The 72,089-nt window shown below is 41.8% G+C and overlaps 2 protein-coding genes across 4 annotated transcripts; one reads left to right on the top strand and one right to left on the bottom strand.

Annotated features, from left to right (window-relative positions):
• Positions 1 to 16,265: 16,265 nt before the first annotated feature.
• LOC128610617 (zinc finger protein 501-like) lies at positions 16,266 to 30,237 on the top strand. Of its 3 annotated transcripts, none has more exons than XM_053630033.1 (4): positions 16,266 to 16,433; positions 24,939 to 25,091; positions 28,134 to 28,238; positions 28,594 to 30,237. In XM_053630033.1, the coding sequence occupies exons 2-4, from the start codon at positions 24,945 to 24,947 to the stop codon at positions 29,590 to 29,592; spliced, it is 1,251 nt and encodes a 416-aa protein (XP_053486008.1). In that variant the 5' UTR covers positions 16,266 to 16,433; positions 24,939 to 24,944; the 3' UTR covers positions 29,593 to 30,237. The 3 variants fall into 3 exon arrangements, with proteins under 3 accessions (XP_053486008.1, XP_053486009.1, XP_053486005.1); XM_053630034.1 differs by having other exon boundaries at positions 28,086 to 28,238; positions 28,642 to 30,237; XM_053630030.1 differs by having other exon boundaries at positions 28,086 to 28,238.
• Positions 30,238 to 34,334: 4,097 nt separating this feature from the next.
• On the bottom strand, positions 34,335 to 44,526 carry LOC128610611 (zinc finger protein 420-like). Its single transcript, XM_053630029.1, has 4 exons — positions 44,404 to 44,526; positions 43,702 to 43,748; positions 41,566 to 42,273; positions 34,335 to 36,705 (listed from the first exon to the last, which is right to left on the bottom strand). Exons 3-4 carry the CDS (start codon positions 42,262 to 42,264, stop codon positions 35,881 to 35,883), a joined length of 1,524 nt encoding a protein of 507 aa, XP_053486004.1. The 5' UTR covers positions 42,265 to 42,273; positions 43,702 to 43,748; positions 44,404 to 44,526; the 3' UTR covers positions 34,335 to 35,880.
• Between the last annotated feature and the right edge of the window lie 27,563 nt (positions 44,527 to 72,089).

Here is a 72,089-nt window from a genome sequence, read left to right as displayed (position 1 = left end):
GGTTTGAGGGTTTTGTAAAACTTTGTTCATTTATGTTGTTAAACATGTTTCATCTACCACCAGGTCTGCCATAAATGGGGGGTTAAGAGTCCAGGGGGTGGAGTTGGATCTGATTTAGCTCCGCCTACCTGGGTGGAATTTAAACAGGGGTGGGTGGAGCCAACTCTGGATGAGTGTGTTGTTCCATGTTGTGCATCTTGTGGGTTAGGGTTGTTTTTTTGAAGTTTGTCTCCGCCCAGGTAGGAGGGGCTGGATCAAGTCTGACTCCACCCCCCGTCTACCACGGTCTCCACAGCTGACCCCTGACGTTTACACGTACCACGCTGGAGATTACAGGAGTAAACATCCCATTATTCAGCAGCATGTCCCTGAACACAGTGTTCGTTATGACTACAGGGAACAGGACGGTTCTGGTTTTAAAGTTGCTGAGCTGTGCAGAAGATGTGCACGCTGCAGTGGGTGCTGGAGTGACGGTGTTCATCTCTGATAAACACCTGGCCAGGTGAGCAAGCAAACACATCCTCATCTCACTGCTCACACACTCACAGCTGGCCAGGAAGTGCGCGATATGGTGTGCACACGCGCTGAATCCCGCTCGGTAACTCACCAGCACTGTGCGAAAGAAAAGACGCGTAGAGTTATAAAACATTAATAATGACCTTCTCTGCAGCGTGAACCTGAACGCTCACTGTGACATCATCCTCATGATCTCTGATTAACATGCGTCTCCTAACAGGTCCTCTGTGCAAACATTATTACTATATTATCAAATTAATTCACTATGAATTTAATATTGTCTTTGAATGACCTTCTGCAGTGTGTGTGAGTGTATTTACAGCTACACATAAAGTTCAGCTTGATATCGTGTTTATATCAAACTGTCAGAGAGTGGAGCTGGACACAACACTGCTCCTGACTCGAGAGATACCATATATTAGGGATGCACCGAATGTTCGGCAACCGAAATTATTCGGCCAAAAATAGCAAAAAAATCACTTTCGGTGTTCGGCTGAATAAGTGAAAAGGCCGAATAAATTTGACCGAACAATGACGTGTTTGATGACGCGACCAAATAGCCTAGCAACCAGAGTGAGACGCGTGAATGTCACGACCTTGATGAGGGGGCGCGCGCGCATGCACGAGCTACATGCTCTTCGGATGTGTACTGTGGACACGTGCGTTTGCTTTGTTTCTGTCACGTCGCGAGACGTAAGGGAGTAGAGTACGGAAGCAGGTAAAGACGTATTTATTTAAGGGCAGGCAGAAAAATCCTATATCTACTCTAATACTCGGCGAGGTGTACAGGGACGCGAGCGGTATATATCCCCAATATAATCAGCCCTATAGAACCCAATAGAACCATTTTCTGCACTCGTCAATGTACTTTTTAATGCTCTTTTTGTTGTAGGCTACAGAGTGTTCCATTCTTTCAGCAGTCAGTTATAGGCCGAACATCGGCTATTCAAGGGCTCAAAGATGACCACATCACAATATTTTTATTTTACTCATTTATTTATTTAAAGTTATATTGTGCCTTGTTGGTAGCCTGTGCCTGCTGAATGAAAAAAAATGTTCAGTGTTAAATAAATATTTTGAAATTGTAGTTTTTGTAATTGATTTTTTTCTTTGAAAAGCAAGACATAATAGTAAAAAGCACATTTTGACTATTTAATTTATGCAATGGTGAAAAAAATGGCAAAATAAATGGAAAAAGCGCGAAAAAACGTGTTCGGTATTCGGCCTTCGGCTTTCGGACAAGTTTTTCAAAATATTCGGTTTTGGCTTTGGCCAAGAATTTTCATTTCGGTGCATCCCATATATATATATATATATATATATATATATAGGGCACACGGTGGCTTAGTGGTTAGCACGTTCGCCTCACATTCGATGGCCAGTCGCACGTAGGTGTAGAGCGCTAACTAGCCAATAGAAGGCGAGGAAAATCCAGGAGGCGGGTCGGACGAACCTAATGTAAAAACATCGGTTTGAATCCCACCTTGGCTAAAATGTGATTTAAAAAAACTCGTTTTAATGTCGAATCCATAAAAATATGATAAACATATGAAAACAATATGATGTAAAAAAAATAAATAAATTCTAAAAGTTATTTCCCAAGAGTTTTCTTTGTGTAAGGTGAGCAAAATGTAAAAATGATCATTAATAAACCATTATTGTTGGGGACATTGTCATTAGTAGTTACTATTTCAAATATTTATATTTAAAATTAAAACACCACACAACATTTTGATGTTTTCATCATGTTTTAGTTTATTTTTATTATATTATCTGTTACACATTGTAACTATGTAACTTTTTTAAAAAGAGGAATTGTCAACATTTACTATTTTGATACACATTCACTGTGTAAAATTAACTGTTAAAGGAGAACATGAAATTCACAGTTTGTCAAAATTAAAATAACTTTCTAAATAATATATGCAGAGTGTGTTATAGTAAGTTATTGAAAATGTATTGCAAATGAGGACTAAGAGTTTTAAAACATTTACAAATACAAGAAAGATAAAACATATTTACGAATACACCAGACAAATAATAAAAAAATACAAAGTCTGTACACAATTCCACAATGGTAGAAAGAGAGAGAGAGAGAGAGAGAGAGAGAGAGAGAGAGCGTAGAACAAATAGAATGAGATTCGTGGACAACAGTATTACACAGTAAATGTTTGTGGATTTGTAACTATTTACCAAAATCCAAGCTTGTACTTGTCTTGGAACCAGACGTGCCATACACAGACCTTAAATACTGTGTTTCACAACAGAGTTATTTTCTCTTTTCAACAATCCATCTCTGCCTCTCAGCCTCATAGAATGAGGACTGCTGAAACTCTGCCCATGCCGTCTCTGCATTCATTCCCTGTGCCTGATACAGGGAGAGCACTTTAGAAGGACAGTAAATGTATTTGCCTGCCACTCCAGGGAAACCAGTGTGGATATGAGGGCTATTGGGTCCTTGTTTTATTGGCTGGTGGCAGAACCTGCACAGACGACCAGAAGGATGCTCCACTAATGATTTCCTCTTGCCTCTCTCTTCAATCACCCTCTTCCTCTCTGCCCCCTTCTGCTTGGCGGCCTCAAGCTCCCGCTGAAAGAAGGGAGTGTCTGAAAAATCTTCAAATGGCATCCTGGGGTTGGTCAGGCCCTCTGCAGAGTATGCCTCAAAGACTTTCCTGGAGCAGTAGAAGTATTTAACATCACCAGCCTGATAAAAGAAATGCACTGAGGAGCCATCACCCAGATAACGAGACTTTGGCTGACCACAAGCTAAACAGGATCTAATTTGTTTTTTTGGTGTCTGCTGCTGCTGCTGTTGTTGTTGTTGCAGGGCTGCCTGCTGCTTCTCTAGGATGTCTTTACCCATCTTCTCAACTGCTGCCTGTGTCAGAGGGACGTCTTCAGGAACACTCTTTGCAGGTGGATTGAACTGAGCGGGTGGCAGTATCGTCACTGGGACACTGATGATTTCACTGCCTGAGTTAAGACGCTGCCATAACTGTTGTGTCTCCAGGAGCTTTTCTGGGCTGGTGTTGAGAGAGACATTTGTGTTGGTTTTTTTTTAGCAAGGTGTTTTATGTAATTGTTTATGTGTTGTTTTGTGGTTGAGTGCAGAAGGCTGTTGGGGTCAGTGCAGGCACTCTGTACCATAGCAGCATAATCAGCATCCACCCTTTTAAGGAGATCCTTGCTCCCGTGGTGCTTGGCCAGGAGACCATCAATGGCCTTTCTCATTGGATCCGTCCATCTGTTGTGGTCCAACACAAAGACTCGACGACCTGTCTTTATGGGTCCAATGCGAGCTGCATGGGGAGAAGCAACTATAGGCAGTGGTGGTGTGCTCAGCAGTTCTAGAGGAGATTCACAAAATTACTTAACTAAAGTATTTGAGTCTTTGTGTACATATATGAGACAGACAGATTACACACATTAGTGCCTGTATGAATAATGCAATTACCTGCATCTAACAGAAATTCGTCCGACTTTTGTTCCTTTACTGTCACAGGACTTGGACTGGAAAACTGGTGAAAGATGACAGTCTGTGGGCTGGCCTCTGGTTCTGCAGCAAGAGGGGTCTCAGCAGAAGAGGAATCATCCAACCGTTCCTGAAATTGAGCAAAATGAGTGTATGCAAGTGAGAAAAACGATCAATTATGAAGTAATCACACACACACACACACACACACACACCACATACACACACACATACACATACACATACACATACACACATTCATACACATACACACATTCATACACATACACAAACCTTTAAACCTGTGTGTGTAAGCAGGTGACTCGGTGTGTATGCAGTGTGTATGCGGTGTGTATGAGGTGTGTGTGTGTATGTGTGTGTGTGTGTGTGTGTGTGTGTGTGTGTGTGTGTGTGTACTGACGTGTTTATGAAGCATCTGCAGGAGGAGGTTTTTCAATGGACTGTATGAGGTGTGTGTGTGTGTACGGTGTGTGTGTGTGTGTGTGTGTGTATATGGTGTGTGTTTGTGTGTTTGTATGTGTATGGTGTGTGTGTTTGTGTGTGTGTGCACGGTGTGTGTGTTTGTGTGTGTGTATGGTGTGTGTGTATGGTGTGTGTGTGTACTGACCTATATATGAAGCATCTGCAGGAGGAGGTTTTTCAATAGACTGTATGAGGTGTGTGTGTGTGTGTGTGTGTATGGTGTGTGTGTGTGTGTGTGTGTGTGTGTGTGTGTGTGTGTGTACTGATGTGTATATGAAGCATCTGCAGGAGGAGGTTTTTCAATAGACTGTATGAGGTGTGTGTGTGTGTGTGTGTGTGTGTGTGTGTATGGTGTGTGTGTGTGTGTGTGTGTGTGTGTGTGTGTACTGATGTGTATATGAAGCATCTGCAGGAGGAGGTTTTTCAATAGACTGTATGAGGTGTGTGTGTGTGTGTGTGTGTGTGTGTATGGTGTGTGTGTGTGTGTGTGTGTGTGTGTGTACTGATGTGTATATGAAGCATCTGCAGGAGGAGGTTTTTCAATAGACTGTATGAGGTGTGTGTGTGTGTGTGTGTGTGTGTGTGTGTGTGTGTGTGTGTGTGTGTACTGATGTGTATATGAAGCATCTGCAGGAGGAGGTTTTTCAATAGACTGTATGAGGTGTGTGTGTGTGTGTGTGTGTGTGTGTGTATGGTGTGTGTGTGTGTGTGTGTGTGTACTGATGTGTATATGAAGCATCTGCAGGAGGAGGTTTTTCAATAGACTGTATGAGGTGTGTGTGTGTGTGTGTGTGTGTGTATGGTGTGTGTGTGTGTGTGTGTGTGTACTGATGTGTATATGAAGCATCTGCAGGAGGAGGTTTTTCAGTAGTCTCAGGCTGCGGTTGATTCGATCTCATCTCCTTTTCTCCGTCTCTGGTTTAGAAAACTTCAGTAAACACATTATGATGTAATTCAGCGTTAAATGTTTACATCCTGCAGAAATACACTAAATCTCCCAGTCCAGGAAGATAAAGGAGTACATTAGGAGTAAACAATTTATTTCAAACAAAATATATTTAATCTAGATTATCATCATCGTTTTATCGTATTTAATATCACAATATTCATCTGCTCAGCATTAATCCTGCGTGAGTCATCAAACTTCATCAAACTTCATCAAACATCATCAAACGACGTCTAATCATTAAATATACTAAATAATTATTAAAAAAGGGTGAAACATTTCATGATTGTTTGTGTTCAGATTTTTAGCTATTGAATGAATATTAGGTAAATTAAACTGAATTAAATAATCCCAGTAATAAACTATTTTCTATATTTGTATTTAATAATGCTTAACGTTTTAATGAAAGGTTATATGTAATATGTCTATTTTTAACTGTAATTAGCGTTTACCTTTCGGGTGTTCGACCTCAGAAGTGTGGAGCTGCTGTTCTGTACCGGATTATAATCCGACATCCTGACCAGCACTAGTAATTATCTTCACTCTGACTAATCTATAGAACAAATAAATAACAATAATGTTAAAGAATCGTTTATATAGTAAAAATAAATAAACTCTAATTCACTGACAGTGTGTAAAATATTATTTGAAAGGTTCGGGTTTCCCTCGTTCCGAGACTGATTCCACGTCCCCATAGACTCTGCGTTCTATACTGAACCCATCCACCAATCAGGAGGAGGAACAGAGGAACTTCACCCCTGACCTGTGGCACATCTTCAGATGATGGTGCTATTAGAATAACACGAACGTGCTGAATCGTCTATAATCATTCTGGTTTATTATCATTTATATAAATATACATGCATGTAGGGATGAACTACTTCTCCAAACCGATGGTGAACACGTGTTTCCTGGTTCTGATACTGAAATGAGTAATGATATAAATAAACATTTTATAATTTTATTTCTCTCTCTTTCGGTGTGTTCGGGCATTTAGACTTTAGTTCTTTATAAAGTTAGAGAGTTGGATGGAGTAGTGTTGGCGTGGAGAAGATCTGGTTCCAGGGCTGAAGATATGGAGGCATTGTTGAGAAGGTGCAGGAGGTCCTGAAGCAGCGTGCTAGGCAGGAGGTTGACGCGATGTGAATAATGGCCTCCTGTCTCTCAGCTCGTCTCAGCAGGTCAGAGCAGCGGAATCAAGTGCGTCATTCCCCGACGGCGTGAACAATACGTCCTTTCTTCTTCACGCTGTTTTCCCATGACATGATGAGACCACAGGGTTTGGAGGGAAAACACATCCCCTTCCCTTCTGTCTCACCTTCCTGTCTGTCTCTCTGTCTGTCTATCCGTCAGTCACATAGGAGATATACTGTATGTTTACACTTTTGAGGAAAGCTCTGTGTGTCTTTACCTACGTGTAATAGACACGTCATCGTACTGCTCCAATATTTAATTTCACAATATTATGAAAGTTAGAATTCTTACAACAAATTATATATCATTACACAGCCACAATATGTCTTAATGATCAAAGTTTTGTGTTATTAACGTGTCTACGTACGTTGCGACAACTAGAAAAGTGGAAATCCTGGATGCCTAGTAGCAGTGTAACCCCGCGATGCTGTAAACTGGAACTGGCTGTGTTTCATGAATTTGCGCAAAATCAAGTGAACGCAGCAATATTCAGCGGAGCTGCAATTTTTTACAAATTACAGCAGATTTTCCGCAGCTTTGGGCCGAGACTTGTCATGTGACGTCATTACGACGTGCATTCAGACAAAGCCTTCTTCGCTTCACGTGCGTCGATCACGTGTACAGCTAAAAGATCTCATTTACTAACAAACATCACTGCGAAAGAGTGCAGAAGAGCGCCGTGTGGTTGCAATTTCTCTGGTTCAAGTAGTTTTCCTAAGAAAAAGCACAAAAAAAAAACAACAACAAAAAAAAGCTGCAGGAAAATCAAGCATTATTGGCCACAACAACCAGAAGAAAGCATTGAAATCCTGCACATCGCGATAACGCACTGATGATGTGAATAAAAAAAAAATTTTTTAGATGGAGGCCAGAATAATCAAAACACATTAACATATAATACATATCAGTGATGTATTCATCTTAGTTAAGCACAAACAATATTAAACACTGTGAGAATTACATAATTACGTAAAAATGTTACCCTGCACCATGTCAATCAGAAGTAGTCGTGTTTTAGCAACGTAGCTCTGCGATGTTGTGAGTCAGTACTGCTCGCTGAAGTCCTCAGGTGCTATAATAATAATAATGTCTGTTTTTTAGGGTTTATATCTACACAGATTAATGCCTCAGCAATTTTGCAGTAATAAAGTTAGTCCACTGTCTGATCTCGTAGCTACGACAGTGTGATCAGAACGTTAGGAATAAGAATAACGGTAATAAAATCACTGGACTGTAACTTAGTCGCTCCGTCACCAGCTGGTAAGTCAGAAGGATGATTAAAGTCAGAAGGATGATTAAATGACTGGTACTTGGTGTGTTATCAGGGCTTCACTGTGGTGGTTCAGTTTCACACAGGATGACGCTGGTGCCAGTTTTTCACCCACACTGACCCTTTCTTCCTCCATTGTCCCGATCAGTGCAGTGTGTACAGAGCAGAGGAAGAGGCATGGTCCATCACTCCCTCAGTTCCCACCTCCATTATCGGCATGAGATTAATGAGTGTATAGTCTGGGTTCACAGCACACACACACACAATGGGGTTAAATCCTGAGTGAAGAGGCACGGAGTTCTCAAGAGCTTCTCGAACACTGTATAAAAGGCTAAAGTAGAAAATCTCAACACTAATATTATTGTGTATATAAATATATTGTAATTACGCTTGAAGTATCTCTGGGATTTTAGTCAATTTCCATCGTGTCAGGAATTATTACCTTATTTTACCTTCTATAAAGTGAGCAGTAGAAATATAATATGAGTTTCTAATTGTTCTGTCACTTTGTAGGAGTTTAGAGAAAAGTGCAGAAACTAAATGTGATTATAAAAATAAAGATAAATATAAAGCTGTAAAATAAACACATTGATCAGAGTTATCACCGAGCAGTACGGCTTTATTTACTGTGTATTATTTAGTCTTTTTTAATCTTCTTATATCTGTTTAATCTCATGATTTATGTGTTTTATCTATTTTGTGCATCATGTTATATTATTTGAATGCACAATTTTCAACACGCTCAACAAACTACTTCTGAGTCAGATCTATTAAAAAACTTATTTGCTACACTCTAAATAACACTGTGATAAATTGGGTTATTTTTAGCCCAACGGCTGGGTAAATATAAGACAGATAAATATATATATATATATATATATATATATATATATATATATATATATATATATATATATATATATATATAAATGAATACATAATTTTTTTCGAATTTTATTTCATAAATGAGTTAATATTTTCAGGATTATTTTTACCCTTTGAAAATGTCAGATTAACACACCTGCATGTCTATTTAAGAACGACACATTTTGTGTTGCTTTAAACACAATCAGTATGTTAAACATTTAAGACGTGCTGTGTGTTAAACATTTCCACACACAGATGTGTTAAAAGTAACAGAAATAACACAGAGATGTGTTTATACTTTTCCCCCCTACAATTATCCTAAAATGTTATTTGTTTGTATGCAAAAAATTCTACTAAAATGATCACAAATAAACAAGCGTGTTTATCCACTACACTCCAGTAGATGGCGCTAAGAGACTTTTCAGTGGCGCGTCTATAATATTGAACTGATAGAAGAAGGAACTCATCTGTACTGTTCACCTGAAACTGTTTTACAGCAGATCTGAGGTTTAATAATAATAATAATAATAATAATAATAAATAAATAAATAAACAAACAAACAAACAAACAAACAAACAAACAAACAAACAAACTCTGGTTAATGTTTATGTGATGAAATGAACTACAGTCTGTCTCAGAGTCTAAGGTCAATGAGACTGATGCTGCTTTAGTGTTTTTCTTTATCTGTGTGGATTAAAGGCTCATTTATAGACTATAAGTTAAAGCACTGGAATATTTTTACTTGCTTTTGTTTTTATTTCAAATTGAGATTCTATACTAAAATAATCATATATAAAATGACATTGTATAAAATGTTTATTTTTCTTATGAATCAGTGTTCAGAGCAGTGTTGAAAGGGTTAAAACCTCCTGTGCCACCAAAACTCAACACACTCTTTCTCTATCACCTTTTACACTGTTATAATGCATTTCTTAGTACTGAAACAGTGAAATTCCTGAAATGAACAAGACAAACCCAGTTTTTTTTTCTGCTCCAGAGTTTACTGCAGGAACTGGAACTGGAACATTCTCACTAATCTTTATTGATGATGAACTCATGATGGTAGCAGCAGAATGAATTCAGAAGTTTACAGGAACATTCTGTCTGCAGATTTACAGAGAAATGCATCCGAATGAATCAGGAGGAACTTCATCATGCAGCAAGACAACGATCCAAAACACACTTCCACCTCAACACAGGACTTCATCAGGGGGAAAGTGGAAGGTTTTAGACTGGACAAGTCAATCACCAGACCTTCACCCAACTGATCAGCACCTCACCTCCTGAAGAGGAGACTGAAGGGAGAAACCCCCGAAACAAACAACTACTGAAAGAAGCTGCAGGAGAAACCTGGAGAAGCTTCACAGAAGAAGAAACAGCAGTTTGGTGTCAGTGAGTCGCAGGAGTGATGCAGTTACTGCAAGTGAAATGGAAATGCATCAAATATTAAATGTTATTTACTTTAATTTATTACTAAAAGACTGTCTGTGCCAATACTTTCAGAGGAAACTGTATATGAGGCAGTTCCTCGTATAACAATATCAGTGTACAAGCTGCATCACTGTGCTCAGTGTGGCAAACATTATCTCCAGACACACCAACACATCCACACCGGAGAGCGGCCATAACACACTTCCACCTTCAACCTAACACTTCCACCTTCAGCCTAACACTTTCACTCTCAGCCTAACAGTTCCACTCTCAGCCTAACAGTTCCATGGGAGTAGTTATCTGTAGTAATGATGGGGCTAGTAATGATGGGAGTAGTTATCAGTAGTAATGATGGGAGTAGTTATCTGTAGTAATGATGGGAGTAGTTATCAGTAGTAATGATGGGAGTAGGTATCAGTAGTAATGATGGGAGTAGTTATCTGTAGTAATGATGGGAGTAGTTATCTGTAGTAATGATGGGAGTAGTTATCTGTAGTAATGATGGGAGTAGTTATCAGTAGTAATGATGGGAGTAGTTATCTGTAGTAATGATGGGAGTAGTTATCTGTAGTAATGATGGGAGTAGGTATCAGTAGTAATGATGGGAGTAGTTATCTGTAGTAATGATGGGAGTAGTTATCTGTAGTAATGATGGGAGTAGTTATCTGTAGTAATGATGGGAGTAGTTATCTGTAGTAATGATGGGAGTAGTTATCAGTAGTAATGATGGGAGTAGTTATCTGTAGTAATGATGGGAGTAGTTATCTGTAGTAATGATGGGAGTAGGTATCAGTAGTAATGATGGGAGTAGTTATCTGTAGTAATGATGGGAGTAGTTATCTGTAGTAATGATGGGAGTAGTTATCTGTAGTAATGATGGGAGTAGTTATCAGTAGTAATGATGGGAGTAGTTATCAGTAGTAATGATGGGAGTAGTTATCTGTAGTAATGATGGGAGTAGGTATCGGTAGTAATGATGGGAGTAGGTATCGGTAGTAATGATGGGAGTAGGTATCTGTAGTAATGATGGGAGTAGTTATCGGTAGTAATGATGGGAGTAGTTATCGGTAGTAATGATGGGAGTAGGTATCAGTAGTAATGATGGGAGTAGGTATCAGTAGTAATGATGGGAGTAGGTATCAGTAGTAATGATGGGAGTAGTTATCTGTAGTAATGATGGGAGTAGGTATCAGTAGTAATGATGGGAGTAGTTATCTGTAGTAATGATGGGAGTAGTTATCTGTAGTAATGATGGGAGTAGTTATCTGTAGTAATGATGGGAGTAGTTATCAGTAGTAATGATGGGAGTAGTTATCTGTAGTAATGATGGGAGTAGTTATCTGTAGTAATGATGGGAGTAGGTATCGGTAGTAATGATGGGAGTAGGTATCGGTAGTAATGATGGGAGTAGGTATCTGTAGTAATGATGGGAGTAGGTATCTGTAGTAATGATGGGAGTAGGTATCTGTAGTAATGATGTGAGTAGTTATCTGTAGTAATGATGGGAGTAGTTATCTGTAGTAATGATGGGAGTAGTTATCTGTAGTAATGATGGGAGTAGTTATCTGTAGTAATGATGGGAGTAGTTATCTGTAGTAATGATGGGAGTAGGTATCAGTAGTAATGATGGGAGTAGTTATCTGTAGTAATGATGGGAGTAGTTATCTGTAGTAATGATGGGAGTAGGTATCAGTAGTAATGATGGGAGTAGTTATCTGTAGTAATGATGGGAGTAGGTATCGGTAGTAATGATGGGAGTAGGTATCTGTAGTAATGATGGGAGTAGGTATCTGTAGTAATGATGGGAGTAGGTATCTGTAGTAATGATGTGAGTAGTTATCTGTAGTAATGATGGGAGTAGGTATCAGTAGTAATGATGGGAGTAGTTATCAGTAGTAATGATGGGAGTAGGTATCAGTAGTAATGATGGGACTAGTTATCTGTAGTAATGATGGGAGTAGGTATCTGTAGTAATGATGGGAGTAGTTATCTGTAGTAATGATGGGAGTAGGTATCGGTAGTAATGATGGGAGTAGGTATCTGTAGTAATGATGGGAGTAGGTATCTGTAGTAATGATGGGAGTAGGTATCTGTAGTAATGATGTGAGTAGTTATCTGTAGTAATGATGGGAGTAGGTATCAGTAGTAATGATGGGAGTAGTTATCAGTAGTAATGATGGGAGTAGGTATCAGTAGTAATGATGGGACTAGTTATCTGTAGTAATGATGGGAGTAGGTATCAGTAGTAATGATGGGAGTAGGTATCAGTAGTAATGATGGGAGTAGGTATCAGTAGTAATGATGGGAGTAGGTATCAGTAGTAATGATGGGAGTAGGTATCTGTAGTAATGATGGGAGTAGTTATCTGTAGTAATGATGGGAGTAGGTATCAGTAGTAATGATGGGAGTAGTTATCAGTAGTAATGATGGGAGTAGGTATCAGTAGTAATGATGGGACTAGTTATCTGTAGTAATGATGGGAGTAGGTATCAGTAGTAATGATGGGAGTAGGTATCAGTAGTAATGATGGGAGTAGGTATCAGTAGTAATGATGGGAGTAGTTATCTGTAGTAATGATGAGAGTAGTTATCTGTGGTAATGATGGGAGTAGTTATCGGTGGTAATGATGGGAGTAGGTATCGGTGGTAATGATGGGAGTAGGTATCGGTGGTAATGATGGGAGTAGTTATCGGTAGTAATGATGGGAGTAGGTATCAGTAGTAATGATGGGAGTAGGTATCAGTAGTAATGATGGGAGTAGTTATCTGTAGTAATGATGGGAGTAGTTATCTGTAGTAATGATGGGAGTAGGTATCGGTAGTAATGATGGGAGTAGGTATCGGTAGTAATGATGGGAGTAGTTATCGGTAGTAATGATGGGAGTAGGTATCAGTAGTAATGATGGGAGTAGGTATCAGTAGTAATGATGGGAGTAGTTATCTGTAGTAATGATGGGAGTAGTTATCGGTAGTAATGATGGGAGTAGGTATCGGTAGTAATGATGGGAGTAGGTATCAGTAGTAATGATGGGAGTAGTTATCAGTAGTAATGATGGGAGTAGGTATCAGTAGTAATGATGGGAGTAGTTATCTGTAGTAATGATGGGAGTAGGTATCGGTAGTAATGATGGGAGTAGGTATCAGTAGTAATGATGAGAGTAGTTATCTGTAGTAATGATGGGAGTAGGTATCGGTAGTAATGATGGGAGTAGGTATCGGTAGTAATGATGGGAGTAGGTGTCAGTAGTAATGATGGGAGTAGGTATCAGTAGTAATGATGAGAGTAGTTATCTGTAGTAATGATGGGAGTAGGTATCGGTAGTAATGATGGGAGTAGGTATCGGTAGTAATGATGGGAGTAGTTATCTGTAGTAATGATGGGAGTAGTTATCGGTGGTAATGATGGGAGTAGGTATCGGTGGTAATGATGGGAGTAGGTATCGGTGGTAATGATGGGAGTAGTTATCGGTAGTAATGATGGGAGTAGGTATCAGTAGTAATGATGGGAGTAGGTATCAGTAGTAATGATGGGAGTAGTTATCTGTAGTAATGATGGGAGTAGGTATCAGTAGTAATGATGGGAGTAGTTATCTGTAGTAATGATGGGAGTAGGTATCGGTAGTAATGATGGGAGTAGGTATCGGTAGTAATGATGGGAGTAGTTATCGGTAGTAATGATGGGAGTAGGTATCAGTAGTAATGATGGGAGTAGGTATCAGTAGTAATGATGGGAGTAGTTATCTGTAGTAATGATGGGAGTAGTTATCGGTAGTAATGATGGGAGTAGGTATCGGTAGTAATGATGGGAGTAGGTATCGGTAGTAATGATGGGAGTAGTTATCGGTAGTAATGATGGGAGTAGGTATCAGTAGTAATGATGGGAGTAGGTATCAGTAGTAATGATGGGAGTAGGTATCAGTAGTAATGATGGGAGTAGGTATCTGTAGTAATGATGGGAGTAGTTATCTGTAGTAATGATGGGAGTAGGTATCAGTAGTAATGATGGGAGTAGTTATCTGTAGTAATGATGGGAGTAGGTATCAGTAGTAATGATGGGAGTAGGTATCAGTAGTAATGATGGGAGTAGGTATCAGTAGTAATGATGGGAGTAGGTATCAGTAGTAATGATGGGAGTAGTTATCTGTAGTAATGATGGGAGTAGTTATCAGTAGTAATGATGGGAGTAGTTATCTGTAGTAATGATGGGAGTAGGTATCAGTAGTAATGATGGGAGTAGGTATCAGTAGTAATGATGGGAGTAGGTATCAGTAGTAATGATGGGAGTAGTTATCTGTAGTAATGATGGGAGTAGGTATCAGTAGTAATGATGGGAGTAGGTATCAGTAGTAATGATGGGAGTAGGTATCAGTAGTAATGATGGGAGTAGTTATCTGTAGTAATGATGGGAGTAGTTATCTGTAGTAATGATGGGAGTAGGTATCAGTAGTAATGATGGGAGTAGGTATCAGTAGTAATGATGGGAGTAGGTATCAGTAGTAATGATGGGAGTAGTTATCTGTAGTAATGATGGGAGTAGGTATCAGTAGTAATGATGGGAGTAGGTATCAGTAGTAATGATGGGAGTAGTAATGATGGGAGTAGGTATCAGTAGTAATGATGGGAGTAGTAATGATGGGAGTAGGTATCAGTAGTAATGATGGGAGTAGTTATCTGATATGGTGCTGGTTTGAGACATTCGAGTGGCTGGATTATTCATGTGCAGATTATTTGGTCAATCAAACCCAAACCCTTCCTTCCTTCTCTAATTTTCACGTTTTGAGCAGTTAGCCCTCGCAAGCAAGAAAAAAACAGTCTGTTTAGAAGTGTTTTAAGTTTAAGTTTTTTGATGGAGAAGAATCTGGGCTCAGTCCTGGATGATTAATAATCCAGTTAACGCCTCTGGCTGATAACCACAACTGTGAAATCTCTGGGATCTGCATTTTAGTATTAACTATTGCTAGGCCAGGCTCTTGTTATCTCTAAACTGGAGTACTGCAACTCACTACTCCCAGACCTCCCGGCCAGCTCCATCAAACCCCTTCAGATGATTCAGAATGCAGCAGCACGCCTCGTCTTCAACCAGCCCAAGAGAACCCATGTCACATCCCTCCACTGGCTTCCTGTAGCCACCCGCATCAAATTCAAGGCCTTGATGCTCACCTACAAGACCTTGTCTGGAACAGCACCCTCCTACCTCAACTCTCTCCTGAAGGCTTACGTTCCCTCTCGCAATCTGCGATCAATCAACAACCGACGCTTAGTAGTTCCTACTCAGTGTGTCTCAAGATCCCTTTCAAGAACCTTCACACTAACTGTTCCTCAGTGGTGGAATGAACTTCCAACCTCAATCTGGACCGCAGAATCTCTCACCATCTTCACAAAACAGCTAAAGACCCACCTCTTCCGTCAACACCTAACCAACTCATAAAAATAAATAAATAAATAAAAAATTACTCTGGCACTTACACCTCTACTCTGCGCACTTTGCTTCTGCTGGAAATCAGTTAATGGATCTTGTACAGTAGCACTACTTGTATTGTTCTCTGCTTGATATATCGCTTTGCTCGTATTTTCTCATTTGTAAGTCGCTTTCTATAAAAGCATCTGCTAAATGAATAAATGTAATGTAAACTATTGCAGTGCAGGGGAACAGTCCCACAGTCCATTTAACCATTAAACTGATGAGAATATCACATTTGCAATGCGGTTCTCCCTTCAGTCTCCTCTTCAGGAGGTGAGATTCTGATCAGTTGGGTTAAGGTCTGGTGATTGACTTGTCCAGTCTAAAACCTTACACTATTTCCTTTGTTCAGCTTCTTCTCTTCCTCAGGATTTTGGAGAAGATCCTCTCACAAGGTACAGGGGATGATGGTGTGAATGGGTATTGAACTGAACCTTTAAAATGAATTTTCTATAAAAGAAAAAGTGTTCCATCCTCTCTCTCTCTCTCTCTCTCACACACACACACACACACACACACACACACAGTGTGAATATCAGAAACACTCTCACACAGGGACAGCAGTGTGTCTATGCGGGACAGCGCCGAAAACAGTCCAAACCTCTTCCGGTGTCTCGGTGACGTTCGGTGCTTGTGACGTCAGCAGTCACGTGGTCACAGGCGCTGCGTGTGGAAACGGTGGGATTGTGTGTAGAGTCTCGAGCGCCGAGGCTGCGGTGTTGAATGTCCCATCAGTGAAATTACAGCTCGTGCTTACCTGAGGAGGTGAAGTCCTGCTGCAGAGCCTGAGGTAAGTTCTCCTCAATCCTCTCTGCTCCTACTTCTGGAATCCACGCGTTTATACTGTTTATTCCGGGCCAGAGAACCGGCTCTGATCGCTGGGTTCTGCAGCAACTTCTCCCTGGCTTTACGGAGCAGGTTCAGGAGAGGGAACAGGTAGGACGCGGGGAGGGGGTGGGGGGAGAGAAAGGGGTGGGGGGTAATTTCAGTGTTGGGAATAAATCTGTAACACCTACATCACAGTGTACTCTTCGGGATGTGGGGGGGCGGGGGTGGGCGCGTGCGTGTGTGTTTGTGTGTGTGTGTGTGTGTGTATGTGTGTATGTGTGCGCGCGCGTGCGGTACGTTTTTATACGATTCTGTCTTTCAGCTTCATTAAACTCATCCTATTGAAATAAATAAAAATCTAAAAAAAAGAATGAAGACTTATAGACAGGCCATACACGGCCATAAGTATGTGCACCCCTGACCATCACACCCATATGTGCTTGTTGAACATCTCCAGATTCCAGATTTATTCCCCCTGTGTTTGCTGTTATAATAACCTCCTCCACTCTTCTGGGAAGGCTTTCCACTAGATTTTGGGGCGTGGCTATGGGGGTTTTGGGGCGTGGCTGTGGGGATTTGGGGGCGTGGTTGTGGGGATTTGTGTGCATTCAGCTACAAGAGCGTTAGTGAGGTCGAGGTCAGGTGCTGATGATGAGGTAAGGAGACTCCAGTTCCAGTTCATCCCAAAGGAGTTCAGTGGGGTTGAGGTCAGGGTTCTGTGCAGGACACTCGAGTTCTTCCACCTTCTTCCAACCTTCACACACCACGTCTTCATGAAGCTCGCTTTGTTCACTGTGTCATTTTGGAACAGTGTTGGGTCTCTTAGTTCCAGTTCTGTAGACATTCTGTACGATTTTGTGCTTCCACATTTTGTGGTAACAATTTGAGGAACAAGGATATGTGGATATGGGTGTGATGGTCAGGTGTCCACATACTTTTGGCCTTATAGTGTATGTCTGTGTTCATTTCCCAGAAAGGATTATTAATGAAAACATCCAGATAACCTTCATGCATTTCTACTGTAGAAATTTAGAAATATACATGATATGGCCAAAAGTATGTGGACACCTAACCATCAGACCCATATGTGGTTCTTCCCCAAACTGTTACCACAGTGTTATAAGCACATAATTATCTGTTCAGTAGAAATGTTCAGCAGAAATGTTCACTAGAAATGTTCAGCAGAAATGTTCACTAGAAATGTTCAGCAGAAATGTTCACTAGAAATGTTCAGCAGAAATGTTCAGTAGAAATGTTCAGCAGAAATGTTCAGCAGAAATGTTCAGTAGAAATGTTCAGTAGAAATGAAACTGGAGATTGTTTGTTTGAGCTGAAATTAAAAAAAAAAGAAAATAAATAAGATAAGCACATAATTATCTAAAAGTCAATGGTTACGCAACTGCACTATTTGAGCATGTAGTATTAGCACATTTATAGAAGGGGTGTATTTATTTATAATCACACTATCCGGTGTCACCCAGATGAGAATGGGTTCCCTTTTGAGTCCGGTTCCTCTCAGGGTTTCTTCCTCATATCGTCTCAGGGAAGTTTTTCCTCACCACCCTCACCTCTGGCTGCTCATTAGAGATAAATTCATACATTTATAATCTATATCCTGAATTTATATATTTCTGTACCGCTGCTCTGGGACAATGTCCACTGTTATACACGCTACACTAATAACACTGAACTAAATTAAAATGTCTTTGTATTCTGTAGTAGTAAGATTCCCCTTAACTGGAACAAACCAGCCCAAACCTGTTCCAGCATGACCTCGTGTTTCGCCCGAGCTTGCTAATGCTGTTGTGGCTGAATGAACACAAATCCCCACAGCCGTGCTCCAGATTCTAGCGGAGAGCCTTCTCAGAAGAGTGGGGGCTGTTATAGCAGGAATCACAGGGAAGAGTTATTATTAATGCCCATGGGTCTGGAATGGGACGTCCAACAAGCTCATATAGGTGATGGTAGAGCTGAGGGAGATGGAAAAATGTTATATAACATAATCACCAGTGAAAGGCACGTTTTCAGTTCTCCTTTTATTTGGACGTGACGTTGAAGAGAACTATCACACACGAGAACAAAAAAAACGTCAGAACAATATGAATACTAATCCAATCCTTTTTAGTAGGTACATGTTCCTCGAGTTTTAGTTGGGCTGATCAGCGTGTCGTGGGGCGTTTCGCTCTGTGCCACGCCCCTCCATGCTTGTTTTTATTTTGGCTGAGGAAAATGCAACGTTGGTGATTATAGATGATTATAAATACCAATAGACATTTTCTATGGTCGTACGATATGTATGGGCGTATAGCACAGCTCTAGGTGATGATCAGGAGTCCACATACTTTTAACAATATAAACATCTAACAGATGACGGTGGTCAGCTGGTGGAGTGATGATGCAGTATGTAGTGAACCGCTGTGAATTCTGGAGCGTGTCTGTGGGGATTTGTGTTCATTCAGCCAGAGGAGCATTAGTGAGGTCGGGCGAGGAGACCTGGCAAACACTCAGCGTTCCACTTCATCCGAGTTCAAGTCCAGTTTACTGTCAGATGTTTCCAGAATACAGAGTACACGAGTTAACACGAAGTGCATACAAAGCAGTAAACATATACATGGGTGGAGGAAAGGTATTACACAGCTCAGACTGCATGTAGAGTGAAGAAGAGCGAGGTGGATGTTGTGGCTCCAGGTGGACAGGTTGAAGATCTCCCTCCTGTCTTCTCATGGCTGGTTATTCTAAAGGTGTTCAGTAGGGTTGAGGTCAGGGCCGTGTGCACAGGGGCATTGTCATGCTGTAAATGCTGTCGTGAAACTGTTAGGACTGAGACTGTATAATGCTTCCTGCACAGAAAAGTCCTTAACTTTATGGTAAACGTTAATTAAATCACACAAACTCTAAAATATGAATGAAAAGGACTTCAGGTACTCATGACCTGACTTTCATATATCACAACTCTACAGATGAATAATTCTGTTCTATATGTTCAGTTAGAAAGATTTGTAAATAAATTAAACGAAATGTTTTGTAAAAACTGTGATATATTCTTAAAGAGCAGAGAGTACTGTACCCGTGACATGACCTTCATGCCTTTCTACTGTAGAAAAATGTAGAAAAAAGACGTACAGAACACGGAAAAAAACCTTAAATACACACAATACGACCAAAAGTAAGTGGACACCTGACCATCAGACCCGTTTGTGCTTTTTGGAGATTTTATTCCAGATTTATTTTTTCTTTGCTGCTATAATAACCTGCAGGTTTTTTTTGGAAAGGCTTTCCTCTAGCTCTTGGAGCGTGTCTGTGGGGATTTGTGTTCATTCAGCCAGAGGAGCATTAGTGAGGTCGGGCGAGGAGGACTGGCACGCAGTCAGCATTACAATTCAAACAAGTTCCAGTTCACTTTATTGTCCGATGTTTCCAGAATACAGAGAGACAATGAAAATCCTGTGCTACAGTGGCACGCCCATGCAGTTAACATAAAGTGCATACACACAGCAAACAGACCCAACATACCAGACTGCAGCATAGAGAGAGGTTTCACATGGGTGGAGGAACCGTATTACACAGGACATGCTCTATAGTGCACAGGGGCATTGTCATGCTGGAACAGGTTTGGGCCTCGTAGTTCCAGTGAAGGGAAACTGTAAAGCTACAGCGTACAGAGACCTTCTATACGACTGTGTGGGTTAAACCTTGTGGAAACAGTTTAAGGAAGAACCACATATGGGTGTGATGGCCATGGGGTGCACATACTTTTGGTCATATTTATGGTCATTGCAGAGAAAACCTCATTATGAAAAACATCCAGAGGTTAAATGAATGAAAGTGATAGACCTGTCCCTCAGAAACTGTCAGGACTGAGCCGATATAATGCGTATTGCACTGAAAAGTCCATAACTTTATGTTAATTACAATGAATTCCTTATTAAATGTTTATTACATCACATTAACATAAAAATCAAAATATTATTTAAAAGCACTTCAGGTACTCATGACCTGACTTTCATATTTCAGTACTGTAAAGAATAATAATTCTGTTCTATATCTTCTAAAGGTTTATATTTTCATAAAATTATTAAATGACACTGTTTTCTAAATCTGTAATATATTCTTAAAGAACAGAGAGCACTGTGAACATGACCTTCATGCGTTTCTACTGGAGAAATGTAGAAGTAAAAGAAATACAGAACCTGACCAAAAGTATGTGGACACAGGACCATCACAGCCGTACGTGTGCGCTTTCCCCAAACTGTTGTCTTTGTAGAAGGTCTTTGTTTGCTGTAGCAGTAAAAATTCCATTCACTGGAGCAGACCGGCCCAAACCAGTTCCAGCATGACTGTGCCGCTGTGCACAAAGAGAGGTTTATAAATACATGGTGTGTTGAGGTTGGTGTGGAAGAAGTGGAGTGGCCTGCGCAGAACCCTGACCTCAGCACCTTTGGGACTGAATTGGAATGCAGACTGCACTCCAGACCTCCTCGCCTGCGGTCAGTGCCCGACCTCACTAATGCTCTTGTAGCTGAATGAACACAAATCCCCACAGCCGTGTTCCAGATTCCAGTGGAGAGCCTCCTCAGACGAGTGGAGGATGTTATAGCAGTAATCACGGGCAGAATCCATATTAATGCTCATGGATCTAGAATGGGACGTCCAATAAGCTCATATAAGTGATGGTCAGGTGTCTACATACTCTTGGCCATATAGTGAATTTATACACTACATAAACACTTTGAAATCGAGAGTGATTAATAATTCTGTACCACTCGATGATCACGCCAGTCATGATGCCTTCACTGGTGCAGCTATGGAACAACTGGATGATGCGACAATTCAGAAAAAAATCTTAGAGGCACCGTTATGCCAACCGTCATTTCAGCTCTACAGCATGGAAGTACATCAGAACAGACGTTCATCTTCAGATTATAAGCTAAAGTAGAAAAGGAAGAAAGTCATGTCATGGCAGCAGCCTTTTCTGAGGAATATACACTGTATGGCCAAAAGTATGTGCACCCCTGACCATCACACTCGTGTGTACTTTTTGAACTTCTCATTCCACTTTACTGTTATAATACATTCCACTCATCTGGGAAGGCTTTCCTCTAGCTCTTGGAGCGTGTCTGTGGGGATTTGTGTTCATTCAGCCAGAGGAGCATTAGTGAGGTCGGGTGAGGAGACCTGGCACGCAGTCGCCATTACAATTCATACATTTCCACTTCATACAAGATCCAGTCCAGTTTATGGTCAGATGTTTCCAGAATACAGAGAGACAATGAAAATCCTGTGCTACAGTGGCACGCCCGTGCAGTTACAGACCCAACATACCAGACTGCAGCATAGAGAGAGGTTTCACATGGGTGGAGGAACCGTATTACACAGGACACGCTCTATAGTGCACAGGGGCATTGTCATGCTGGAACAGGATTGGGCCTCGTAGTTCCAGTGAAGGGAAACTGTAAAGCTACAGCGTACAGAGACCTTCTATACGACTGTGTGGGTTAAACTTTGTGGAAACAGTTTAAGGAAGAACCACATATGGGTGTGATGGCCATGGGGTGCACATACTTTTGGTCATATAGTGTATATTTATGGTCATTGCCGAGAAAACCTCATTATGAAAAACATCCAGAGGTTAAATGAATGAAAGTGATAGACCTGTCCCTCAGAAACTGTCAGGACTGAGCCGATATAATGCGTATTGCACTGAAAAGTCCATAACTTTATGTTAATTACAATGAATTCCTTATTAAATGTTTATTACATCAATAAAATCACACAAACTGTAAAATATAAATGAAAAGGATTTCAAACTGTTTAACAAATTTGGAAGCACACAATTGTAAAGAATGTCTTTATATGCTGTAGCGTTAAGATTTCTCTTCTTGGGAACAATCCGGTCCAAACCAGTTCCAGCATGCACAAAGAAAGGTTTATAAAGACGGGTTGCCAAGGTTGGTGTGGAAGAGATGGAGTGGCCTGCACAGAGCCCTGACCTCAACCCCACTGAACACCTTTGGGATTGAATTGGAATGCAGACTGCACTCCAGACCTCCTCGCTGACGTCAGTGCCCAACCTCGCTAATGCTCTTGTAGCTGAATGAACACAAATCCCCACAGCCATGCTCCAGAATCTAGTGGAGAGCCAGAAGAGTGGAGGCTGGTATAGCAGTAATTGCAGGAAAAAATCCATATTAATGCCCATGGATGTGGAATGGGACATCCAATAAGCTCATATATGGTGATGGTCAGGTGTCTACAGTCGTTTGGACATATAGTGTATATAAACACTGAGTAAACACAATAAACACAGAATCTAAAATATTATTGGGGTGTCAGCTGGTAGTGTGATGATGTTGTGAATATGACAATGAAATAAGGTGCAGCATGACCTGGGGGTTGCATCATATAGGGGTGGTGAGGGTGGAAAAATCTGTCCCAAGGCCAGCGGTTCTGGACCACATGGTGGAGGCTAGATTAGGAGTCTTGATCAAAAGGAAACTCATCAGTAGTGACATAATAAACTGTTTGTAGCATTTTACCATTTAAATTCAAGCGTTAAACGGCAAACTTGCACAATTAGTACTATAATATAATGAGAGTAAATGTCACTTGACATAATAGCAGTTTAAGATATGTAATAAATCACTCATCTCTGAGCCTTCCCCAAACTGCTGCTACAAAACTGGAGGCACAGAATTGTATGGAATGTCTTTGTATGCTTTAGCATTAAGATTTCTCTTCACTGGAACAAAGGGACTGAGCCTAAACTGAGCCTCTGTTCCAGAGGTTTATAAAGACATGGTCGGCCAAGGATGGAGTAGAAGAATGCTAGTGTCCTGCATAGAGCCCTGACCTCGACCCCACTGAGGACCTTTGGAACTGAACTGGAATGCAGACTGGCCTCCTCACCCTACATCAGTCCCTGACCTTGCTCATGCTCTTGTAGCTGAATGAATAAATCTGGAATGGATAATGATATTCTGATCAATCAGCTCATATTCTTTTTATTTTATTTGATCTCAAATCCAAATGCCTTCAGAACAAAAAACAAAAGACTTGGTCTTGCCATTCCATTACTTTTGGAGGGGACTGTATGTATGTAAAACTCTATGGAATGGACATTGATGTCTTAAAATTGATGCGTCAAGCCAAACAATCCAATCATTATACCCCTATGCCACAGTTTACCTGTACCTGAGTGGAGTTGTCTCTTATGGAGTCAGTGTTCAGGGACTATAACCTGTTGATTATCTAATTATATCTAGGTAGTTTGTCCATTCTTTTACCATTTTTTAAATCCAAAATTGAGGTAATCTGGTCCTGTTTAGCATTTTATACATTCCACGGAGCATGGTATTACAGGATAGTAATCCCAATCCCACCCACTCCCACAGGGATTCTGACCAATCCCATCCACTCCCACAGAGATTCTGACCAATCCCACCCACCCTCCACAGAGATTCTGACCAATCCCACCCACTCCCACAGAGATTCTGACCAATCCCACCCACTCCCACAGAGATTCTGACCAATCCCACCCACCCTCCACAGAGATTCTGACCAATCCCACCCACTCCCACAGAGATTCTGACCAATCCCACCCACCCTCCACAGAGATTCTGACCAATCCCACCCACTCCCACAGAGATTTCAGAAATCCTGCCTGCTCCTTTAATTATTGTTTGCACGCACCTGTGATATTTTCTTGACTTACTAAGTTCTGGCTTCTGAGAGGCACATCAGAAAGGTGTTCATGTTTATTTTAAATGTCAGGGACAATTGTAAAAAAAATATACATCAGAAGGTGCACCTACTTCTATGAGAGTAAATAATAAATGTTACTGGTGATGTCACAGTACATGACTTTGTTAGTGTAAGGCAGTGGTTCTTAAACTGGGGGCCGCCAGATGGTTCCAGGGGGGCCACATAGAAATTCTAGAACATTTAAAAAAAAATTATTTTACCTGTATGTAAGTCGCCATTGTGAACCTTTACACTATGATGTACATAAAAAAGAGAAATATTAATAATATAATAAAAAGAGAAACATCAATATTAATTAATGAAATCAATTATACACAGCACATTAAGACACACACCAAACAGAGACAGAGACTGGTTAAAGTGGATACGTTTATAAATAGAGGACGTAGTGTCTTATCTGAGAAAGTTTATACAGAAGAGCCTAGTGTGAAAAAAACAAAACTGTGGAAATTTGATGACTCTTGGAGGTCACAAAGGGATGCACCGTACACAAGGGGTCCTCACGCTGAAAAAGTTAGAAAACCACTGCTATAAGATCTCAAATTGTGCACAGGATCATATGGGCTTTTATCTAATGATCTGCTGTAGGTCTTATCTCTGGTAACTACAGATGTTACATTCATATTGTTTTATCTGTTCGTGAATAATTTGCTTCATTTTAAATTGAATTTCTAACATTTCATTTCCATTTTATTTTCTGATTCAGAAAGGAATGATGTTCTGCTACAAGTCGCCTCCTGCTTCTTGTGTCCAGTTTCATACGCCTCTTGACCTGACCTCCACAAGCACTTCAAGAGATGGCACTGCTTCAGAAAGGCTTCAGAAGTCTGGAGAAACCAAATCTGAGAGTCTGTCCCCAGTAAGTTGCAGTAGCCCCAATAATAATAAACCCTCTTAGTCACTTACATCTTTTCTTCTTGACATCTTCATCCAAAATCAAGGTCAGCTGGTCCTGCTCAGCTTTTATATTTGATACTCATCAGACAGCACGGTGTTACAGGCTAATAATCCCATTCCTGCTCGCTCCTTTAGTTATTGTTTCCACCTGTATGTGATATTTTATTTGGTTTATTTGGTTCTATTGTCAAAATAAATTAAAAAAAAAGGTAATTTAAACCAGTGTGACACTGAAAGCAGTTACTAAATATGTATTACTAAATAAGTATGTATGTGTATAGGTTATAGGGCATTAATAATATTTTATGATTTCAATTATACTTCATTTTGAGATCCTTAGAGGAGCCTGTGGTGGTTGGCTGTTAGCATAAGGTTGGAAGAGTCTGAGAATTTATTATGATCTAGAATTGTCATCAGCTGGCAGTTCCTGATGATAATTCTTCAACTGCTTGACAAGTTCTAATGAGTCCACTGAGGTCTAACGTGTCATTTTTTATTGTTTGCTGCAAAGGGTGTGTTTTCATCCTTTCACTTCAAAAGTCAACAAAATAAATAATTTGACTTGGGGTCAAACACTCACTGAGCACTTTATTAGGAACACTTATACACCTTCTCATTCATGAAATGATCTAATCAGCCAGTCGTGTGCCAGCAGTGCAATGTATAAACACAATGGGGGAAAAAGTGTAAGCTCAGTGATTTTGACCGTGACATGAATGTTGATGCCAGATTTGAGTATTTCTGTAAACATATTCTTTCAATGATGCTCCATGGGATGTTCAAAGTTTCGGGAATTTTTTTATAACCCAACTCTCATCTGTACTTCTCCACAACTTTGTCCCTGACCTGTTTGGAGAGCTCCTTGGTCTTCATGGTACCACTTGTTCAGTGGTGTTGCAGACTCTTGCGCCTTTCAGAATAGGTGTATGTATATATACTGAGATCATGTGACACTTAGATTGCACACAGGTGAACTTTATTGAACGAATTATGTGACTTCTGAAGGTATTTGGTTGCACTAGATCTTATTTAGGGGCTTCATAGCAAAGGGGTAGCATCATAGCATACATATGCATGCACCACTCTTCGTTTTTTCTTTTTTAAAACAAGTTATTATTTTCATTTCACTTCACCAATTTGGACTATTTCGTGTGTGTCCATTACATGAAACCCAAATAAAAACCCATTTAAATTACAGGTTGTAATGCCACAAAATAAGACAAATGCCAAGGGGGTGAATACTTTTGCAAGGCACTGTAACTCAGATAACCACTCTCTACAATTGTGGTGAGCAGAAAAGCATCTCAGAATGCACAACACGTCAAACCTTGAGGCAGATGGGCTACAGCAGCAGAAGACCACGTCAGGTTCCTCTTCTGTCAGCGAGGAACAGAAAGCTGAGGCTACAGTGGGCACAGGATCACCAACACTGGACAGCTGAAGACTGGAAAAACGTTGCCTGGTCTGATGAATCTCGGTTTCTGCTGAGGAACACAGATGGTCGAGGCAGAATTTGGTGCCAACAGCATGAATCCATGGACCGAACCTGCCTTGTGTCTACAGTCCAGGCTGGTGGAGGTGGTGTGATGGTGTGGGGAATGTTTTCTTGGTGCACTTTGGCTCATTAATACCAATCAATCATGGCTTGAATGACACAGCATGTTTAAATTCATTTCAGTTCAGTGTTATTAGTGTAGCATGTTTAACAGTGGACATTGTCCTAGAGCAGCGTTACAGAAATATATAAATTCAGGATATAGATGTTAAATGTATGAATTTATCTCCAATGAGCAGCCAGAGGCGACGGTGGTGAGGAAAAACTCCCTGAGACGATATGAGGAAGAAACCTTGAGAGGAACCGGACTCAAAAGGGAACCCGTCCTCATCTGGGTGACACCAGATAGTGCGATTATAAATAAATACACCCCTTCTATAAATGTTCTAATACTACATGCTCAAATAGTGCAGTTGTGAAACTAGGATACTCAGTCACCGGATCTGAATCCAGGAGAACAGCTTTGGCACGTGATATAACGGGAGATTCACAGCAGGAAAGTGCACCTGAAATATCTGCAGGAACTGCATGATGCAGTCATGTCAACTTGGACCAGAATCTCAAAGGAATGTTTCCAACATCTTGTAGAATCCATGCCATGAAGAACTGAGGCTGTTTTGAGAGAGGGAGAAAAGGGAGGCCCGTCCCAGTATTAGTATAGTGTTCCTAATAAAGTGTTCAGTCAGTGTATATGGTTAAAAGAGCAGTGGGTCTAGAAGAAGGCCTTGCGGAACACCAAACTTTACTTTTGTATGCATTGAGTAATGTGTTCTAGAAGAATACTATGCTGTAAGGTATCAAACACTGCAAGTTCCAGAAACACAAGGAGACCCAACCCTGACCAGTCCAGAACTCGGTCATTTACCACTTTATCCAGCACTGTCTCCGTACTGTGATGAGGTCTAAATCCTACATGTGTAATATAAGTGTTTTCTGTGCCGTATGACCTAACTCCTGAGTTACAGCCTCCTAGGGTTTTAGAGAAGGTTGATATTGGCCTGAAGTTTGACAGGTGACGAGGGGCGAGCTCAGGTTTTTTAGGTACATAGCCAGTGCTAAGTGAAGAGTTTTATTATTTATTATTTTATGTTTCTCCACTTATTCAGGATTTATCTTAAGTTTGTCACCAGTGTGTGTGTATTAGTGAATGACACCTACTTCTATATGATTAAATGATGTATTTAACTGGTGATGTCACAATGAATGACTTAGCATAACAGCTCCTGTTGTGCACAGGCTCACATGGACTTTCCATTAGTCATCGTATCGTTTATTTCTGGAACATACAGATGTTACATTCATATTGGGGTTTTTGTATATTATTTTATTTATTCAGGAATAATTTGCTTCATTTGAAATTGAATTTCTAACATTTCATTTCCATTTTATTTTCTGATTCAGAAAGGAATGATGTTCTGCTACAAGTCACCTCCTGCTTCTTGTGTCCAGTTTCATACGCCTCTTGACCTGACCTCCACAAGCACTTCAAGAGATGGCACTGCTTCAGAAAGGCTTCAGAAGTCTGGAGAAACCAAATCTGAGAGTCTGTCCCCAGTAAGTTGCAGTAGCCCCAATAATAATAAACCCTCTTAGTCACTTACTAAGTGACATCTTTTCCTCTTGACATCTTCATCCAAAATCAAGGTCAGCTGGTCCTGCTCAGCTTTTATATTTTATACTCATCAGACAGCACCTTTAATGTGTCACCAGTGTGTGTATATTAGTAAATGACACCTACTTCCATGTGAGTAAATTATATATATTACTGGTGATGTCACAGTGCACGTTAGCTTTGGCTCACATGGACCATCGATTAGTCACCGTATCATTTATCTCTGGAAAATACAGATCATTTGCTGCATTTCAAATTGAGTTTATAACTTTTTGCTTTCTATTCTTTGCGATTCAGGAAGGAAAGATGTTCTGCTACAAGTCATCTCCGGCTCCTTTTATCCAGTTTCATACGCCTCTTGACCTGACCTCCACAAGCACTTCAAGACCTGGTACTGCTTTGGAAAGGCTTCAGATCTCTGGAGAAACCAAATCTGAGAGTCCGTCCCCAGTAAGTTGCAGTAGTCAGTCTGGAACTTTCATCACTAAGCCCTCACCAAAACTAATATGGAAAAAAATCCACCATTGCTTAGACTGTGGGAAGAGTTTTGCTAGACTGGGAGACCTCCAAAAACACCAGAGGATTCACACCGGAGAGAAACCGTATCAGTGCTCAGAGTGTGGGAAGAGTTTTACTCAAGAGAGTAATCTCCAACAACACCAGCGGGTTCACACCGGAGAAAAACCCTATCATTGTACGTGGTGTGGAAAGAGCTTCACTCATCAGCAGAACTTCCAGACGCATCAGAGGATTCACACGGGAGAAAAACCATATCAGTGCTCCGAGTGTGGGAAGAGCTTCACTCGCAAGAATGCTGTACAGCGCCACCAGCGCGTTCACACGGGAGAGAAACCCTTCCACTGTGTGCAGTGTGGGATGAGGTTTAGTGAGAGCGGTACTCTGAAAGAACACCAGCGACTTCACACGGGAGAGAACCTGTTTCACTGCTCAGAGTGTGGGAAGAGTTTCCATCAGAAGAAAACTCTACAAGGACATCAGCGCACTCACACCGGAGAGAAACCATACTTCTGTACGGAGTGTGGGAAGAGCTTCAGTCGGATGAACACTCTACAGCAACACCACCGCATTCACACGGGAGAACGGCCGTTCCAGTGTTCAGAGTGTGGACAGACTTTTGCTCAACAAAGTACTCTCCACCGACACCAGCACATTCACACCGGAGAGAAACCCTATCACTGCTCACTGTGTGGGAAGAGTTTCAATCGCAAAAACACTCTACAGCTACACCAGCGCCTTCACACGGGAGAGAAGTCCAGCGCTGAGGAGATTTACTGAGGAACTTCTGAGTAAACGCTGACAACTCCTAGCTTGTTCAAACGCAATATATTTCTAGCATGGTTTACAGTTTATTCTGGTCTCGAAGACGTGAATGTAAATATCACGCAAAGCACACAGAATACTGCCGTGTTGCAGAGTGTTGCATTTCTGGACATTTCTGCACTTCCTGCTCACTTTGCACACAGTCTAGACCGCCAACAGTGGATCCTGTGAGCATCCAGTAGCTAAATCCCCAGATATATGATCAAATCTGCTGATGAAACAGATGTTTGACTGCACAGAGAAGTCACAACCAGGGGTGTCAGGAGCGTCCGAGGCTAAAATAAAGATCAGATGAAGAGTATGGGGACTGACACACACACACACACACACACACACACACACACACACACACACACACACTCAGTGCACTGCTGAAATGGAAATTAATCAGTGTTAATATACTGTAATAACTCCACCAATGCTCAAGAAATGCTTTTATAAGAGCATTAAAATGTTTCCAGTTTTATTTGTTTAGCACTTTTACCCACAGACATTGTCACAAAGCAGCTTTACAGAAATATACACATTCAGGATAGAAAATTTTAATGTATAAATTTATCCCTATAAGTCCTTCCTAGTTGAAAAATACAACAATGACAATAAAAGGAAACGTGTAGAAAGGGTTTTCTTAGGGTTTTGGTACTTCTCCATGGTTTATGGTTAGGTCGACAGGTGTGTATGCTGTAGAGATTATCATCTGTCTCTGTATTCCTCCGGCTCGTTGTTTTTTAATTGGCTGGTCACTGATTTTCATGCAGTATTCTTAAATAAAGAGATTTGCGTAAGCAGTAACCAGAGTAGAATTTTATGTGGTTCAGTTTGGATGTTTTGTGTTGAATGTCATTCGTTTAACATGTCTGACAGAATCTGCTCTGAAACTTGAATGAACGTCGCGTCAGGACTAAAGATGTCTCCTTGATCCATCAATTCGTCAGCTTATGACCTGGAGCTCAGACAAATGCTGCATTTCAGGAAAACAACATCCTGTGAACTGTTAAGCATGGAGATGGATCTGTTATCTTCGGGGGTTGTATGGAAGCCAGTGACACAGCAAACATCGCACATGTATCGAGACTGGATTCCAGTAAATATCAGCAAACTCTGGAAGCAAATGCGACTCAGTCGGTCAGAAACATTCCCACACTGAACTACTTCAAGAAGTGCAAGCTGAAGCTTCTGGACTGGCCCTCACGGTACCCTGAGTGGAACATCATTGAAAATGTGTGTGTAGATATTAAAGATGCTGTGCATGCAAGACGGCCCGAGAATATCCCAAAACTAGAAGGAAGAGTGGGAGGAAATTCATTAAAGAAGAATAGAAAGACACCTAGCTGCCTACAAAAAACATGTACACATCTGCTGATGAGGTGTAATAAATACTGACGTAGTAAAATTAAATGTTTTCCCAGAATTTTAATTTCATAATATATAAAGTAGCTGTGTATTAATATCTGCAGAAATGTTTTTGTTGTTGTTGTTTAATCATTTGTTACAGAGGATATTTCTTTTCTTTTTCCTAAAGATCAACAAAATATTAGGCATGGGTGCACAAACTTATATTTATACACATACAACATACACATTATAACACATACACATACACATTATAACACATACACATACACATTATAACTTATACACATACAAATATTTTTAACAGTTCTGGGGTTATTTAGTTATTTTTATGTTATTAGGTATAAAATAATTGTGTCCTGTCTGTATTTTACTATCGAGTTCAATGTTGATTTAATAAATAAAGTTTTGCTGTACTTTGAATTTATTAAAGTTACATTATTATAAATAATTTGCAATGTCTACAGAGCCACAATCATAAAACTATGAGTCTGGATACATTAATAAAGTAAAAACACGCAAATTAAACAAACGGAGACTTTCATATAAAACCAAGGGCAAAAGCCGGGGCACGGATTGTGTTAATTAATAAATTAACTAATTAATTAATGTTAATTCTAACATCTGGCTTTGCTCTAAATTGGCTGACGTCAACATGAATAGTAGTTTTTTCCACAACCAGGGAGAAAGTGTACATGGTGATGTTCAGCAGCTCTGCTCCTTGATGATTGAATGACGATTACACAATGCTCCAGTAGGGGGCGGTGTGTGTGTCTACTTCTCTCAGTCCATCATGAACTCTCAGAAATAAAAGAAGACGAGCTGCAGTTTTCCATCTGTCTGTGCACATCATCTTTTAACATGTTGAAGAAGGTCAGCTCGAGGAGGAATCAGTTAGATGTTTGTGCCCAGTCCTCTATATTATTTGTGAACTGTCCTGAAGGGGGCGCCTCGGTTACCTGCCTGAGGTGAATCATCTCCAGGTGAGAACGTTTCTGACAGGTTTACAGCAACAGTTAGATCTGACTCAATAATCCTGATCTGAAGTTTTTATAGGCTGTGACAGTGTGGTGACAAAATGAAAAAAACATGATTATGATTGATATATAATTGTAATATTATTCTGACACGCAATTTCATTTTTGTACATTCCTCATATTTTCTATCATGTTAATATGTTCAGTATAAGTTTATTAGAGGCATAACAATAATCCATTACTGAAATTTACCGGTTTGTGCAGGTTATACAACTACTTACAACTTTCAGATATCTAAATACATTTTTAAATGTATAATTAATTAATTTAGTGATAATTTACCTGTTAATGTATGCCACATCCATGGATTAAAACTGATTTTCACACTAGAACATGGTGGCAGTGAAAGCTGCAATGATTAGTCCTCATGATGAATCACATGAAATCCCCTCTATCTTTAACCATGACATGCCTCAGTGCACTTTCCTAAACTGACCACTCACACCTTCTCTTTCCCCATTTCTCTTCTGTGTAAATAAACCCAGTGTATTTAGTGATTATTCTGTTTGCAGGCTCTGTGTTAAACATTATATACAGTTTAGTGTTGTATAAATTGCAGCTTTCCTAGTATCAAGTGCAATGTTTCAGACTTGTATTACAAGCCTCTGTCATTCTGAGGGATTATCATCAGCATTTGGGCATTTTTGGATGCTTTAAAAATCTCAAATGATATTTATTTTCCCAGTAATTACTCATTTGGTCAAAAACTAATTCCAAAAGCATTTCTCAGGGGCTCAGCTATGATTCTCGTGCAGTTCTGGGTCCTGAACTCACAGGTTGAGGCATTTTGAATGTGTTTCTTGTCCTTTCTCTGTGTATGCTTTTAGAATAAATGGTTTCTCAGAAGAAAACCAGACTGGACACTGGTATGATCAGACTGGGAATTACATCACTGGAGTAAAAGGGAAGATGCCAGCAGCAGAAGGACATTTGCACCCATTACAGCTGAAAGTGTTTGTATACCACAGCTTCACGAGGAAGTGGACTTCTCCTAGTCCTGTTGAAGTAGACTGGAACTCCATCTGTACAGTGGTGGTTCTCACTGCCTACATCACATCAGTGTTAGCGCTCGCTCAGTGATCAGTTTGGCTAGATATTTAAACCTGCATAAGACATATTGCATATTATGACTCTGTACCTATCAGATATAGCAGGAAAACCAATCCAGATTTACCACAATCAAAAGCCAGTCATAAATTTCTGCTAACACTTATGTGCACCACAGCCAGGTATGCAGAAGCTAGTCCAGTTCTCTGGCATCATAAGTACATTACTCATGTTCTGTTCTTTTTTTCTTTATTGGAGTTTAAGGTCTTGGCCCAAATAACACACATACCAATAGAAAGATGTAATCAGACTCCGAACTCTGTGCTGTGCGAGTACTGTAACAAGTCTGGAAATGTCTGGTATGAAGGTATTCCTTTAGTTTTATTTATTGTTGTGACTCCATTGTTTTAGTCCTGCTAAGTTTTTGGACATAGAATACGAAGACCCTACAATGTTTTAAAGGACAAATGGATGTCAACTGAATCAGCCCCCGAAACTGTACTTGTACTCTGTGTTATTGCTAAGGCATACGGACAATACATGAACAGGTTTGATTCCATGCTCTACTGTACTGATTACATCAATATACGGTCTAACATTATCTGTATCTAACAGCTGTTTGGGAACATCTGGAGATCCTTCATGAGGAGCTGGACTCTGTAGTCAAGGAAGGTAAAGTCTGGCCTGACCTCACTCTGCTGCCATTGTAACACACACCAGGGCAAGCAGATGGAAAATGAAGTTATCTTCTCTGGTAAGTGGCAAGTGTGCTTTTCTAAAACTTATTAAAATGTGAATTACGAGGGCGCACGGTGGCTTAGTGGTTAGCACGTTCACCTCACACCTCCAGGGTCTGGGGTTCGAGTCCTGCCGGGGCCCTGTGTGTGCGGAGTTTGCATGTTCTCCCCGTGCTGTGGGGGTTTCCTCCGGGTACTCCGGTTTCCTCCCCCAAAGACATGCATGGTAGGCTGATTGGCGTGTCTAAAGTGTCCATATTGTATGAATGGGTGTGTGAGTGTGTATGTGATTGTGCCCTGCGATGGATTGGCACCCCGTCCAGGGTGTACCCCGCCTTGTGCCCCATGCTCCCTGGGATAGGTGCCAGGTTCCTCTGTGACCCTGAAGAAGGAGTAAGCGGTTGAAGATGGATGGATGGATTGATGTTAATTACGAGTCTGGAGTGACCCGGACATTCTCGGTTGTCTTCATTTACGAAAGTTGTATCAGGAATAAATGAAAGGTAAGTAAAAGACATCACATTGGCTTATACCCTGAGGGACAGAAGGTTCACAAATGTTTATGGATGTACTGATCTTACCTTTGCTTCTTTCTTAGCTGTGACAAAGAAGAAACACTCATACAAGTTATTAGTGCTAAATAAACTCGAACAAAGAAAGGAAGTCAGTTTATTCAATAAACACAAACTTTAAATATGCTATATAGACTTTATTTACTAAACTATTTAAATTATAGATGGCCTGATTAGTGATGCCAATGGACGTGTAGATTGATGTACTGTCAGTTAAGATCATTTCTGTAGCCAACTCACATTATGCTTTTGGCCTTAAATACTTTTAGATTTTCTGCAACAAATAGCAGCAAGTTAAATGATTGTTGGAACGCAGGTATACAACATTCTGTACTCTCACAGGTGTGGTAACTCACAGGTGTGGTAACACAACAGACCTGAACCTAAATATATACTTTCAGGGTTTACTATGAAGCAGTGACGGCAGCTCAAGATGGTAAAATCCTTTGCTTTGCTTCCACTACGAGGCACAAAATTAAAATCAGACAGGAAGCACTGACATGTTTCAGTGCACAGTTCTATTTACATTTAACCCTCAGAACAAACAGCAGGATTTGACTCTCATGTCGTGGATCAGCTGGCCGTATTGGTCAAATAAAAGAAATACACATTAACACCTGAGATGCCAGTGATCCTGACCCCTTCTGCTCTCTGGACCGGCCTGATCCATCCTGATGTCCTTCTTCTGGTTGGAGTTCTCATCAGTTGGAAGTCACATGCTGCTGCTGAGGATGTCCCACATGGTGCAGCCTAAAGATCAGTGAGATTACTGAGGATGGTTCCACTTAAACACCATAAAGATGCTCTGGACCTCAGTTCATATGAACAGTTATGCTGTGATAGCTTTATCACTACAATTACCACAAACAGTTCTGCACTCGAGTCTCCATCAGTGAACAGTGGAGAAGTTCAACAAAACAGACTTCCTGTAGAAACTGTAGTGAATTTCCTGCTTACACAACTGCACTATTTGATCATGTAGTATTAGCACATTTATAGAAGGGGTGTATTTATTTATAATCGCACTATCTGGTGTCACCCAGATGAGGACGGGTTCCTTCTGAGTCTGGTTCCTCTCGAGGTTTCTTCCTCAAATGGTTTCAGGGAGATTTTCCTCACCACGTCACCTCTGGCTGCTCATTAGAGATAAATTCATACATTTAACATCTATATCCTGAATTTATATATTTCTATATACAGATAAAATTGCTTTACAGATAAAACTGAACTGAATTGAACTGAATGATGTCACATGACGCCTCTTGATGCAAATCTGTGGTTATTTTGAGAAATTGCAAGCTCCTCCAAATATTGTGGAGTTTCCATGATTTTGCGTTAATTTCTGGACTATTATTTGACCGATTCCAATCTAAATCAGATCAATCCTTCCATCCCTAATTTAAAGCTTAAGCCTAAATGCTAAACTGATCACATAAACATTGTGTAGTTAGCTATTGGCTGTGTTGGAGTATATAAATAATGTTCTCCGCACTGATGTCACTGAACACAGCGATGGTGTTGGAGTTGACTGTTGCGATTGAAACTCTTCCCGCACTCGCAGCAGTGATAGGGTTTATCTCCCGTGTGAATGCGTTGGTGTTGTTGTAGAGTACTTTGTTGAGTGAAACTCTTTCCACACTGCGTGCAGTGATACGGTTTCTCTCCGGTGTGAATGCGCTGGTGTTGCTGGAGGATACTCGGGGAAATAAAACTCCTCCCACACTGGAAACAGTGGTACGGCTTCTCTCCGGTGTGAATGCGCTGGTGTCGCTGAAGATGGCCTCTCTCGGTGAAACTCTTCCCACAGTCCGAGCACTGATACGGCTTCTCTCCAGTGTGAGTGCGTTGGTGTTGCCGTAGATGACTTTGTTGTGTGAAACTCTTCCCACACTGCGAGCAGATATACGGTTTATCTCCTGTGTGAATGCGCTGGTGTCGCTGGAGATCATCTCTTTCAGTAAAACTCTTCCCGCATTGCGAGCAGTGATAGGGTTTCTCTCCGGTGTGAACACGCTGGTGTCGCTGAAGAGTACACTGCTGAGTAAAGCTCTTCCCACACACCGAGCAGCAGTACGGTTTCTCACCCGTGTGGATGCGCTGGTGTTTCTGGAGAGAATTCTGCTGATTAAAACGTTTCCCACACTCGACACAGTGGTACGGCTTCTCTCCTGTGTGGATGCGTTGGTGTGTTTGGAGAGTACTCTGTTGAGTAAAACTCTTTCCACACAGTGAGCATCGATACAGTTTCTCTCCTGAATGGATGCGCTGATGTTTTCTGAGATGTTCTGTCGGAGTAAAACTCTTCCCACAGTCCGAGTAGGCCTGGATTCTTTTAGGCATTTGTCTATTTGCAGTGTTTTTGGAAATAGTATCTGAAGTCTTTTGCTCACTACTAGAGCTCCGTCCAGACATCAGCTTGTAACAGGGTGTTCTTCATATCTAGACCAGAACATTAGAAAAAATTAAATACAATTAGAAGCTATTTGAAATACAACATTTATTACTGAATAGAATAGATGATAAAACACTATGTAAAGGTATTAATGTACTTCTGGACTTGTGAATTATGGTTGAGCAGAGGTGCAGCAGAGCACCACATTGCTACGCTCCCCCCTGCTGCACCAGATATATCACACCCCATTCTGCACCACGCTCCCGTCCATCCTCCATCCACAGCTCGACTGGAACCACCATCAGGATACACAGTATCCTTTTCCAGCAAAACACCTCCACAATGTGATGCTGCCACTACCATGCTTCACAGTAGCAATGGTGAAGTCCAGTGGTCACCAACCCTGTTCCTGGAGATCTACCTTCCTGAAGACTTTAGCTCCAACCATAATGGTGTCCACCTGACCATCTCATCATCGCCTTAAGAAGTTCTTGATCAACTGAAACAGGAGTGTTCACCTTCCCCTGGCTGGAGAACAGCTGAGTCACTGGTGGTCCTCAAATGAAGACTAAAGACTTTCCTCTTCACCAAGCACTGGAGTGAACACATTTTAAATAAAATCCCTCGACTTGTGTGTTTTCTTTTCTTTCTGTGTTTTATTTACATTTACAGTGTTTTAGCTCAATGGCATTCTCATACCCTGACCTACTGATCTTCTGCTGTACGGCCATCTGCTAAACGCTATCAATGTAAAAAGATAAATGGTGCAAAGCTTAATCCATACTTCTTATTGCACAATTCGAGATCACTAACACTTATAGACTGTGATAATGATGTAATTCTTCTCCTACACGGAGAGCTGTATCGTTCACTAACACAGTTACGACCAACTCTGCACATTTCAAGCATTAAATCTATTATTATATCTACTGTTTTTCAATAATATATCATTTCAAAATAAAAGCTGAGAGACATTTATTTCAGCTTTTATTTACTATATTAGATTTTCAGTGAGTCAAATGTTTACATACACTTTCTTAGTACTTGGTGCCACTGAATTTTAATACTTAACTTGAATTAAACACTTGGCATAGATAAGTAGATTTAGAGTTACTCGCTTTAGTGTGTAGTAAGGTTTTTTTTTGCTAAATTACTTGTTAATGGTGACTACGTTTACATGGACAGCAGTAATCTAATTACTGACCTTATTCTGAATGAGACAATATTGTGATTAAGGTGTTTACATGAGTCGCTTTTAGAATACTCCTTTCATGTTCCCTTTTACATGTTATAGAACATAGATTGATTAACGGTACACGTCATTACGTCACCGCGCCACACCGTCCGACGTCCCTTCAGAATTTCACGTATTAACATACAGTTGGTCTTCGTTATGGGACCGTATACAGTTCTGGGTGTTTTTATTTTTATTTTTTACGAACGCTTCAAGTGCAGTTAATTATTTGTCATGCTGTACGTGCAAATAGACGACTGCTTGAAGCCGTGGGCTGCGTCCCAAACCGCATACTTAACTAATATATAGTAGCTGAAATAAATGTATACAGTAGGTAAGTACACAGTTTCGGACACACTGTCCTGTTTCACAATACGGTGAAAACTCCCACACGACGTTAATAGTGTGATTAAGGTGTGTACATGTCTGTAACGCACGTCGATAATGCAACTAAAACAGGAATACTCCACATGTCTTAATTCCATTTGTGTTTACTTCGAGTATGACTTTAATCTGATTAAGATCATCAATAATCTCTATTTACATGCTAGTTTCTTAATCAGAGTATCGTCTTAATCAGAAAATATCGGAATATTGTTGTCCATGTAAACGTACTGACTTTCACGGTTTTATCTGCTCGGTTGCAGGGACACGAGAAGATTAAAGACGTCAGAGAACGATGTTCCGTAGCTCTGCTCTGAGTCAGTCAGCAGGTTATTAAAGTTCGTACAGGAGAAAAGAAAACATACATTACGAGATACAGCACACTTCTGTTCCATCCTAATGCTGCAGACGTTTAAATCGTCTCACTTCATAACCATCGCAGAAGGAATTTATCACAATTTCTCCCGATACCATGGTCAATCATCCCAGTTCTCTCTGTCATCAATTCTTGTTCAGCATTCTGCACACACTGCAGCTTTACCTGTGCACATCTGTCTATATCAAATACAGCTCAAATATCATGATATCATAATAAAAAACATTTTCTGTCATTTACATTCACACTGGAAGCAGTAGATCTGATATTATAATTTAGCACATTAGAAATGTTAATAATTATAGACATTATTTCTCAACTTCACTAGTCATTAAATAAGAATATAATTCATCTTTTCATACATTGAGTTTTTCAGGTTATTATTTTTTATTTATTTAGTGTCAGCAGGTCTGTAGTATATCATGATGCATGTAGTGTATATTTCCATATCGCTCTCTGACCAGACTCCAGTGGAGCAGAAATATTCTCAACTCTTTTAATATGCAAAATATTTCCAATTACTGCTAGGAATAAAACACAAGTTGAACTCACCGTGTGAGAGAGAGAGAGAGAGAGAGAGTGTGTGTGTGTGTGTGAGAGAGAGAGAGAGAGAGTGAGAGTGTGAGAGAGAGTGTGTGTGTGTGTGTGTGTGTGTGTGTGTGTGTGTAAAAGCGTCAGAAATGTTTTCATGGAGAAGTCAGGTCTGTATCAACACTTCAGCTCGGGTTCTCCTTCTGCTTTCACTTCATGGCGTTTAGTTACACCGCTGTGCTGCTTTACTGCCACCTGCTGGATGGAGTATAAGCTCATCTTCTGTTAAACAAGTTATTGTTAGAATTATTTATATAGTAATGTATAGAGCACTGGCTCCATGTTTTCCATTATCAGGTGCTCTTTTATATGCCTAGGACCATCCCCGCTGAAAAAAACCATAGAAACCTTTATAGAGTTTGTAATGGTTATAATGGGAATTGCATGGGTTTTAATTGAAATGTAATGGTCCCTCTGGGTCTCTACTGGTAATTTGTTGTCTTCTATTGGTGGCATGTTATGTCCAGTGGATACCATTAAGGACCAATAATGGTAATGGTTTTAATGGTTAGCTGATGGTTTGTAATGATATTTGTAGTGGAAACCATTAGAATTTCTGTGATGGTTTCTATTGGGTTTTTTTCAGCAGGGTTTTTTTTTTAATTAATTGTATTTCTGACCAGTGAATGCAAGCTTTAGCGCTACATGCCCCTCAGCCAACTTTTATTTCTTTTGATTAATTAAGTGCAGTGATAAAACAAACTGAACAGCATTGTGAAAGATAGTTATCAAATTTCGCTCCACTTCAAACTCAACATCTGGACTAATAGGAGTGAAAGTGCTATAATTGTTGATCTACAGTCATCAACTTCTTCACTTTTTCTTTCCTCGGACTCCACTTACTTTCGGGTGCTTAAAAGTTGTCTTCTCAGGGTTAGGGTTCTGAGTGGCCCTGTCCCAATCCTTAGCTCTAAGCAGTAATGTCTTGGTTGAAGTGTACACTTTCGTGAAACAGCAGCTCAAACGAGACTCGAGTCTTCACCTGGAGACGTCACTTACCTGTGTGGTTTTTACTGCAGCTTCTTTCAGTAGTTGTCTTGCTGCATGATGAAGTTCCTCCCAATTAATTTCTGTGTAAATTGGCAGACAGCATGTTCCTGTAAACTTCTGAATTCATTCTGCTCCTACCATCATGAGTTCCATCATCAATAAAGATTATTGAGAATGTTCCAGAAGCAGCCATGCAAGCCCAAGCCATGACACTACCCCCACCATGTTTCACAGATGAGCTTGTATTTGTTGGCTCATGAGCAGATCCTTTCTTTCTCCACACTTTGGTCTTTCCATCACTTTGGTAGAGGTTCATCTTGGTTGCAGAACTTTTGTGGATCATCTCTGTATTTCTTTGTGAATTCCAGTCTGGTTTTCTGATTCTTACTGCTGATGAGTGGTCTGCATCTTGTGGTATGGCCTCTATATTTCTGTGATTGTGATACCTTCACCCTGCCCTGTGGAGGTTGTTGGTAATGTCACTAACTGTTGTTTTTGGGTTTTTCTTCACAGCTCTCACAATGTTAATGTCATCAGCTGTTCTTGTTTTCCTTGGCCGACCCGTTCCGTGTCTGGTTGTTAGTACACCAGTGTTTTCTTTCTTTTTCAGGACATTCCAAATTGTTGTATTGACTATACCCAATGTTTGTGCAGTGCCTCTGACTGATTTTCCCTCTTTTCTCCCATGATCAGCTCTCTGGTCCTCATGTTGGTTTAGCCTTTTTAACAACAAATGCAGTCTTCACAGGTGAAACCTAGGGCTCAGACCAAGATTAGACATTCAAAGCTATTAACTCTTTAAACAATCAATTTAACAGGACAACACCTGGGCAGCAAGAAACACCCATCAGTCACCAATTGCATTATTTGTGCAATGTTCTAAGTTGTTTAACACGTCTAGATGTAAATATGTGGAAATGAAAGCTGAAAATCTGATCTATCGTCTCATATTCAACTTATGATCTCAAACCCAAGTGTATTCAACGTATAGAGAAAATAAGAGAATTGGCCTTGCTGTTCCAATACTTTTGGATGGGACTGTATAATATTGCAAGAAACAGAAAATGGAAATAATTTAAACAGGGAAATCAGTTTATTCAAAAAACACAATGTAAGATATGTAGTGTTCCTTAAATGCACCTAAATAAATCAGACTATGACGGTGTGAACCGAGTCCGGTGAGTAGAACTCGTCCCACGCTGTGGAATCATACACCTTCTCTCTTTTGTGAGTGCGCTGGTGCTGTTGGAGATGACCTTGTTGAATAAAATTCTTCCCGCATTGCGTGCAGTGGTACGGCTTCTCTCCAGTGTGGATGCGTTGATGTTGCTGGAGAGCAGTTTGCTGTTTAAAGCTCTTCCCACAGTCTAAGCAGTGATAGGGTTTCTCTCCGGTGTGGATGCGTTGGTGTCGCTGGAGAGTACCGTGCTCAGTAAAACTCCTCCCACAGTCAGAGCACTGATAGGGCTTCTCTCCTGTGTGAGTGCGCTGGTGGTGCTGGAGGGTGCTGTGGTTAGTAAAACATTTCCCACACATTGAGCAGTGATACGGTTTCTCTCCCGTGTGGATGCGCTGATGTCGCCTCAGATTACTCTGTATGGCGAAACTAGTCCCACACTGCGAGCAGCGATACGGTTTCTCTCCAGTGTGAACGCGCTGGTGTCGCTGAAAAGTGCTCTGCTGGTTGAAGCTCTTTCCACACAGTAAACAGTGGTGGGTCTTTTCTCCGGTGTGGATGCGCTGGTGTCGCTGTAGAGTACTGTGCTGAGTAAAACTCTTCCCGCACTCTGAGCACTGATACGACTTCTCTCCTTTAGCCGGGATTATTCTAGGCATTTGTCTCTGGGTGGTGCTTTCAGAAGTCTTCTGCTGACTGTTAGAGCTTGATCCAGACATCAGGGTACAACAGGGCATTGTTCATATCTAGAGAAGACGATTAGACAAAAAAATTTGAAACTACTTGAAATACAACAAGCTATTTACTTTTATTATTGTTGGGGGAAAGAGTCATTTGATGCTTGATAAATAACCAGAACATTTCTTTCCAATTGCAACTCAGGGCCTGTGCAGTGGTCGCCAACCCCGTTCCTGGAGATCTACCTTCCTGAAGACTTTAGCTCCAACCATAATGGTGCCCACCTGACATTCTCATCGTTGTATTGATCTAAACTAATACAGGTGTGTTAGGTATTGGTTAGAGGAAGTTAGATCTCAAGGAAGAGGGTTGGAACTCAAGTACACTACAGTTACTCCCTGGATTCTTCTCAAGATTAAAATGTACTGAATGAGATTCAGTGTTCACTGCAGCCAATCTACTGGTGTAGATGGAGTGAGCAAATCGTCCAGGTAGAGATGAATTCCCAAGCCTGTTTCCCTCAAAAGTGCAATGTGTATACACACAGTAATCACCACTATCCTTAACCCCTGACATTCCGTATCACATGTATTCTTTGACCATGTTTTTATGGCACAAGCTTCAGAATGTCTCAGTTTGTGGTTGGTTGGTTTCCATGTCAGTCAAATTGGCTCATTCTGTGACATAAGTTCTGGTTTAGGGTCTAGAACCCCATTGACACCAACAATCAACCAAACAACAGGATGGAAATACCTGTGCTCTGGAGAAGAATCAAGGATTACCATCTCCATCTCAAATTATTAAATACAAACACAATCCCCATCATCTATCTCCTGCAGGAGTAAAGAGCTGCTCCACTGTTCCACTGACTGGATGGAACACACACTGTTTCTCCTCAATCCATGATTTGATTATTGGCTGGAGGTCTCCTCTCCAGAACCCTGTCTCAGACAGTTCCTGAAGGGGCCAAGGAACATTATTGTCCTGTAACTGGAACACACCCTCTAAAAGTTTTTAAAAAATAAAAAATAAAAATTAGGACCACTATCCCAGTTCGCCAGTCTGAAGCGCATGAATTTCATCCACACCTCCACCAGCCTTGAGCTATGAAGCTTTCTAACGCTCAGCCACATAGATGGAGATTACTGGCACTGCTTCTTGAAGGGAGGACGTGTCCAATGGGTTCCTCAAAATGTTCCTTTCAGTGTGGGCCATCAGTTAATATCATATAGTGCTATATCATTATTATCCATACCTCATCAGCCATATAACTGTTTTTATATTACACTCACGTATTTACTACTGTACTCAAATCTCTCGTCATCCATATTTTACATCTTTATATCAAAACAAACACAATTATGTCACTACATGCATACGAACACAAAAGATCACTGGTGTCTAGCTCATGAACATTAGCTAACCCTAGCCATAAGGAATTAAATCTACAGCAGCATGATAATCTACATCTCAGAAACCTAATTAAATAGAATTACCTGGAGTCAGTGAGTTCAGCACGCGTCCTCGTCATTACCTGCTCAACCTGTGTGAAGGAAACGTGTTAATGCTGGTAGGTTAGCTAGAATATAAAATAAACAGTGTGTAGTGAGATGAATATGTTCAGTGCTTGTGTCAGATAACGTCTTCAGTATCAGTGTAGAAGTTATATTTATATTAAACACGTTATGATGTTATTTTAACCTGAACCTGGATAACCACAGAGCTGTGTGTATATTTGGCCAGCAGATGGCGCTGCTGAACATTTATATTTTAACAGAAATCTCACCCAAATGCATTTACACTCGGTTATATTTATACCGTATTTTAATGCAATATTACTGTACAGTCTGTGAATAAACCTATATATCGTGTTTAGTAGAAATAAACTGGAGAATCGTGATGTGATACATTTCTCATATTCTCCTTAATGTTCTGCACAATGTCATCTAGATTAACTCAGATATTTAATCCGCAGGAACAGATAAATATAATTAATACACATTGATTATAAACACCACTGTCTGGTGAAGGCGGAGTCCCAAAGGGCTTCTTGTCCACATCTAGTGCACTAAACAGGGTGCAGATTATATTATTATTATTAGTAGTATTATTATCATTATTATTATTATTATTATTATTATTATTATTATTATACCACGCGCTAGTTTTTGATGATAGAATAGATGACATTAACTCACCATGTCTCTGTGAACTGGATTTGCTGCACACACAAAAAACAATGCAGCTCGACTTCTTCTTTCACATGAAGGTGTCAGGTGTTATGGTGCATTACCGCCACCTGCTGGCTGCAATGTGAATCCGCATCTTACTGAAACAGCTTTTTTATCAGCCTCAAAATGGAGGACACATCTTTACTGTCTTTATGTTTCTGTCATTGTCAGTGTTATTTCATCACCTTGTTCCATGTCTTCCACAAAAACCTGTACCTGTTCTGGACTTTTTAAAAGGAATTTGTTTACCACATATGGTGGGTCCTGGCATTCATGTGGATGTTACTTTGACACATACCACCTCCCTAAACACTGCTCCAAACTTTCGGGTAACGGTGTTCCCTAATTGCAGTGGCCTCTTTGTTCAGGAATGGTTTGAGGAACATGAGAAAGGGTTTAAGGTGTTGACATGGGACCTACACAGTATTAAGCAGGATCAGGAGTATGGATGATGGATCAGGAGAAGTCCACCCATTTATTCTGTAATATTTACATTTACATTTATTCATTTAGCAGATGCTTTATCCAAAGCGACATACAAATAAGAAAATACAAGCTAATATTATAGCAAATAATAAATAATATAAGGAACACTTCATCAAATCAGTCGGTGCACATCAATCTCTAACCACACACTAGCACTGAACACAAAATGCTCAAAGCTCAAATACTCATTACTCAACCTCATACAAAACTCACAATAAAGTCAGAATAATCAACATCTAAAGCACCCAGACATCATTTAGTCATTTCATATTAACCCATAAACTGAAAATGACAGGGGAATACACTTCAGCACACCAGTTTTATTTACAGGAGAGAGAGAGAGAGAGAGAGAGAGAGAGAGAGAGAGACATTAATAATAGTGAACTGAGGCTGAACCCCTGCACCCACAGAAACCCCATACAGTGCGACTCCAGTAAGAGTCCCCCTGAAACTAAAACCCCCTTTTTCTGGTCCGCCTTATAAAGAAATTAATTAATCAGCACATTTTATTAAAATTAAACAGAATTATAACTAATAAAGAATAAAAGTTTTCAGAAGTTCACATCAAAATATCTATATTAAGACTTGAACACATAATACCTGGAGTCCAGGGTTTTTGTGTCTGAGGTGGCAACCCTAACTGTAGAGCACTAACTGTAGAGCCCTAACTGTAGAACCCTAACTGTAGAGCCCTAACTGTAGAACCCTAACTGTAGAGCCCTAACTGTAGTGCCCTAACTGTAGAACCCTAACTGTAGAGCCCTAACTGTAGAGCCCTAACTGTAGCGCCCTAACTGTAAAGCCCTAAATGTAGAACCCTAGCTGTAGAGCCCTAACTATAATGCCCTAACTGTAAAGCCCAAACTGTAGAGCCCTAACTGTAGAGCCATAACTGTAGAGTCCTAACTGTAGTGCCCTAACTGTAGAGCCCTAACTGTAGAGCCCTAACTGTAGTGCCCTAGTGTAGAGCCCAAACTGTAGAACCCTAACTGTAGAGCCCTAACTGTAGCGCCCTAACTGTAGCGCCCTAACTGTAAAGCCCTAACTGTAGAGACCTAGCTGTAGAGCCCTAACTGTAGTGCCCTAACTGTAGCACCCTAACTGTAGAGCCCTAACTGTAGAACCCTAACTGTAGAGGCCTAACTGTAGAGCCCATCAGTGAAGATAATATGTTTGCACTTGTTGCACAGTACTGTGATGTGACTGTTAACAGACATGATATTAAGGCACTAATATACAGTGGGGGTGCAATGTCCCTAATAAAGTGTCATGTCCCATAGACTGTGCTGCCATTCAACGTGTTCAAGGTTACTGTCCACATAAATGAACAATCATACTTGATGTATGTTGGTGGTGGAGATTGCCAGCTGAGATGGTTTTGGGGTGACATGTCTGTGCTAAAATAACTGCTGGGAAATGTTAATACATCAATGTTGTGTTGTTAAGACTATCGTGTCTTACCCGGTGCTCACCCGGGCTGAAGCCATATGGTTGGTTTGCAGCCTCTGCGAGACTTTGACCGTAGTCTGTTACAGAGGTATCTACTGAAGGTTTGGAGGTCAGTAATTGAAGTCATTCCACTTTATTACACATAACTTCAAAGGTTCAAACATTCCAATTATATAAAAATATTTAGTCCTGCTTTCAAAGGAGACCAAAACCATGCATGTGCTCCAAATGATTCAGGAACAGCTTTAACTTTACTTTGGGTATGTATTGGCTAGAACATTGCACACAACAGCTAATAGCTCATTCTCCTGAGTGTTCAAGTGCAGCCATTTTACATCATCGACTCAGAGAGCACTGCGCATGTTACGTAATGGTGGACGCCGTATGTTAAAATATTTATTAAATAATAATAATAATAATAATAATAATAATAATAAACAACTTTATTTTTCATATAGCACCTTTAAAGCAGCTTCTCAAGGCACTTTACACAATAAGAAAATACCAAGAAAATTAAAAACACAGAACATTCAAAAAACAGACTTGAATACAAAATGGTTAAAATCATCAAGAAAATGCTAACCTAAAAATGAAAAATGTTTAAACTATGTACATCTCTAATATGAGTGCATTCCAGTCTAGGAGCTTAGCATGAGCAAGCCCTTTCCCCTACAGATCACAGCCGTGTCTGTGGGACAGCCAGTAAACCAGCTCGAGAGGAGCGCAGATGACATTTGGGGTTATATAAAGTTAAAAGCACAGATACTGAGGGGATTTTTAAAGTAATTAACATATTTGTGTTTCTAACAACGTATTTTAATAGGAGAGGGAAATTATTGCGTGTTAAGGCCTACAGGAGTTCATAGTTGGGGTTCCTTTTAAAAAAATATATTAAAAATGTTTGTTTATATAAAATAAACAAAAACCAGTACTGTATAACATGAACTCAGCTGTTTCCAGAAAGTGAGTAGAGAGCTGGAATATCAACACTGTAAGATTGAACATGTTTACTCCAGCTGTGTTAAGGCCTCAGTGTATGGAACATGGAGATGAGGGGTGTGAGCGCTGTGTGAAGATAAAACCACCTTCATGAGCTCACACACACATTCGTACTGGTCATGTTGTATGACTGCTCCAGTACTGCAGGTGGCGCTGTTACCATTTAATGACCATTTCCACAACTACAGGAAGATCGTTTGCAGATCAAAATGTGTTACTTTCTGATGTGACTTTCTGAAGCCTTCTTTAATCCAGACACCGCAAACGAGCTATTTACATATTTACATTATTCTATTATTTGGGGAATAATGACTGTAGCTGTCATTCTGTAACCTATTAATAAATCTGTGAATGTGTGGAATCACTTCTCATCTGTTTTCAGCCTGTAATTACCCACAATTCATACCAATATATAACCAGTTACTATATCATTCAGAGAGGGGATTAAACACACTGCTGACTGCAAATAGTTCACTGGAGAAATGAAATTAAATGAACAGAAACAGATAATTACCTGCTCTACACACATCTATAAATAAAGTCCTGAGAATGCTGTTATGCTTTAATGCTTCTCATGTCCCAGTAGCCTGGAAGCAGTTATTATGGAACTGCATTATTGGATATGAAGTGTAAAGTATAAAGCAGTGATTTGTACATTTAGCTGTAATTCTCTACACATCCACAGGTTGTCGCTAATTCCTGCTGTTTCTAAATTGTTACTGATGGCTCTACACATGGGGCAAAGCTTCTGTAAATATACGGGCAATTTCACACCAAGTATTTCTTTATAAATTCCAGTTTCTGTGAGGGAAACTCTTTATAAATGAGGCCTGGAGATTTCTGAGTCTCTTTGTGTGAGTCCAGCGCTGTCTCAGATTCATCCCGGTGTAGGCCTTCATCTTCATCCAGAGGTATCTTATCACTGTTATTTCCTGTTGTTTCTGAGCTCATCTCTCTGTTCCTCTGTACAAGTTAACACACACACACACACACACAGAGAGAGAGAGAGAGAGAGAGAGACAGAGAGAGAGAGAGAGAGAGTCATTAATCACTATTAATAATGATTACACACTATTCACCAGCTCCACATGCCTACTCTCAGTAACTTCATCACATCTCCTCCAAGCCTGGTGAATAAAATTCAGTTTAAAGTGTTTATTTATAAAGAAAGTGTAGAGGATTTCCTTCTCAGTGTGAGACTGGAGGAATTCACTTTTAAAGAGTCAGAGCAGGGTATGTAATGCTGAGTGTTCAGATAAATATTTTAAACTACGAATAATCTGATGTTTAAAGGGTGAAGTGTTCTCTCTCAGTGATCATGTGACATTACTGAATAAAATGTGGAACTATTCTGACAGTAAAAGTGTCATTTATAGGAGATAATTATATTTCTGTTGTGGAAGTGTCCATGCAGTGACTGGGTGGCATCTAATCAGGGGGATGTGCGGTGGATTTTACTCTGTTTACAGCACAGTCATGTGATCTCTTATGTCACAGTCATGTGATCTCTGATGTCACAGTCATGCAGGTCTCTGGTACTTACAGGTTCCATTAGGAAGGACTCAAGTCGTTTCCTCAGGCACAGGATTATCACAAAGACTCCAACAACCAGCAGCAGCACCTCCACCACCAGCACTATCAGGATGATCACCCACCACTCCTGGTCTCTGTGCTGATCTGTCTCAAACACACACCCACAAACACACACCATTAGCTTTAGTGACTTTATCCTACACACACATCCCGGCCAATCAACTTAACTCATACTTCTGCTATCATGAAGGTCGATGTAGGGACATGGGGCAGTAGTGGCTCAGAGGTTATGGCTCTGGGTTAATGATCGGAAGCTCAGGTGTTCAAGCCCCAGCACCACCAAGCTGCCACTGTTGGTCCCTTGAGCAAGGCCCTTAACCCTCTCTGTTCCAGGGGACTGTATTGTGGCTGACCCTGCACTCTGACCCCAACGTCCTAACAACCAGCTGGGATATGTGCAGAAAAGAATTTCACTGTGCTGTAATGTATATGTGATCAATAAAGTCTTCTTCTTCTGTTTCAATGATGTTATTACCTACAACTCTTTTTCCACTGGTCTTTATATTACTGAATCAGAGGTCAGTCAGATTTTTAGAAAATGTAATCCTTGTAAAATTCCAGGCCCAGATAAGATATGTGGTAATGTTTTAAAGCACTGTGCTGCCAGTTAGACTCAGTTTTTACTGATATTTTAGGGCATCTTATAATACTGGTATTGTTCCTGCTTTATGGAAAACATCTACAATAGTGTTGACATCACTAGTGATGAAGTGTTTTGAGCTCTTAGTGAAAAAGTACAGTCTTATAAATCCTTTGCAGTTTGCATATCAAGCTTCTAGGCGGTTGAGGATGTAATCTTGACTATATTGCATCTGTTGCATTCTCACTTACAGAAACCAGACTCATGCTACAGTTTTATTTGTAGATTTCTCCTAATACATTAATTATACTGGCAAAATCATTTGTACTTGAAAGTAGTCTGATTACGTGGTGACTGATTTCCTCAGTTCCAGAACACAGCAGGTTAAGATACAGTAGATGATACTTCTGATAAAATGATGACTTTAATCGGATCACCTCAGGGATGTGTTTTATCACCGTAATTATTTATTTTATGTACTAATTCCTGTTTAAGTACTTTTATGAATAGATATATCATTAAGTATGCAGTATACTGCTTTAGTGATCCTTTTACATGACAGGGAGGAAGAGCATGGGCTTGAGCATGTTTTATTAACTGGTGTGAGAAATGAAATCTTCTCCTAAACATCTCCAAACCAAAGGAGATGTCTACTGATTTCAGATAGCAGAAAATATCACATTCTACATGAATTAATGGGGAGCCTGTTCAATCAGTTATATATTATAAATACCTTAGTACAGTTCTTGACCACATGCTTAAAGTGAGAAAAGACAACAATGCAACCTATTTTCCCTACAGGGACAATAAATTAACCACCAAACACACACACACACACACACACACACACACAGTTCGAAACTTCAGATTAAAATTTTACATTAACACAACTGCAACTGTTATATATATATATATATATATATATATATATATATATATATATATATATATATATATATATATATATATATGCGTTTACTATGCAGCACGGATTCTGTCAGCTCTTTCACTGTAAGTCCGTATTCAGTCCCGTTGCATTATGGGATAGCACAGTATCCACAGTGTCCAGTTTATATATTTATACTACAAAATCTGGGAGGAAGCAGTCAGTCATACAGGTATTTCCCACCTACTGTTCTGTGAATAATGAGAATTCAGACTTCTCTGGTGTACTGCTTTTCACCTACTGTACAGAAGGGTAGTAGGATATTCAGACTAGGGCTAACGATTATTTTCATTTATATTATATATAAGTATTTATGCATTATTTTACTGGATGCACAAAAAAGCACTGATAATTAAACTACAGTCCTAAATGAATAATAAAATCTCACTTTCACTGCACCTTACGGTTTCTGTTCCTCACTGCCTTTAGACACATTGTTTTAATTATGTTTACTTTGATCATAGTGTTTTAATTAGACATTACAGATCTTACTCGCGCTCCACTGTTTATCACCGCGTCTACACCGCGAGTGAGGAGCAACGCGGCCTCGGTACTAATGCATCATTTACAGATCGCTCCCATTAATAAACTACAGGATTTACAACCTCAATTCCAAAAAAGTTGGGACACTGTGTAAAATGTAAATAAAAACAGAATGCAGTGATTTATAAATCTCATAAACCCATATGTTATTCACAATAGAACATAAAAAACATATGAGATGTTTAAACTGAGGAAATGTACTATTTTTAGGGGGGAAAAAAGGTAATTTTTAATTTGGTGGTCGCAACACGTCTCAAAAAAGTTGGGACAGGGCAACAAAAGTCTGGAAAAGTAAGTGTTAGTAAAAAGAAACAGCTGGAGGTTAATTGGGAACAGGTGAGTAAGATGATTGGGTATAAAAAGAGGATCTTAGAGAGTCAGAGTCTCTCAGAAATTAAGATGGGATGGAATGTGGCTGGAAGCAGATGTTGCTCTAAAACCTGTATATACCTTTAGCAAACTTTTTTGGAATCCATTTGAGATGATATTACCTTTCTAAACGTCGTACACTAGACTGTAGAGTACACAATGCATAGTGTAAGTGTGTTTTCGGAACAGAAGTAACGCACGAGTAAATGTACCATGTGCTGCGCAGACCAACTAATCCATAATGAGATTCTCTGACAACGATTTTCATAAATGATTATTATAAATTTTATTAATTAGTTGTTGCAGCTCTATATGTTATTTTAGCCTTTAAAACATTTTCTGATTATAACTAGTAGGCTAAATGGTCATGTGACCTTATTTAATTAAAGCCATTATCAGATGCCCAAATCAGACTGTTTGCAGTTATCAGACCATCACAAACATAAATCTGTACTCAACATTTCCCATAATTCAGTTTATTCTGATAAATGTTGAATTTTCCACACTGACACACACACACTGACACACACACACACTGAATACGTACCTCTCACTGATACTGAGTAAATATGAACAGCTTAATTATTCCCCGTGTCTCGGACGGTGTAAACACCACCATCAGTGGACTTTACTCGTCTCAGTGTAAGAACTGTGTTAGAGAGTGATGTTCTCTGTCTGTATTCATCTGTACAGTGTAGTGAGCTTTTATCCACTCTGCAGATCTCTTCACCATGTGGATCTGCTGGATCTCCACCCTGATAGACCACCTTCACTCCCTCTGGTACGTGCAAATCCAGCTTCAGATCTTCACCAGTGTTTATCTGAACTGATGATGTCAACGCTGAGGAGAAAAAACACTGAAGATCTTAACTGGATGTAAATGTGATATAACACATTAAACCTAAATCAGTAAGAGTTTATAAGTTATAGAGCAGGTAAACACACTTACGCTCGATACTGAGACGCACATCATTAATGTCTCCGTCATCACACTTACACGTGTAGAAACCGATATTATTGTAATCAGCTGCAGTGATGGTGAGGGTGAGATCTCCCTTCAGGTACCGATCATGGGAAATATTAAATCCCTCCTTTAATGACCTGCAGGATGTCTGATCACACTCAGCCACTACATCATCTCCGTTACTGATGAGAGTCCATTTTGCCAAACCAGAACATTTCCGTAGACAGGGCAGATCAGCAGTCTGATTAAACGTCACCTGTATAGTACTAAGAGCTGATACAGATACTGAAAGAGAAAAGCAGATAAACAGAATAAAATATAAATCTATACATGCACATAATATTAAATTAAAATCATGTTTATCATACACATTTCAGTATAAAGCCTTCCTATAGAACCCTTTGTGTTTATAAAGAAAAAAAGATGCACATGTGACCTGGTTACTAGAAGACCATAAGAGACCAGAACCTGTCGTAAGAGAACTACAGATTCTTTCAGGAATCAGACTGATGTTAGCTAAAATGTTCTCCACTTGTTATTATGGATTAGCACTAAAAGAAAGCGAGTGCTGTTCAGATAAACGAACACTTTCAAACAGTGTAACTATCCATTAAACCTATGAACCTGATTGGTTCTTATATTTGATGACGCAGTAACTCTCTCCTGTAACTCAGGTTTGTTCCTTAAAAGAAATAATCAAATCCACTGCAGTAAGGATTTTCACACTTTGACACCCTGAACTCTGGAATTAAACCCTGAAGAAGTAAATTAAATGAATCCTGAAACATGTTTAATAGAGGTTTGGAAGACTGTAAGAGGAACTAGCTGAGTCCAGTGTGAGCAGTGAGACTGAAATCACACTCACCTGTGATGAACATGAAGATGATTAAAAGCAGGACATGGTGAGGAACCCTGCAGGACTCCATGTCTGAAACACAACACCATCATCAGCACTGCACAGGTGAGAACAGGTGAGGAATTAACCAGGTACACATTGGGACACTGATAACTCAATCTCCGGCGACACGACTACTTACACGCGTTGTAAAACGTAGAAATATTTCAGTTTTATATTGTGGAACGATTTGCCGTCCACTATACAGTACAGGTAAAACACGAGTTAGGAATTTCAGTAAAGTATACTCACGCTGTTTCAGCCAAGTCTCCTTTTCAGGTTCAAAAATATCACACAGAATCAGTGAGTGAGGAAAAGCAAAGGTCCAATTTTATTTAGCCCAAATACATGAGATCCAAAACCGTTTGAGATATCCCAAAGAGTGATCTGACTAGCCTGGAGCGGGGCTCCCCTTTTATACAATTTTCTTATGAGCCTCCGCCCCCTTATTCTATTTCCCAATACCAATATGTTTGACTATTTTTACTCCCCGTTCCCCTTATGCCCGTATTTGTACAGTTTCCAACAACCCTTATGTTTCGTCATTGCCCCATCTCAGCAACCCTTATAATTGTGTTCTATCTATTTTTCCTAACCCTTATGTTCCTATTTTAGCCCTCTCCCAATCCCCTTAGGATCGACCCAGCCCGGGTTGGGTTTTTTAAAACTGTACTTCCCGTTTTGCCCATCACTTGTCTTCCAGTCATACAGCAAAGAGGGTCTCTGTTGCTTTTTTGGCTTGTCTTTGGATATTTTCCCACTGAATTAAATATGGGTGAGTGTTCTAGATTATTTACATTTATCTGTGACTTTCACGTGTTATTATCCCTTTTCCTGGTCTTGTTCTCAACTTTCTCCCTTACCTTCTCTATGTGTGTGCATCCATAGATCTATAGATAGCTCCCTGCTTCTGCCACATTCCCTTCCTTTTGTGACTCATTTACTACTTAATGCTGCGTGTTATTTTGGTTACTAGTAGCCAGGTGCACATATCCCAGGAGTTAATGCCTACTTTTCATGCTCCTCTTATCTCTGTTCTTTGGTATGCAGCTCACAACGCGGGACTTGGTTTCCTATTCGCTGCCCTAGAGGGACTGGAGGGCTTTGATCTCAACACTAGATAACAGCTGTCTCACCTATTTGCAGACCTTGCTCTTTTGGTTGTCGTCCTACGCACTCCGTCTACAACATCTACCTTTCCTCCTCCTCTACGGTATTGACTCAGCCCAGCTGCTACTCTGGTTGATGCCTCCACTCAAACGGGTCCTCGCCCACACACCTTCTCTGTACTTTGCTGATGACTACGAGGCAATGGAGAACATGGACTCCCCTAGTTCAGAGTATTCTGATGACCCTTTGAGCCCAATTCCCTCTCCTGGGCATACCTCTTACCATCAATCTTTTTCTCCCTCTTATTCCCCTACCAGTCCCTCTTACTCTCCTACTAGCCCTCCTTATTCTCAATAAATGTGGTAATCTGCTTTATCCTCTGCGTCCTGTGGTTATTTTCCTTGCTTTCTATATTCTGTATACCAAATAATTTACAACATTCCCTCCTCTGAGGCTTTTGGGGAAGCCTCACCTCCTAATTTAAAGGGTATCTATGTATGAATTGGTTTTGTCGCACCTTTCGTCCATCGTGGGTTAGCTGCCGGAGGGTCAGTCTGACAAAGCCATACTGCCTTTGTCCATACACCTCCTCCTCCCCTGAGTCACTATCCCCACTATCAGAGTCAGAGTCTCTTGCGTTTATGACTTCCACACTACACTTATCGGGATGGGTTTTTAATAGGTCTTGATGTGCCTGAGGGAGACTTTCTAGGGTGATGTGGTGAGGGGCCTCATAGTAAATGGGCAACTGGAGAATTGGTGATAATACGCCCCTCCGCCGTTGCCCTGCTATCAGGTATAAATAATTTGCCATGTTTTTCCTTGTTTTATTATGCTCAGTAATCACTGATTAAATACTGATTATCCCACTACACCTAAAACATATGCTGATTATATAAGGTTGCTGAGAATAACTACTATCGTTACAGGGGTTATATGCATATACAATGTGAGAAACGTGCTCCCCTAGTTTTCTCGGCCAGGTCCTTGTGACCTACAGCCTTGTATCCTTCGGGCAATGTTTTATACAATATTCTTCTTGTGCTACTGTGTATTCAGGGGTGGGCGAAAAAACCTAATCAAGGAAAAAAATTCCCACCCTGCCAGCCTTTCTCAGTGCTCGACAGCAGTTATGTCCAGATGCGTACCTGAATACACTGGTCACCGTCCTCATGCTCTGTTGTTTAGTACTTTTCCATACTGATGGTCTTCAACCCAGGTACTTTACGCACCGTTGAGGGCCGCCCTTAGGGAGAGGTTAGGTTAGCACTTACACCTAGGGCATGGCTCATCTCATCTTCTTCTGATCTTTTATTTGTAGTGCTTGGTACTTTATGGAAGGGACCGATGGTTTTACCGGTGGTCCCTTATCTCAATCGGGTCTTTACAGTTGATTACTCAATTCTTTGGATACTTATGTACAAACATAGCCTTTCGTAATCTTTGGCTCTGTATGGACCATTGTCATACTGTCACTGTTAAGTATCCCCACAGGTGTTGGTCCTCCTCGTCCACGCCCAATCTTTCCTCTGTAGGTTCAATCTGTATGATAGCTTGGTCTGGAGTAGTTTTCAATAAATCCAGGACGACTTTGGGTTCTCGCACAGTACCGCCGGAGCTATGCAAGTAAAACGTGCAGGGTAACTGTGAAACTGAATGTAGTGCGCTAGAGTCAGGTTGTCCTGGGCTGGTACACCAAAATACAGTCATGATGTGAAGTCCCCGCTTTTCTCAGATAGGTCTCTTCCGACCTCTACCTTGTATTGCTGGAACTGGAACTGTATGCGATCACTGTCCTTATGTCCGTAATATGCTTGTAATCGTCCTTCACAACGTTCTCGTATTTCTTCCTACACAGCGTCTTCCGCATCCAGTATTTCATTGTCTTTTCCAGTGGTGGAGTCTGAATCTGCCCTATCTGCATTGGACGCTGCATCAGTAGTTGTATCAGTCGCAGCACTCGCGGCTGCGCGGACATCCGGGCGCATGTCGACATATACAACCTCCGCTTCCTCGCCCTGGCTTTGTTGTCTGCACACAACCACCCCCCGTTGAGGTGGAACCACCTCACCCAAAACAACATATTGGCCAGAAATGTTATTTGTGGTGACAGCCGACACGGCTAATCGGCGAGTGCAAGGTACAATACAACAGGTGATGAAGGCGAGCAACAGAAACAGTGCCAGCACCGCAGTGCCAAGGCAAGCAATCGTTGCCATCCAGCTGCCCGACATCATCCAGGAAAGCCAGGACGGCAGGTGCAGCGCGTCGCCATGACCAGAGTTGGCCACATGCTCTCTCTGTAGGGCCGGAAGACGGGCGAGCACCTTGGAGAGGGCACGCCGCTCACCCATATGAAGAGGAATAGCCGCACAGCATTCAGGGCCAATCATGGTGCAGACTCCCTCCTCTGGGGCTCTCATTTGATCAAGGGCGAAGCGATTCTGGGCCGCCATCAGAGATGTGGCATGGAGTTGATCCCGGATGAGGCCCAAAGCCCCCAGAGTGTAGTTAATGAATCTCTGCTGATTCTACAACAGATAGTCGATCCAGGCAGTATTTCGTACGACCTGTACTCCCGGGAGCAGAGTAGCAGCGAACCCGCTTCCAACCGAACCCATGGCCTTATATTTCTCTGGGACATTCACCGGAGCACCTGCCCAGTTCAGGGTGACCACCGTGTCAGCTGCCCAGTCCGTGTAATTCATAGTGTCCGCATCCTTAAGGTATTGGTTCCAGAGCGCAGTATCACGGCGTGTGCGAGAAAGCGAAGGAGGAGGGGGTCCAGGGGGGTCAGGTAGTACAATGACACGTGTTTTACCATCAAGTCGGACGGGGGCGCAACATCCTTGCCATTCGGTCGGTAATGTTTGGCGGACCCGGTTTCCCCCACAATACCAGAACACATCCGCTATTGCCCGGGTGCCAAACACCAGGTCCGGTACAGGGATAGCAACGTATGTTGGCAGCTAACTAGAATTGTCTGTCGAGGAGTTATACGACAGAACCATGGGGATACACAGATCCTCTGAGGGGAGGGAGAGGTTGCAGTGAGCTGATAGGTTACCGACATCATAGGTGCCGAACAGGGAACACAAGCACAGGGGAAAGGTTGGGGGTAATTCCTGGTGGACAGACACAAAAGCAGCGTCATGCGTCTGCACCAGCTGAAACATACACGACGAACTGGCATTTCGCATCCAGTCAGGGCCATAGTCCATAGACAGGGACCCCAGTAGGCAGACTGTGGGGCACAGGAACTTTTCTGTGTATGGGGCGGAGAGACACTCAGCAATGTCGCCTAGGGGAAACATGAAATGTGGCGCAGATCCCTGGTCATGGCAGACCAGGCAGGAACGATCCGTGACAGCACGGGCAGTATAGAACATCTAGGTAAGATACAGATTAGTCTGATCCTCAGTCAAGGACGTGTCAGCCGTAGACATGGAGTAGCCTTGCAATTTCATGAAGGCATCAGCATGGATGAGCTGCACAGCTACTGGGTCGGAAGCGTGGCAGGAGAACAAAGCAGTCCCTGCTCCCCGGGTAATGCAAGTACCGGCTGTACAGCGAAAGGAGAGGCGAGGCAAGGCACTAAAGCTGGTTGACTGATTGAAGCGGCACCACCAACTTGCTGGGGTCTCCGTAATTTTAAGGTGGCCTATGGTTAGATTCAGGGAGTTGTGGCCAGCCCCATAGACGGCCACATGCGGGCTGCCACAAAGCAATGACTCCCGATAGGCAAGACTAATCAAGGTCAGGGCACAAAATGTTTCACGGGAGGGAACAGTTGACAAATTAGCCATGTACAGGAGTGCGACTTCCTCTAAGGGCCGATGGGAACCCTCTGGCCGAAGGGTACTGACGGGTCGGCGACGTGCCTTGATACGCTCTATGACCTGGTTTTCGAGATTATGGCTAAACACGGACAAGGAGTAGAAGTCCGCCTTGAGACGCTCCGCTAGATCCTCATTGTCATTGTAGTCCGCGATGCTCCTCACAAGGACACCTGGTGGGACCCGGCTCCTTTGTGTGTTTCTCTTGCGTCTTCGGGGTGATCTCGGTCTGGGTGTGTCCAGTTCAGAGAACCAATTGGGAGGGGACAATGCGGTGACGGGTGCCTTGGCACTGGGTGACATGGTACTTGTCGGGGTGTGGCTGCATCTAGGGGTAGGATCAGGGGTGTCCTCATGCTTGCAAAAAGGTGCATAAACGAGTAAGAGAGCCATGATTAGTCCGGCCACCAGGACCACAGCCCATACTATTATAATTGCCTTGTCGTTGCTCATGAGTCTATACGGAGGGGCCGTCATCCGGGAGCCCGGCATGGTCATGCACAAGGGGAGGACCTGCCACGTTTTCCGAGAGTAGGGTCGGGGGGCTCAGGTCGCTTAAGTCCGCAAAGTCTATAGTCTCGTAAGGCACAGATGACTGGACAGCCGGGTCGGCTAGACTTTGCACTATAGTGGCCAATTCGGCCGAGATCGAGCTCAAGTTTTCAACCTCTGTTGGGGGAATCGGTGGCAGCTCTTCCTGGCCTGCTGGTGCTTCCTCAACCCTTGGTGGGTCAGCTGCTTCTCCAATTGTTGTATACTCGTCACTGGACCAACCCTCACCGGGACTAGAGATTGGGCTAGGGGTCTGCCGGTGTGTCCATCATTTGGTCTGTGCCCTTGTACCTTGCGCCGGACTACGGTCTTCTTCAGTGCCGCTATCACTCTCAGAGATGGAGTCGGTAGCCGAGTAAGGGAGCTGGGCCGGGTGAGTCTTTCCTGATGTTGTGGTTTGCTCACCAGGGGGCAACGGTTGTACGTCAGTTGAGTCACGGAGTAGTGGTCCTTTGCCAAATCCTCCTCGGCTACAGTGGTTCAAATGATACCAGTGGGGTCGTCCCGCTACTTTTACTGCTGTTGGTGTGGCGGCCACTACTTCAAACGGCCCTTCCTTTCGTGGCTCCAGAGAATTCTTTCTCTTGAAGACTCGGATCCAGACGTGGTCCCCCGGATCGACTTGCCTCACCTGGGGCACTTCCTCACCGTGGACCGCCTCCTGGACCTGCGAATACAAGTGTCTGTGGATTTGTGTGAGGGTGCGTATATAGTACTTCATTTCACCCTCCAACTGTTCTAACGAGGGGCCCAAGTATGGGGCCCGCGTAAACGCCATGGGCATTGGGCGTCCTATCAACATTTCGTGGGGCGTAAGGTGCGTCACTCGGCTAGTTTGGGAGCGGATTTTAAGCAGAGCTAGGGGTAAGGCCTGTACCCAAGTTAGTCGTGAGCTATCACATATTTTTGCCAATTTACTTTTCAGTATGCCATTGGCCTGCTTTACCATACCTTGGGACTGGGGATGATACACACAGCCCAATTTATGCTCGATCCCCAGTGCCTTGGTAATCAATTCAATAGTGTGATTGACAAAGTGAGCTCCGTTGTCGGAGCTCAGATAGTCGGGGATACCAAAACGTGGGATGACTTCACGACAGACGAACTTGGCTGCGGATTTAGCATCTTCTCTAGAAGTGGCCGTAGCCTCCACCCATCTGCTAAACCAGTCCTCTACTACAAATATGTAGCGTTTTGATTCCTTCCTATTTTCAGCCCCCATATCCAAATAGTCCATTATCAAGTGTCTAAATTGGTGACCCATTGGCGGAGGGATGTGCCCAAGAGGTGTGGTGAAGTTTTTCCGCACATTATTTCTTATGCACGTTTCGCAGTTGTTGAGCGCTTGGTCCACCGCACTAGCCAGATACGGTGACCACCACTCTTGTCTTATCTTTCGGATCGTCTCCGCCCTATTGGTATGATCAAGACCGTGGGCTTCTTTTATCAGTAAAGGTAGAAGACTGGTGGGGGCTACGCTCATGCCATCAAAAACCAGTTCCCGTATCCTTTTTCGCCCCCCGTTTTATCCATGTGGAGAGTTCCGCTTCTCCGGCTGTATTTTGCACTTCCACCATGCGTGCTATATTGTCCTCCATTGGGTGGCGGACTGGGGTCTCTTCTGGTTGCGTGAGCGCCATCATCTGGGCCGGTCCTACTGCAGCTTTCTTGGCGGCTTCGTCTGCCAACGTGTTTCTTTGCTAATGAAAGAGCCATCTGTTTTGTGTGCTTTACACTTGACGATAGCTACCGCTGATGGTAAATTCATGGCATACAGCAAGTCCGAGATCGCCTCTCCATGGGTCACAGCGGACCCATCGGCGCGCTGGAATCCCCTCTGCACCCATATAGGACCAAAAACATGGCATACCCCATGTGCATAGGCAGAGTCTGTGAACAAATTGCATCGTTTTCCACTGCCCAGTTTGAAAGCGGCTGCCAGAGCTTTTATCTTTGCCAGCTGGGCCGAGCACGGTTGCAGGAAGGGGAACACTCAAAACTACCCTAAACGTCGGGGGAGCTTTATCTGCTTCTATCACCGCATATCCCACCCGATTCCCCTCGTTTGTACAGAAGCAGGACCCGTCAACAAAAAATGTGCACTGCGCATCGGGTAGAGCATCGGTTTCTAGATCGGGCCGCGCCTTTAAAAATCTTTCAGACTCACTGACACATTCATGTGGATCTCCGTCGAGGGGCGTCATCATCGTATCTGCTGGGTTAACCATAGTACACCTCTCTATAGTCAGTTCAGGGGCTGAGAGTATGGAGTCATACCCTGTACGCCGCGAATTGGTTATTACGAAATTCTGACTGGTCAGGAGTGCATGCAAAGCATGAGTCGTATAAAGGATGACCGGATGCCCCATCGTAATTGAGGATGCTTTTTGTTATGCAAACGCCGCTGCCGCCAAGGAACGATAGCATGGCGGCATGCCTTTCTCTACGTTGTCAAGGGCTGTGCTAAAGTAGGCTATAGCTTGTCTCCCCTTGCCTTGTTGTTGCTGGGTTAGTACAGCAGTCGCATAGCCCTTTCTTTCTGAAACGTACAAATGGAAAGGTTTCCTATAGTCTGGATTGGTGAGGGCTGGTGCTGTGGCCAACTCAGCTTTTATATCTATAAAGGCTGCGTCGCCTTCAGGTGTCCACTCCAGTTTAGCATTTGGTTGCGTATGGTCTGCTGCTTTAATCATGTCTCGCAAGGGTTGGACCCTTAGAGCAAACTCGCATATCCACGGGCGACTAAATCCTGCCATACCCAAAAAGGCCATCATATGTCGTACTGTCTGCGGCCTCGGTTCCTTACTAATAGACTCCACATGTCTGGGAGCTATTGTGCGGCTTTCTCCCTCTAATACCCGACCTAGGTATTCCACCTTGGTTTTGCAAAACTGCAGCTTCTCCCTACTGACTTTTGGTCATTTTCTGCTAGTAACTTCAATATTTTTAGTGAATCTTGTTGACATCCTTCCTTCGAGGAGCTGCATATCAAGAGGTCATCGACATATTGCAGGACCGTGCTCTGGCAGTCCAGAGTGGCCAAATCTTGGGCCAGCACTTGGTTGAATATTGATGGGCTTTCACAATACTCTTGCGGCAGCCTCATATAGGTATACTGTTTTCCCTCGTATGTAAAGGCAAACAGGTGCCGTGATTCTGGATGAAAGGGTATGCTGAAAAAGGCTGAGCACAAGTCAATGACCGTATACCACCTTGTTCCCTCTGGGATGTTCGTCAGCAATGTGTGAAGATCCGGCACTATGGGCGTTTCTGGCACCACTATCTGATTTATGGCATGCAGATCGTGGACCAATCTCCATTTGTCTGTTCCTGGCTTTTTTACTGGAAAGATAGGTGTGTTGCAGGGACTGCTGGTGGGAACGAGGACCCCTGCTTCCAGCAATCCCTGTATAGTTGGCTTTATACCTTCCCTAGCTTGCACTGAGAGCGGGAATTGTCGTTGATAGGGCAACCTGGCATTCTTCTTGACCTTCATCTTTGCTAGTCCCGCTGATTTCACCAATCCCACGTCCGTTGCATGCTTGGTCCATAGTTGCTCGGGTATATCTTGCAGCAGATCCTGTGTAGCATCGCTCCCAGGCTCCACTACAGCCATCTGCTTACTCTGTTCGTCCACCATCCGGTGTATCTCCATACTTCCTGCAACCGTTGTGTCGATGGCTGCTATCGAGATGCGGATGTACTTCCTATCTGGTGACGTATGTAGGCATTGATTTTGAGTGGGTTTCCATTCCCTCACCTCCTTTGCTTGCTTCACCATGGGTCCCAAGTCTTTTGGCTCAAAATCATGTGTTACCATGAGGGTGACATGGGGAGCGGCTTCTTCTTCCTGGTACCAATTCATTATTCTGTCCGGGAGTTTGACTATTGCCGCCACTCGCTGGGGTCCACAAATCACATCCAGCGTCTTGATATTCATTCTCTGCCCTTGTTCCATTTCTTCCCATAATTGTGCGTAGTCCTGGTCCTGCCCTCCTCTGTCGTACTTGATGGTACAGTGCAGTGGAACACTCGCTTCCCTGTATTCTGGTCGCATGTACCGGACCCACTTCAGCCATTCTTGATACTTCTTCCATAGTTCCGACTGATGCAGATCTGGTATTTCCAGCCAGTACACCTTATCCACTTCCCGTAGTGCCGTGTTGTCTTTGTGTACGATTAGGCACTGCATGGCCCTAGCCTTGGGAAAAGTGACCCATATGCCGGTTGCTTCGTACCGTATTTGTGCCCCTAGTTTGCACAAAGTGTCTCTTCCTAATAAGTTGACAGGTGCATCTGGGGCATACAGGAGCGGAGCCTGGATTGTCACCCCATCCAGTGTTAATTCCTGAGGCTCAGTAAATCATAAGGTTTGAGTTTTCCCTGAGAAGCCCATTGTTTGTATTGCCTTACGTGAAAGGGGGAGCTGGGAGCCTTCTTTTCCAATGCTTGAATAGGTGGCCCCTGTATTGATCTTAAAAGGTGCGCAGAACATGTCTCCTATTTTTACTGTTATTGTGGGTTCTTGTTCGGGGTGCAGTGTGGTAGCATACTGCATTAGCTCCCCCTCTGGCTTCTCTGGGCATCTTCAACTTTGGTTCGGTCCCTGTCCTCCACCGGGGCCATACATGTGGCCTCACGGAGGTACCAGGGCCTGGGGCTGCCATGGCGGTTGTGCTCTGCTGCCTTCCGGCATTGGTTGGGGAGCTCTAGGCCCCAACACCTGCCCTTGCCTTTCAGCCCTGTCCACCCTATCACCCCATGTCGGTCGGGAGAGGTGCGGGCAATTTCTTCTTAAATGGCTGGGGTCCCCACACTCCCAACATCCCTCAGTTTGGTTACTTCCTCGAGGCATGAACCTGTTCCTGCCATATCCTCTTCCTCTGTTCCAATATGGCTCTCCGGGGTACATGGGGGGGGGCCTATTGGATACGTCTGGTCATAGGGGTTTGGGTGCATCATCACGAGTCCTTGCGTCGCCTGCATTTGGGGATATCCCTGGGTGTCTGTTCCCTTTGTCTCTACTGTTGTTCCAGCGAAGACTGTTGGCTGCGCAGGCACCATCATAGCCGCTTGCTTGGCACTCTCTTTTCTTTTTTCTTTCTCTTCCTGTTTAGTCCTGGTTATTTCCCCAAGCTGCGCCTTGTATAGTTGATTTAGTAGGGTCTCGGTGGCGTCTTTAGCCTCCTTTTTCGACTTTCTGTACTGGTCTACGTGGTGTGTTACATGTGCCATGAATGTACTCCATTCCATTGAACTCAGCCCTACCACCTCTTCCAGCTTCTTCTGCACCTCATCCGGTAGGGCCTTTTTCAACAGCATTTTGAACAGCCCTACACTCGCTACCGAGGAGTCCCATTTCGCTCCTGTCTCGTCTCTCCATTTGTCCTGAAAGCTTTGTACAAAAGCCAACACATTTTCATCTTCCTGTAACTTGATTACTTCTAATTTCCCCGGGTCCATTTTAGCCTGATATATTTCTCGAATAGCATCCCATATCGCCGTCCGCATTCCACCGAATGGTACGGGATCTATCGTTGGGTCATCCAGTGAGTCGTCTATACCGGCTGTTTTCAAGATCTCTTCAGCGCGTCCTTTCCCCACTGTTTGACATAGAATGGTTTTTATATCCCCTACAGCGAGGTGTTGCCCTGCCGTTTTTTCTTCAAACTGCATGATCCACTTCTGACCTCCCTCACACATGCTAGGTAACCTTTGTATTAATCCGGTCAGATCCATGAAATTCCATGGAGTGTACTGCAATGTTTTCCCCTTGACCATCAGGGGGTATTGCGTTTTTGGTGATTCCCCTTGCTTGTTGCTCATGGATTTCCCCCTGGCTGGATATGTTCAATATTTGAGTGGGGGTTTCAGGCTTTTTCTGTCTCTCAACTTCCTCCCTGTCTTGTCTTCCTCTTCCTCTGATGTTTCTCCCTGGGTCGCTCCATACTCGTCTTCGCCACTCCTGTCACTTTCTCCCCCACTCTCTCGTCTTGTATTCCTTCAATTCTCCTCATCCAATTCTGCCACTGGCTGGTACCGGTCCATATTTTCCTCTCCCTCCAACAGTACACCTGCTGCAGCCAGACTGGAAGTGGTTTCCTTCAAGCCTTCCCTCTGTCGGGCCATGGATCGGCTCAGCACCTGTTCCATTTCTCGTAACTTCTTCAATTCTTCCACCTGTCGGGTTCTTAACCCTGTGACTACGTCTGCTATTTGTTTAGACTGATCGGTGAGCTCCTCCATTCTATTCATTGTTCCCTCATCATATATGATCAGTTCTTCCACTCTCGCCATCCGATCTTCCATTTCCTCGTCATCTGATCCCAGGTAGGGGTTTATTATAATATCCCCTTCCAATCTCACCTTCCTTCCTTTTCCCTTCATCCATCTTTTCTCTACTACTCTGTCCCAGGCTCCATCCACAAAGTCCTGTCGTCCCTCATCTCCCGACTTCCTTTTCCTCTGGGTCCCCTCCCCCTTTTCCTTTTCCTGCTGCCCCTTTTCCCTTCTTTTAGTTTGAACACTAGGTTTCGGGGTGCTGGTAGGGCCCCTCCATAACTCATACCTGGTACAGGCGCGCCTTCGTTTTTCACTTCCTTCAGGTACCATTCCACTCTTTTCTTTTGTGCTTGTTCGTGTTGCCTCGCTTCCCGTAGATATTGCTCGCACCTGTCCCTCTGTGCTTGTTCTTCCTGCATCCCTTGTTGGCTCCTGGCATAATCTTCCACCATTTTCTGCCTTTCTTGGTCCTCAACATCTGGCATGCTAAAGTCCATACTTCGTTCTTCTATACATGTGACTCCGTGTATGTTCCTTCTACCTTCTATTTTTTCAGCCACCGTCCGTTCTCCTCTGGTTGGCGTAGTTTTCTTTTGTAGTCCTTTGAAAACTCCTTGCATTTCCACTTCCGCCTCTTGCCATTCCTCCTCTCCCTCTTCTGTTCACAACAATGGGTATATTCCCACTGGCAGGTTCTTCTTCCGTGGTTTTATCTCTGGTTTAAACTGGGGGTTGTATGGGGGCGGGGGTCCCAGTTCTCCTTGCTTTCCATCTTGGGGCACCCCTTCCCCTCTCTTACTTTCTGCTTCTTTCTCAATCCTGGATCTTTCTTTTTCCATCGTCTCTTGCACCTTCCTTGCTATCTCTTTCTCCATTCTTTCTTTCCTCTCCCTCTCTTCCGCTTCCTCTTTCACCTTCCAAGCCTTTTCTCGGTCTCTCCTTTCTCTTCCCTCTCGGTAAAACCAGTCTGCTATCTTTTCCTGTTTGACTTGCTTTTCCCTCGCCCTTTGTCCCTTCTTTTGTTCTCCCCAGATGATAATTCGGTCCTTCATCTTTTGACACTCCTTTTCCTCAAACGTGCCCGTTTTAGGCCATTTCCGTAGTCCACAAGTTCTCTCATTCCATTTTTTGCAATAATGTCTAATATCTTTCTCGTCTGTCTTGTGTTTTTCTACTATAATGTCCAGCGCTGTCCTTCCTGTTTCCATTGCAGCAGCCATACTAATCGACCGAATGCATTCTTTCCTATCTGTTCCCGTTTTCACCCTCTTTCCCTTTTTATGCGTGTTCTCCCTTTTCCCCTTCCTTTCCGTCTTCTCGGTCCAGCCGTGCTCTCTTAAGACTTTATACTACAATGCTCACACGTTACCATACATACAGTTTACATATAACACATTCCAATTTCCTTCTGACTTTCCCTATCTCAAAACACCTTTTTATATATTCACACACTCACCGGTTATGCTCTACCCAGACCTGGGCCCAGGATTTATACCCCTCTGAGCAGACCTGGACTCACTCCAGCGGTACCAGGGGTCCCCACCAAGCAGTCACCACCTTCTGTGTGGCCGGTATCTGGGGTTGTGAGGCCTCACCACCTGCCTCTATTGCAGACCTGAATCTATTAATTCAGCGGTATTGCAGGACTTTCACACATACATTTCAAACACATATTTCACTTATTCTTTCGTTACTCTTTTTCTTTATCAAGTTCCTTTTACTTTCTTAGTATGACACACCATCTTTTGCCTTTTCTCACCCACTTTTAAACTGTGTCCCAATTCTAGTATAGTTAATCTGGGCTCTTTTGGAGACCAACTCTATCCTTCCTCCGTCCCGCGGGGCCTGACCCGAGTGACAGCAGAGTATCTAAGCCAGGGATTTGTCCAAACAGGTGCCTGTCATACCTTTTCCCTACACAGCCTTTTTGCTGTCCCTCGGGACCGAGTCCCACAACCCGGATTCAGGATATTTGGGTCTTAGCCCAGTCCCTTCGTGTTCGCCAAAATGTGGAACGATTCGCCGTCCACTATACAGTACAGGTAAAACACGAGTTAGGAATTTCAGTAAAGTATACTCATGCTGTTTCAGCCAAGCCTCCTTTTCAGGTTAAAAAATATCACACAGAATCAGTGAGTGAGGAAAAGCAAAGGTCCAATTTTATTTAGCCCAAATACATGAGATCCAAAACCGTTTGAGATATCCCTAGATCTGACTAGCCTGGAGCGGGGCTCCCCTTTTATACAATTTTCTTATGAGCCTCCGCCCCCTTATTCTATTTCCCAATACCACTATGTTTGACTATTTTTACTCCCCGTTCCCCTTATGCCCGTATTTGTACAGTTTCCAACAACCCTTATGTTTCGTCATTGCCCCATCTCAGCAACCCTTATAATTGTGTTCTATCTATTTTTCCTAACCCTTATGTTCCTATTTTAGCCCTCTCCCAATCCCCTTAGGATCGACCCAGCCCGGGTTGGGTTTTTTAAAACTGTACTTCCCGTTTTGCCCATCACTTGTCTTCTAGTCATACAGCAAAGAGGGTCTCTGTTGCTTTTTTGGCTTGTCTTTGGATATTTTCCCACTGAATTAAATATGGGTGAGTGTTCTAGATTATTTACATTTATCTGTGACTTTCACGTGTTATTATCCCTTTTCCTGGTCTTGTTCTCAACTTTCTCCCTTACCTTCTCTATGTGTGTGCATCCATAGATCTATAGATAGCTCCCTGCTTCTGCCACATTCCCTTCCTTTTTCGGTGACTCATTTACTACTTAATGCTGCGTGTTATTTTGGTTACTAGTAGCCAGGTGCACATATCCCAGGAGTTAATGCCTACTTTTCATGCCCCTCTTATCTCTGTTCTTTGGTACGCAGCTCACAACGCGGGACTTGGTTACCTATTCGCTGCCCTAGAGGGACTGGAGGGCTTTGATCTCAACACTAGATACCAGCTGTCTCACCTATTTGCAGACCTTGCTCTTTTGGTTGACGTCCTACGCACTCTGTCTACAATATCTACCTTTCCTCCTCCTCTACGGCATCGACTCAGCCCAGCTGCTACTCTGGTTGATGCCTCCACTCAAACGGGTTCTCGCCCACACACCTTCTCTGTACTTTGCTGATGACTACGAGGCAATGGAGAACATGGACTCCCCTAGTTCAGAGTATTCTGATGACCCTTTGAGCCCAATTCCCTCTCCTGGGCATACCTCTTACCATCAATCTTTTTCTCCCTCTTATTCCCCTACCAGTCCCTCTTACTCTCCTACCAGCCCTCCTTATTCTCAATAAATGTGGTAATCTGCTTTATCCTCTGCGTCCTGTGGTTATTTTCCTTGCTTTCTATATTCCGTATACCAAATAATTTACAACAATATGTCATATAAATTCGTTAGCTTAATGACACACATTACTGTCATACGTCAAGCAGAATCATATTCTAGCTAGTGGATTTAAAAAATCATTAAACACATAAAAGTCATTAGACTCAAACAAACTGTATAAAAAAGTCAAATTAAGTTAAAAATCGCTAACGTAAGTAATCATTTGAGAGCCACAACAACGATACCAAGCTACATACATTTGTAGCTGGAAGTTGGCCGAGAGTTCGTCAACCTTTTTTTTTTTGAGCTGAGAGACTTCAGAAAACATGACATCATTTACGGTAAGGAAACATCGGCTGCGTCCGAAATCACACGCAGTGACACTATGTTACACTCCCGCCGGCAGATGGCACTGCGGCGTCGACATGCATGCGCGGCTTTAGAGAGTGCATTTGCACGAGACTTTTGTATATGGACACGCGCCTTTGTTTGTTTTGATTCTCTCCCTGTTTAAGCGTTGGTTGATGTTCAAGGGTGTGTCTTAATTTACTCCAGGTGTCTGTATTTTAGTTTGACTGTGTTGGTTATTTAAACCCCTCGTGTTGCTCGTATGTTTGAACGTAGCAGTGAATACGTTTAGCATGCTAGCGGTCTTATTTCCATGTATGTTCTCGTTCCATGCCTAGACTTTAAGTTCCATGTTTAACCCAGTTAACCTTGTCCAGTTTAGACCGCATTTCCTGTGTTTTGTCTGCTGTGTTGTCAATAAAGACATTGCTCCTGCGCTTACTTCCTGTATATAGTCCTGTGTCGTTACACACTACATACCGCATTCAATTTGATTACCTACTGCTCAGCCAGTGATACAGTAAGTACAGAGCCCTGCATTAATATTGGCACCCTTGGTAAATATGAGCAAAGAAGGCTGTGGAAAAATTGTCTTTATTCTTTAACCTTTTGATCTTTGGTTTAAAAAAAAAAATAAAAATCACAAAAATACTCTGCTCTCATGGATATCAAACAATTACAAACACAACACATGTTTATCCAAATATATCTTTTAAAAATATGTGTGCAACAATTATTGGCACCCTTTTAGTCAATACTTTGTGCTACCTCCCTTTGCCAAGATAACAGCTCTGAATCTTCTCCTATAATGCCTGATGATGATGGAGAATACATGGTGAGGGATCTGAGACCGTTCCTCCATACAGAACCTCTCCAGAACCTTCACATTTCGAGGTCCATGCTGGTGGACTCTCCTCTTCAGTTCACCCCACAGGTGTTCTATGGGGTTCAGGTCAGGGGACTGGGATGGTCATGGCAAGACCTTGATTTTGTGGTCAGTAAACCATTTCTGTGTTGATTGTGATGTATGTTTTGGATCATTGTCCTGCTGGAAGATCCAACCACGGCCCATTTGAAGCTTTCTGGCAGAGGCAGTCAGGTTTTCATTTCATATCTGTTGATATTTGATGGAGTCCATGATGCCATGTATCCTAACAAAATGTCCACGTCCTCTGGCAGAAAAACAGCCCCAAAACATTAAAGATCCTCCTCCATATTTAACCGTTGTCATGAGGTACTTTTCCATATGGCTACCTCTCTGTGTGCTCCAAAACCACCTCTATGTTTATTACCAAAAAGCTCTATTCTGGTTTCATCTGACCATAGAACCCGATCCCATTTGAAGTTCCAGTAGTGTCTGGGAAACTGAAGACGCTCGAGTTTGTTTTTGGATGAGAGTAGAGGCTTTTTTCTTGAAACCCTTCCAAACAACTTGTGGTGATGTAGGTGACTTCAGATTGTAGTTTTGGAGACTTTTGACCCCAAGACGCATCTAACTTCTGCAATTCTCCAGCTGTGATCCTTGCGTGTGTGAAAATGGCATTCATTTCCAGGTTCTTCACATGTTCACTTGCATTGTATACATTGTAGAAGCTGGGATTTCCTTCTATAAATCTTGTGTTGTGTTCTGATGAAGAATGAAAGTCATCTATATCTTGGATGGCCTGAGGGTGAGTGTATTACCAGCAAATGTTCATGTTTGATTAAAGTCACAGAGTACATGTTGCCACAGATGATATTGTTAATAAACTGATGGTGTGTTAAGGAGACATCAAAGATGTACAGTAAACTTTAAAACTGGCAACCTGACTTCCAAAAGTTAAACAGCCAAAGTATGGTAAATGTGTAAAAGAGTGACTATTTGGAAAAATTATTCAGCAAACAGCCAAATTCAGCATGTGACTTTATGGTCTATACTTGCAGCATATAACTGGACACACCATATGATTTAGTCATTATTCATTAGTATCAAATTCAAAATTTTCTTGTATTTTTTTCGTATTACCGCAGTAGATTACTTATTTGGATGCATAATATAGTTTAATAAAAACTAAATGGGATGTTTGTGTTTGGATCAATGATTTGCATACATAATATTCACTTTTCTCTCTCTCTTCTGCCTTTTAGGCACTTTATCAACATCAACCCTGAACGTGGCTCAAAAAACAAGAACGGAAAAGTGACTTCCAAGAAGACTAGCAAGGTCGTGCAAAATCAGAACAGTACTGTGAACCCGCACATTTACTCTCTCCTGCGAAAACTAATGGACTCACACTGGGATCTTGTTTAGATCTTTTTTTTTTTTTTCTTTTAGATATTTTTTTCAGACTCTGGATGTTTCATGCAACATTTACAGTAACAGTGAATAATTTTGAGATTTTGTGGAAAGATATTACAGTAGCTCTGTGTTCATAAACAGTAACCATTTTTGGATGATGTCATGTTGAGCATGTGGTTAGTTTCCACTGGAGACAGAAGGAGAAGGAGCTGTGATGGCTGGGTGAGGTGATAGTAATTATTAAGACTGATTAACATTTATTTGCAACTAGATACTTCATAAAACTTTGTAACCTCATCAACTGAGAATTACTACTACTACTATACTACTAACAATAAAAATTCAATTCAATTTTATTTGTATAGCGCTTTTTACAATAGACATTGTCTCAAAGCAGCTTTACAGAAATATATATTAAAAAAAAGTGCTCCTCAAAAGTAAAAGTGCCCCTTATCACAGCATCATCACAGCGCTGAAGCAGCAGTAGACACGAAGTGACATGTCCCAAGCGGTTAAGTTGTTTATCTTGAAGTTCAGGCCGGTATTTATATAATGTATAAATATTTTTTACATATTTTGTGCAGCTTTGCATATCCAAACATGCAAGGATCAATTAATTCCATCACATAAAACAACTTTTTGTTTTTTTGTTTGAGATTGTGGCAGATGTAAAGGAGGAGGGGAATTTATTTATATATATATATATATATATATATATATATATATATATATATATATATATATATATATATATATATATATAAAACCACTGGCAACAAAAGTGAGTACACCCCTAAGTGAAAATGTCCAAATTGGGCCCAAAGTGTCAATATTTTGTGTGGTCACCATTATTTTTTGTGATGTCATCATGGAGGAGTGGAAGAGGACTTCAGTGGCAACCTGTGAAGCTCTGGTGAACTCCATGCCCAAGAGGGTTAAGGCAGTGCTGGAAAATAATGGTGGCCACACAAAATATTGACACTTTGGGCCCAATTTGGACATTTTCACTTAGGGGTGTACTCACTTTTGTTGGCAGCGGTTTAGACATTAATGGCTGTGTGTTGAGTTATTTTGAGGGGACAGCAAATTTACACTGT

This window comes from Ictalurus furcatus, chromosome 7, assembly GCF_023375685.1.
Source record: "Ictalurus furcatus strain D&B chromosome 7, Billie_1.0, whole genome shotgun sequence".
Taxonomy (NCBI): Eukaryota; Metazoa; Chordata; class Actinopteri; order Siluriformes; family Ictaluridae; genus Ictalurus; species Ictalurus furcatus.
Note: the sequence above shows the minus strand (reverse complement) of the source record. Positions and strands in the feature narration are given on the sequence as shown.

Excerpts from the sequence above, each read along its gene's own strand:
- LOC128610617 (XM_053630030.1), top strand. The coding sequence starts at position 24,945 with ATGATGTTCTGCTACAAGTCGCCTCCTGCTTCTTGTGTCCAGTTTCAT. Across the intron at positions 25,092-28,085 it reads AATCTGAGAGTCTGTCCCCA|AAAGGAATGATGTTCTGCTA; the intron begins GTAAGTTGCAGT and ends TTTCTGATTCAG. Across the intron at positions 28,239-28,593 it reads AATCTGAGAGTCTGTCCCCA|GAAGGAAAGATGTTCTGCTA; the intron begins GTAAGTTGCAGT and ends TTTGCGATTCAG.
- LOC128610611 (XM_053630029.1), bottom strand. The coding sequence starts at position 42,264 with ATGCCCTGTTGTACCCTGATGTCTGGATCAAGCTCTAACAGTCAGCAG. Across the intron at positions 36,706-41,565 it reads GCACTCACAAAAGAGAGAAG|GCCTACTCGGACTGTGGGAA; the intron begins GTGTATGATTCC and ends AAAAGAATCCAG.